General features: G+C 39.7%; 1 non-coding gene across 1 annotated transcript; it reads left to right on the top strand.

Annotated features, from left to right (window-relative positions):
- The first annotated feature begins 46221 nt into the window (after positions 1-46221).
- LOC141636447 (small nucleolar RNA R71) lies at positions 46222-46328 on the top strand. Its single transcript, XR_012541057.1, has one exon. It is a non-coding gene; the product is annotated as a small nucleolar RNA R71 (small nucleolar RNA).
- The last annotated feature ends 25761 nt before the right edge of the window (positions 46329-72089 follow it).

Here is a 72089-nt window from a genome sequence, read left to right as displayed (position 1 = left end):
GTCATGCAGCTATCCTGTTGATGATCCCAACCACGTCTCAACTTCTTGAATAACCCTCTGGCTGAAAAAATGCCCCTGAAAAAACACCCATTTAAAGTCTAGACTTTAGCATCAGAGCTTCATGAGACACCATCTAGGCAACAAAAGTATGCTTGGTTAATGCCATTTGAGTCCAGATAGAACTGTACCAATCTACCTGAGGCCTCTGAACTCTAATCCAGTTGTAGCAACTCTCACTGTATATCCACCAGCACCAATGATCCAATCCTGATCATCAAATCCCTCCTTGATAGTATCCTTCAACTGACAAATTTTCTTCCAATACCAGCAAGAATTTGCAGAAATCTCATAGGTTTTCCAGGGCACACCCTTTAAGTACACATGATGCACCCATCCCTGATTTCACTCTTAGTGACAGGCTTCAACAGGATCACAACATGATCCATTGAACAGGTACCACCCCTTCTAATAATTTTAACATTAACTGCATTTGTTGGTGTCTCAGTGCCCAGCCGTTTAATGTAGTAATTGAGGAAAGCATTTTGAATTCCTTACTGATAAGAATATTCAACACCAGAGCTATCAGTGATGCTGAGGACCTGATTTCTTAAAAAATTTCTTTGTTGCTAATTTTTCTTTGTCCAACCAAAAGCCATCAGTAGCATATGTCAACCAGTCTCTGTCCTTGATTTTTAATATGTGATGTTTTTTCATGCATAGACCTGCTATATAACTGTATGAATTTCATATGGGATTTTTTTTTCATATACCAGCTATACAAATTTTGTAAATAATTTTGTTTGTTTAGCTATACAAATTTAATTATTAACAGTGTGTGAATTTTTTATATCTAGGTTATCATACATGGGTGAAAAGCGGAAAAGAAAAGACAAGGAGGACAAGGATAAGCCTGGAGAGAGGGGTGCTACGAAGTGTTCTGCAGCTCTTGCAGCTATAGCGGCCAAAGAACCACTTAAAATAAAATGGTCTGCCAAGGGTTTGCCTACTTGTCCTAATACGGGTACATTGTCTACTTGGATTGGAGTTATGACGAGACAGTATGCGCCTATCGAGTTAGAGGATTTCAGGAAATTGAACCCTATTTTGAGGAAGTTGCTCTTAGATCGTATAAGGGTACGACTTATTTTATCCATTTTAAGGCAGTTTTTTTAATAGTAACAACACTCTTAAGATTTTTTAGTAGGTTATTTTTAACCCTATTTGTGTATACATATACAGGAAGCCTTCGACACTCCCGAATGCCATGATAAATATCTATTAAAGAAGGCAGCAGGTTGCTTCAGGCAGTGGAAGTGTGACCTTGCTGATGATCACTTGTATGTCAACAAGGAGACGGGGGAGATGAAAAAGAGTCCACCTTTAGAGAAGCATCCCAACATCACTCAGAAACAATGGGATAATTACAAGGCGCTTCGATCTAGTGAGAGACTTAAGGTTACTAATCTTCATTTTTTTTTTGGGTGAATGTTAGTAATATTATAAGCGTCGTTCAATTGGACAAACCATTATATCAACTTCCATTTTCAAGTTTCTGACTTCAAGAAAGTATAAGCTAAAAAATTAAACTAGCATACATACTATTTTAAACACTCAAGCCTATGACATTACACCACTGACGATCAATTGACTTCATCACCCCTTGATAATTTCCCAACATTCTACGCCTGCAATCCATTTTGACTTACTGCAACAGTTTTGCAGGTTGGTGCACATAGCCATCAACCCTGCACGGGTTCCTGTTCTGCCAGATTCCATAGACAATCCCAATTACAGCTGCTTGAATAACTTGCTTACTCAGTAGAGAGAAACTTCTTATTTTCATTAGCTTAGACCAGATTGTGCCAAGGAACCTTCTGTTCAGTCCCATGCATCAACCAGTGATAGCCATCTGCAATAGTATAATTATCATCAAGGCCTCTCCATTTCCCATTCACATACCCATTCACATAACCAGTGATAGCCACCTTTGTTTATTATTTTTTTGGGGTAAATGTGAGCATATTGGTAACAACCCTTAATTACCTATGTTAATTATTTGGTTGATTATCTTTTATTTCTCTGATCGATCTACTCCTATATTTATTGGAAGACTCTTAGCACTAGAAACCATGAAAACATTGCAAAGAGGGAATCGATATATTATGGCTCTCGAGGCGGTTACAGATTGATAGAAGACCTTCTGGTACAAAGCATTGTCGACATATATATCTTTTTATTTATTTTTTATCATACTTAGATCGATCACATATATATACACAACTTTTTTTTAACAGCTAATCAATTTCTGGTGAATGTATAGGCAAAACAGGGAGTGACAAACTTGGATCGGCACATAACTTATAAAGCAGGCCACGCACCTAAAGGAGCCCGTGTGAGTAGCAAATTTGATCAGAATGTCATGGCCAACATTATAAGTGTTTTAATAAAATGAGTCTACTGGTTTATATATTCTTTATTTATAGGAGTATAATTATTGTGTGCATATATATATGTTCTACATACTTTATATAGGAGAATGTATTGAAGGAGGTTGAAGAAGGGAAATTTGTTCCTAATGGATGTGATGAGGTTCTAGCTAGAGCGATTGGCCGCCCAGAACATCCAGGTTGATTGAGGTGCGTCCATTACATGTTGGAGTCACAAAATATTATGATAAGACAGCACAGAAGAAGAAGAAGAAGAAGAAGAAGAAGAAGAAGAAGCAAAAAAAGGGTAGCAAATATACGGATCAGATGGTGAAAATATATAGTATAATTTTTACAATATTATATTTTGATATTCCTGCACAATGATGTTTTAAACCAATGTACTGTACGCATGCAGGTTCAGTTATTGGTATCAGTGATACTAAAAATGAGTGCGGGAGGCATGCCTGATGAAGAGGAATTAAAGATGATGGAGGATACCATTAAAGAGGGTAAGGAGCAAGGGAAAAGCATGGTACGTGCTGATGGAGAGGCAAACAAGGACATGGCAGAACACGAGGAGGAGGGAGTAGTCAATGAGAAAGGGGTAAGTGAGAAAGAGGTCATTGTAGCTACTGCTGCTGCTGAAGGTTCTGTTTTGGAACCTGATGAGGAGGTGCCACATATGGAGGAGGTGCCAAATATGGAGGAGACTACTGATACCCGAGTTTACACATCGCCTACAAACCAATTCTCTGTTTTCAGCACGGTAATAGCTAGCTAGAGCGTTTAATTATGCATATATGTATGTGTGTGTGTGTGTCTTTGTGTGTATATATATGGTTGCCAGCAGCTAATAATAATTTTTAATGACGATTAGGTTCAAAAGAAGGGTGCCATTCTAACTGACCTTTCAAGTGATGAAATTGTGCGTGTTGCCCGGGCTTTCGTATACATAAACGACCGTAATTCAGCAGAAACAATCACAGTTCATGGTGTACCGCTTATGATAAATCATAGAAAAGTGGTTATAAGCCAAATCTTCAAGGGTTATGAAAATGTTGAACTACCAGTCCCAGTAGGTGACAAGCTCACCATTTTGAAAGATGAAGTTCAAAGTTATGTCAAATGGCCTTCTAAACACATTTTCTTGGCTCGTTCTTCTCCACAGCTTCCGAAAGATCAAGTTGGGGTTAGAAAAATACATTTCCCTTTGTCATTTTTTCGCCTATATAATTTTTAAAGCTAAGAATTTCCTAACGTAAATATTTTTTGTAGGGCACTGATACGTGAAATTTATATAGACTTTTTAGCCTCTTATTGCACGCATTTGTATGCCATTTGTATCACTTTATTTTGAAAAATGCCCCGAATTAGCTACTTTGGTTTGTTCTGTCTTTATTGCAGGAATGGACCTAAAAGTAGTGGAATCGTGCCTTAGTCGTCCTACTTTGCATACATTTTAAGGAGGCGGAGATATTAGAGCAGAAGTCATACCTCGGGAAGCATGAAGGAGGGTCTTAGGAAGCTGCCAAGACGAAGTCAAGGATGATCTTAGTGGGAAGTACTCGATCGAGAGCTTCTGGAGTCTGATCGAGGGTTTTGGCAGATGCTGGAAGTCGATCGAGTGGTTTTTATACTCGATCGAAATGTGCTGAATTGGAAGAGTTCGATCGAGAGCCTCACGTGCTCGATCGAACAGTTTTGCTGGAGAACTCCTCGATCGAGTTGTCTGAAAGGACTTGATCGAGTGTTTTGCTATGTTACACGGGTTAACTAATCCGTGTTAGGTTTATTTTGTTAATAAAAATGCTCCCCTATATAAGGAAGTGTTTATTAGGTCTTAATTACGTTTTATACACTCTACTTTACTCGAATTGATGCTGAAACTTTTCTCTTCCTCTTTTCTCTCCGGATTTAAACTTTGTAATCGCTCCTTTCTCTTTAATCTTAATTCTTTGTTTGCTCTCATTAGTTGTTCTCTTATTTTAGTTTATACTTTATTATCATTCCTTTATTATGTCTATTATTAGTATGCTTATCGTTATTATTGTTGACTGTATTAAGAACATGAGTAGCTAATTTCCATATGTTAGGATTAAGGGATCCATGGTAGTGATGAGACGATGTAGTAAATAGACTAGGTAATTTACTTGTGAGAATCTCTGACCATAGCAATATAACTGTAACATATTTAGTTGATTGCACGCTTCTAAATAACTTTAATTTGGTTAATTTTGTTCTTGGATCGGAAGATTGGAATAAACAGGCCTGCTATGAACAGTACACTACTCTAATGAGGAAGGAAGTTAAGTTAGTGGAAATCTAGGGTGGATAGCGGACCGGAAGGACCTTTCCCTTACCCTTCTCACAGTAGATTGTCTAGGCTATTTATGACTGAGTCGATGAACTGCCAAGGTGAACCGAAATCCTGACATACCCTCTTTTATCTGATCACTTATCTCTTATTTCCTCGCTTTATTGCTCTTACTTTATTTCTCTTGCCCTAAATATTTAGTAGTTTAGAAAACAAAATACAAACCCCCCCAATTGTGACTTAGATAAACAGACTTACAGATAGATACCTTGCCTCCCTGTGGAGATCGACCCTACTTATCACTAGCTTCTGTTAGTTATATTTAGGTATTCATATTTGCTACATAACGACCATATCAAATTTTGGCGCCGTTCCCGGGGAGGCGATAGCCTTATCTATCTGTTGTTGTTTCGTTTATCTCTCTTAGTATCAGGGAATTTTTATTCCTTGAGACAGTTCTCACTTATTTCCTTCAGTGTTGTGTATGCCCAGGTCTAACAGGTCAGAATTAGTTCCTGCTGATCCTGAGCCAGAAAGATCTTTTCGTCATAGACTAAGACTGAAAAGGAAGATTCAAAAGGACATCTTGAGTACTTTTAAACCCGAGCTACAACATTTTCTGTTTGCAGAAGATCCGTCTTGTAAAGGAGACAACTCTATTACTGCTATAAAGCCAATAAAGATGACTAATATTGCAAGTCACTCAGAGCCCACAGCTGCCTCGATCCCTAAAGGTTTCAGTCTAGCAACCAAGGATGGCAATACTTTTGACATCCGACCATCTTACATCAATCTGTTCAAACGGAATCTATTTCATGGTGTGGCGGGTGAAGATCCGCGAAAACATATGGAAGTCTTCACTGACTATTGCTCTACCATTCCCGCCACTAAGGGAGTGACCCAGGATAATATTAAGGAAGTCTTGTTTCCTTTCTCTTTGACCGACGGAGCCTGTGAATGGCTCACTGATCTTGATCGCACTGCATCTGGTATTACTGACTGGGAGAGTCAGGCCCTTGCTTTTTATAAAAGGTATTTTCCTCCACAACGAACTAATCAGCTGAGAGGGAAAATTACAAGTTTCAAGCAGACACCTGATGAGAACTTGTATGAAGCTTGGTGTCATTTCAAAAGGTTGGTGAGGTCTCTTCCTCATCATGGTTTCGATCAGAGGTTTTTATGCAAACAATTCTACAATGGGTTATATGATGAACACCGTGCTATATTGGACGCCTCGTCTAATGGGAGATTTCAGAAGAACAATGATGATGACAAGGGATGGGGTATCATAGAAGAAATGGCTACCCATTGTGCTGAGTATGGGAACTCGAGAGGAGGTATTCGTACTGTTTCTTCAGTAGATAACGCAGTTGTGGCTCAGCTGGAAGCCATGAATGCCCGTTTTGATAAGCTAGAATTGCAGAGTGCTGGTGATCAACAGACGGTTCACTTGTTGACTAGATAAGAAGCTGTTACTTGTGAGAGATGTGGGAGTAATGATGGTCACACTGCTGTTGACTGTCTAACTGAGAAGGAGCAAGTCCTTGCCTTTCAGCAATATAGGCAAGGAGACTCCTATTATAATAATCAGAGTGGAGTCCATCCTAACTTGAGATGGACTAGTTAGAATGTACTTAATCCTACCCCTCCTCCGCAGCAGCAACAAGCTTATGTTCCACCTCAGAAAGCTCAACAAGGCTTTCAAAAGCCTACATCCTTTCCACCGCCGCATCAAATATCTTCTTCTAGTGGAGTAAGTGAATTGGCTGAGTTGAAGTCGATGATCCAATCATTGACTAAACAGTTGCAGATGAGTGACAAACAGAAAGAAGCGTCGATAAAGTCACTCGAGACCCAAATTGCTCAACTTGCCACTAACCAATCCACGAGGAAGACGGGTCATTTACCGTCTCAATCTGAAAAGAACCCACACGAGACGATAAATATGATAAACTTGTGAAGTGGTCTTTCTTATGAAGGACCCAAAATGTCAACTGTTGAGGACATATCAGGCCCGAAGAATATTGTTGCTGATGGTGTACAGTCGTCCATAGACGAAACAGTGCTGCCTCCGAAGAAAGTACTCGATCGACTCATTTATGGTGGCCGATCGAGAGGAATTGCTGGAGATAGTACTCGATCGAGTGGTATTTTTGATCGATCGAGTAAAGCTGATAATCAGGAAACCGATCGAGATGAGGAAATGCCTCGATCGAGTGAAAATTTTGAGAAAACTGCTCGATCGAGTGAAATCACACCTCGATCGAGCAATGCTGATAAACAGGATTTCAATCGAGTGGCTGATAATGCTCGATCGAATGAAAATGTTGCTAAAAAACCTCGACCGAGAGGAAAAAGAGATCGATCGAGTAGAAATGAATTCGATCCTGTCGAGACATTGGCGGAAAGAAATAAAGGGTTATAAATTCCTATTACAGTTCCCTTTCCAAGTCGAGTGCAGAACAATCATAAAGAAGCAAAAGAACAACTTTCAATTAAAAATGATATGCGACGAAGTCAAAAGATAAGCATATGACCCAAAACATGGGTTACTAGATCGAGTACAGCCTACTCAATCGAGTAGGTGAAGGTCACAAGCACGTATAACAAAGCACCATGGCTACTCGATCGATTAAGGGGTACTTAATCGAGTAACAAAAGGTGCACTCGATCGAGTAAGGGCTACTCGATCGAGTACCCTACGCATTTCTCAGCACTGTCCAATTTTCGTAAAACGGTCATATCTCACTCGTTTCTTCCTTATTTTGGGCGTGTGACCTATCATTAGAATCGTAAAAGAACAAGCTATCACCTCCAAGTGGAATCACATCAAAATCATATATACATATCAAGTTATAACAGTTTAAAGACACTTCTTTGTAATTGAACAACATAACTATTTGATTTTCCCTTCCAAACAACTTAAACATCAGCAAAGTGAACAAAAGCGACTCGATAGTTGTAAAACCAGTATCCCTAACCACATGTTACTATCTACCAAAAGCTAAACAATAACATCTATCATGCTCATATAATATTCAACTTATCAATCATGTACTACCCGCATGCTTTAACTTTATAACTTTTCGTAAAACAAAACATACTTATACATTACAACTCCTATTCCCATGTTACTAATACAACAATATTACAACTCCACTTCGTCACCTAAACATATTCTTAATCACGAAATTCATATTCTCATGCAATTGCCACTCCATCTTTTCCAATCAAATCATCTATTTCAACTACATTCTTCATCCAACATGTGCATATGAAACAACAGTAAACAAATATATAACTTTATTATATAACTTTATGCAATCAAAATCATGTATAATTATATCACATCCCCTAATCACATGTTACTAGTATAGGCACATTATAAATTCTCCCTTTCATCACAAAACATGCTCTTAATCATAAATCATATTCTTATGCAGTAATTACTTCCTCTTTTCCACCACATCCTCCATTCAATCACATCTCATTCATCCATCATATTCATATAAACATTAGTAAACACATAGTGATCCCATAAGACCCCATAGTGACCGGTTTAAAATTGTAGGGCGAGTGCGCGACTTTAGGACGTCTCCCAAGCCTTTGCATGAGCTCCTAACAACTCTTACCCGGGTTCATTTTATTTTGACTCCCTAGATTCATTGGGTTCATTAGTTACAGGTTCCAAAATCGTCGCTCTGATACCACTTTGTAACACCCCCATATACATCAAGTGCCTTACCAGGACCACCTAATTCATGGGAATGCTACCATCTCGGTTACCCGAGGCAATGAATATCAAATAGACAATAAAGAAACATACTTAATTAAGTAATTGAGTTAAACTGATTACAATCCAAAACCAAAACTGTAAAACCAATACGAATGTTCCAAAAACCAATCAACTGAAAGTAAACTAAGTTCATGACACAACGGAAGACTCTAAAGACATGTGATGACTCCATCCCAGCTATCCCTCGCGCAAGTCATCTCATGCATGTTCAATAACTACTCACCATCCCCGAATGGATCACCACAGTTTTCAAAACATTTAAACGGGTTCAGTTACTGATTACACAAAACACAATATATAAGAAACAACACACGCATTACTCAAACTCCGTCACAACTCCACACTCCTGGCTACACACTAAAGTGTGTAGTCCTGCTAGAATACCCATCGCAACAGATATTCATCGCCGCCAGTGGGGGACCGCAGCCGTACCCACTTAACCCCCGCTCATCTCATCCGAACGATAACCCATGTTCCTTAATGTGCACATCCTCTTCTGTGGCGGGTTCCACAGAGGGCGAATCAAGAGCATGAAGCCACTCCCGAAAGTGACTCCACTCAGCCAAGGGCACACCTCACGAACATAGACCAACACAACCAATTATACAACAACAACACCAATACAATCCAACATGATAAAGATTAACAATAAACATCACCAACAATTATGTAACCAATAACCGAGTAGGGAAACCCTACCTGCAATAACCAATCACGAGATCATCACAAAAAAGCTAATCAATATCGGTCCTCTACGAAACCTCCTCCTATAAACACATAATCATACCTGTTTTAGCAGGATTTTCCCTGAATGGGTCCGGCTTGATTGAAGAATAAGATGGGTATCTAGCTCTATATGTTTGGAGTATTTATAAATGAATTACAAAGAAAGACTATGTAAAAAGAATAATGCTTATGCTATTTGAATAAACTGAATACAAGTTTGGTAATTGGATGATCGTAAAATAATAAGTAGTGAAGTAATCTTATATTGATGAATCATGAATGAATTTACAAATGCTAGATTACAATATTTATAGTCATAATCATGAACGTTGTATTGATCTCCAACGTTCTTCTCTTTTGTCGGGGTTGTTGCCGGATTAATAGGGCACATTCCCTATTAATTCGGTTGACTGGTTCTTCGCCAACTGATTCTTAGCCTTTTCCCCTTTTGCACGTCTAAGTTCATGGATGATATAGTCCCGTAATTAGTCTTGGTCTTCCTTGAGAATAGGACACGGTTATTTGACTTATACAACTGTATTTCTTGTTTATCTTCTTAATCCGGCCTGCTTTAATACTCTGCCAAGCTATTCTATACTGACCATCAGGCTTCTCTTCCAGGATTTAGTAGCCTGCTTGCCATAATATTCTTCAACAGCTAAATAATAGTTAGATTTGTCCGGTCTTCGTTTTCTTCAATCAGCCTTGTAAGGTTAGGCCAGGTTATGGTCAGGCCAGGTTAATCTGGGCCTAACAATTGCCCCTTGACATTTTACCCGTGCTGGATCAGGCCAGGGGTGAGATGTCAATTTTACCGGGTTGAATAATAAAGAGACTTATACTTAATCAATGACTCTTAGACTCCTAGTTACCGTTGAACACTATAACGGCTAGGTGATGTCACGCTGAGAGTTTTGCAATCCCTAGGGTTTTCATACCGTTATAGATCTTCTATAAATACGGTATTTAGGGCGAGGTTATTTTTCACCAAATTTCCTCCACTTTCTTTGCTAAGTATTCTTCTGAAATTCTCCTGTATTTCCCAGGAACCTTGTTCTGCTAATTTATACTTTCTCAATAGTTTCAATTTTATCACAATAAATCGAACATTCAGAGATATGGGAGCCAAGAAACGTCCTGCATCCCAGAAAGCTGCTGCTGCTGTTGAGCCTGAACCTATAGACATCCAAGAGGAAGAGGTGAGGGAAATTGATCCTCCTGCTCGTGCTGTGGCTTTCAAGTATCAGGATTCTATTTTTACCGCTCTTCAATCTCTGGATTCTTCCTTCCCTGAGGAAAACTTACTAAAAATAAACTATGACAAAATTCTAAGGGAGAAGAAAATAATTCCTGAATCAACTGAGGTATGGATCCCTGAGTCTTGTCCGGTCAGGGCTAACTGGGTATCACCTTGCTGGTTCTGTATTTTTGAATGGGCGTTCAAAGCAGGCTGTAAGTTACCTTTTATTCCCTTAATGATTGACACCATTCGTGCTATGGAGGTGTCACCTTTTCAGATTATGCCAATGGTTTGGAAACTTGTCCATTCTATTGAAAATTTATGTGCTAAACATAATCTTGTAATTACTATCAATGATATCAAGGCAGTATATCATATGAAAAATCCTGTTGATGGTCGCTTTAATTTGAGAATAAAATCGAAAATGTCTCCATTAATTACTAACCTGGACTCTGGAGATGATAAAAATTGGGCAAAGACTTTCCTGTTTGTCCGGACTGAGACTTTGGGATCAGGCTTTGATTATCTGAGATATCCTCCCTTGGAGAGTGGTAGGTTCCTTGTACTTTTTATTTTGCAATATATATTACATGGAATTAATGGATTTTGATTCTTACCTGTGTAACTTTGACGGTTTTGCAGCTCTCCCGATTGGAGTTGTGATCCTCTTGATGAGGAGGAGGTTGTTTCGGGATAGAGGCTTTCCTTGCTATTCCCGAGGAGGAGAGGACCTGGCCAGCTAGTTTGGGCAGGGAGTTGTTGCCCCGGTATATGAAGACCAAGCCGACTGGGGTCGAGTACCCAAAGGCAAGCCTAGTTCTCCGCTCTTTCTGTACGTCTTCGTATGCTTTTATGTTGGCCGCTATCTTCCTGTCGTTCTTTGCTTGATACTCACGTATATTTTTTATATATTCAGTATTTAGGTCTTCTGCTAGGCTGGCCAGCTTTTCTGCAAAGGATTTGAAGGCTGGGGTGGCTAGGATTGCTGAACAGTCCAAGAGCCAGGAGGCTAGTGGGAGTGACAAAACGCTTGATATCCTGGTTTCTGAGGTTCAGCCTCCTCAAGATCCTCCCAGGGTAATGTCACCGGATATTGTCCAGGCTCAGAAAAGAAAGAGGGAAGATGTTATCCTGGAAGAGGAGGAAGGAGAGAAACAGCCTATCCCGGCTCAGCCACTCAGGAGTATAAGGCAAGTGCCTGCTAGGATTGATGACATGGATGATGCCCGGGCACGGATAGATGAGTTTTCTGCAAAGATGAGCGACCAGCTATTGTCTGCTAGTACCCTTGAGTCGTCTACCAGGGTGGTTTCTATTCTGACTTCTCTTGTAACAAGGGCTGCTGAACTTGCTTCCCAGGCTAGGGAGGTTAGTTGTAAAGGGATATTTTTAATTGTTTATGTGCTTTTTGTTTTGCCTTGTATTTGGCTGATTGATTTTGTATGTATGTAGGGGTTGGATGCCGGATCAGCTCGCTTGTCGGCTTAGGGACGCCTGTGCTAGGGTTTCTAGTTTGGAGGAAAAACTGGATAAACTTAATCGTGACCGCACACGTCCGGGGGTAATGAAGTGGTACTTCAATCTCGTTGGGGACAGCTAGGAGTCAACCAGGGCTGCTATAGTTTTTGAGGTGGTGCGAAAAATCCGAGAAGGTTGTCAGTGGAGTTGGAGGCCGAGAAGCGGGCAATGCGGGATCGTTGAGAAAGAATGAGGAGCTTTCTTGAAAAGGAATTGGTGGAGGCGAGGTTGGCGATCTTTGCTCAATACTTCTTCGGGAAAGGCCGGGTTGATGCTATGAGAGATCCGAGAACCGACCGGGCTAATTGGAATCCGGACCAGGGATGAGATAGCTTTGGACGCTCGATCCCGATTTGGCCAGTATGGGTCAAGAAGAAGAAGTGGATTCTCCTCCTTCCAAGGCAAAGTCTGGTGATCAGGAAATGGTGGATGGTTGTGAGTCGGTTACTGGCTCAAAAATAACTTAGTTTTGTTTTTCTTTTTGGTTTTGGTCTATCCAGGGGGAATGTCCCTGGAATGAATATTTAGAAACATTTTTTGGCCCATCCAGGGGGAATGTCCCTGGAATGGATGGTGTGTGGTAAGGCCAATTATTTTGGATGAATAAATATTTGGTCAGATTTTCCTCTTATGTTTTGAAAAGGTGATGTTGACTGTCTACTGGATCTGGCCATTATTCGACTGGATCAGGCCAGTTATTATGCTAGATCTGGCCAGTTATTCGACTGGATCAGGCCAGTTATTATGTTGGATCTGGCCAGTTTAATGTGTTATGGGTGGGGTTGTTGCCTGTCTGGAGGGCTTATGTCCCTTGCCTGTCGGAGGGCTTATGACCCATTTATGTCATACAGTCCAGGAATAGATTTTCCAGGTTTGTATGTTGAGCTCAGTATTATAAGGCCTGTTTTGCAACTGAATTTTGGATATCAGTTGGGTATTAGTTAAATGTTGGTGGGGGTAGCCCCCAATCTTTAAGATTTGTTTTAAATAAAATTCAGTATGTAAAAACAAGTATTGAAGATTCTACTTGGTAGAGATATGGGAACATAGATCAGTACTTTGGCACGCAATTTTGAAGAAATCATATATTGCATTTATTCATGTAATGGCAAGTATCATACATGTAATTTCATATCAAGCTAGGCAGGAAATGTGAACACGAAAATTATACCTGAACCGGGAGATTTATTTTATATGTGAAATAATTTTAGGTGTGCAATGTTCCAAGCTCTTGGGATCATCTCGCCTTCCAGGGTTTGTAATCTGTAGGCTCCCTGGCCGACTATTGAGTCAATTAGGTAGGGACCTTCCCAGGTTGGGGCCAATTTGCCAGCATTCTTTTCTTTTGTGTTTTGGAAGACTTTCCTGAGGACAAGGTCTCCTACCCTGAATACCCTGGCTTTGTGGTCTTGTTATAGCTTTTCGCAACTCTTTCTTTGATATCTCGCTAATCGATCTTGGCTGCATCTCTTAGCTCTTCTGTTAGGTCAGGTGTCCTCCATTAGAGGTATATTGCTTGTTATTGTATTCAGCCGCATCTGGTGATGAAACGTCCACCTCGATTGGGATTCGCTTCACATCCATAGACCAAGGAGTAGGGGTTTGGCCTGTGGATGTTTTAGGTGTGGTTCTGTCAGCCCAAAGGACCAGGGGGAGTTCTTCACCCATCGCCTTTCCTTTTTCCAGCTTTTTCTTTATGCATCGATTACCACCTTATTCTTTGGATTCTCGCTTGACCGTTGGCTTTTGGATATCCTGGTGTGGATATCACCAGATTGATGTTCCATTGAGCACGGAAGTTTCTTTGTTCTTTTTCCCACAAATTGCGTGCCATTATCACATACTATTTCAGAGGGGATGCCATATCTACATATGATGTTGTGTTTAATGAATGCTATGACATCCTTCTCCTTGACTTGCCTGTATGATTCAGCTTCTATCCATTTGGAGAAGTAATCAGTCATTGCTAGCATGAAAACCTTTTGTCCGGGTGCTTGAGGTAGTTTTCCTACTATATCCATGCCCCACTTCATAAATGGCCATGGTGCGTATATGGAATGTAGTTCCTCAGATGGCTGATGGATATATGGTCCGTGAATCTGACAAGCTTTGCATTTAGAGCTAAAATCCAGGCAATCGGCTCTCAAGGTAGGCCAATAATAACCTGTTCTGAGTACTTTGCTTGCCAGGCTTCTTCCACCTTTGTGATTTCCACAGTATCCTTCATGGATTTCTGATAATATCTGCTCAGCTTCCTGTGGTTCCAGGCATCTGAGGTACGGCCCGCCTGCGATTTCTTAAAAAGCACGTTGTCAATAATAATATATGAAGCAACTTTTATTTTTAGTGCTCTGGCATCTTGCTTATTTAAGGGAAGGATTCCTGTTGTAGCCAGATCATAGTAAGGTTTTGTCCAAGAATTAGCAATGTAGATTGGGAAACTCTCATCTTGTTTATTTATTGCAGGTTCTAATAAATGCACGATGGGTATTTTGTCGAAGTCAAGGGGACTAAAGTTGGATCCTAGGCCGGCTAGAGCATCGGCCTGGGTATTCAAATCCCTGGGAATTTGGTCAATATTAAAATTTCGAAATTTACCTTTTAAAATTTGGACAACGTCCAGATAAAGCATCATTTTGGGGTCTTTTGCAGTATATATCCCATTTACTTGGTTGGAGATAAGAAGGGAATCGATGCGTACCTTTAGGTTTTGCACACCAAGGTCAATACATACCTTTAATCCGGCTATCGGGCTTCATATTACGCCTCATTGTTGGTAGCCTCAAATGCACACTTATAGCCTGTACTATCTTATCCCCCCCGTGGCGATTTTAGTACTAACCCCATCCTGTGCCCCTCATGTTGGTTTGCACCATCGACGAATAGGGTCCATTCTAGGTCTGTTTGGTCATTTGGTCGTTTATTCACTTCTTTTATTAGGTCGGGTTCTAGGTCGGACTAAAATCAGCCACAAAATCGGCTAATCTTTGGTGACTTAATTCTTTGTCCTTGGTTCAAATGTTATATTGTATGTGCTTATTTGGGTGACCATTTGCACATTCGTCCAGGACAATTCGGTTTCCTAAGTCTGGACTTGATAGGAAGATTGGTTCGACTATTATAGGGTGGCTTTCAAAATATGGTCTTAATTTTGTGCAACTCATAATTAAAGCTAAAACATATTTTCTAGTAGGCCATACCCGATCTCTCGCATCCGGAGACTTTTACTTACATAATAGACAGTCTTTGTTGTCCGTCCGCTTCTTTGACCGGGACTGCACCGACAAAGATTTCTGTGGATCGACAGGTATACTGTCGGGGTTCATCTTTGACTGGTTTTGCCAGCAAGGGGGAGAAGATAGATATATTTTCGGTCTTCAAAGGCCTGATGATCGGGGTCCATTGAAAGTCCTTGTTCTTCCTTAGTAGGTTATAAAATGATTTGCATCTTTCTGATGATCTTGAAATGAATCTGTTCAGGGCTGCTATTCTTCCGGTCAGCTTTTGTATGTCTTTGACTGTTTTTGGTGGTTCTAGCTCCAGGATAGCTTTGATCATTGGTGGCTTCTATTCCTCTTTTTGTCACCATGTAGCCCAGAATTTGCCTGCCGAGACTCGAAGTGGCATTTTTGTGGGTTGAGCTTCATATTGAATTTTTCCAATATTTGAAAGGCTACTTCCAGGTCTTTGACGTGGTCTTCTGCCTTTTTTGATTTGACTACCATGTCATCTATGTAGACTTCCATGGTGTCTCCTATCTGATCTTTGAACATCATGTTGACTAGCCTTTGGTAGGTTGCACCTGCATTTTTTAATCCAAAGGGCATAGCAGTATAACAATATATACCTCTTTCAGTGATGAAAGCTGTGCTTTCCTGGTCTGCTTTGGGTGCATTTTTATCGATTGAATCACTGGAGGCATCCATGAATGTCAACATTTCGTGGCCTGCAGTGGCATCTACCATTGCATCGATGTGTGGTAGTGGAAATGGATCTTTTGGGCAAGCTTTGTTTAAGTCGGTGTAATCTACACAGACTCTCCATTTGCCATTTTTCTTTTGGACGACTACCACGTTTGCAAGCCAGTCAGGGTACATTACTTCCTTGATCATCCCCATGTCCAGTAACTTGTCAACTTCTTGGTTGATGATTTCATGCCTCTCTGCAGCAAATTTTCTTCTCTTTTGCTGTACAGGCTTAAAGGATTTGTCAATGTTTAACTTATGAGTAATAACATCAGCATCTATACCAGTCATATCAAAATGTGACCAAGCAAAACAAGACATTTTAGTTTTAAGAAAGCTGACCAGATTCGGTCTGATTGAATCGGGTGCATCTGACCCTACGAGTACTTTCCTGTCAGGGAATTCTGGGTCTAATATGACCTCTCCTGTTTCCATCTGTGATTGTGCTACAAATTCTTCCCTGACAGGTGACTTTAATTGCTATGCAAGGGACTTACCTGACTTTGAGGGTTTCAAAGCCTGAGTGTAACATTCCTGAGCTGTCCTCTGTTCTCCCCTGATGGTGGTTATCCCCCATTCTGTTGGAATTTTCACGCATTGATGGTATGTTGATGGGATTGCTTTGACATTGTGGATCCATGGTCTGCCCAGGATTACATTATACGAGGATAGGCAATCCATTACTCCAAATCTCTCATATGAAGCCACGCCTTCCACATAGGTAGGCAAGCTGATTTCTCCCAAGGTGTTCTTTGTTTCTCCACTTGAATCCAACCAGACGCCTGGATTTCTTGATGATCTTCCCTTCGTCTATCTTCATAGCTTTAAGGACGTCAAGCATCACCAGGTTGATTGAACTGCCTCCGTCTATCAGGATTCTTGACACCTTTGCTGTGCCGATTTGCATGGTGATTACCAGGCTGTCATGGTGTAGATCTGATATTCCTTGGAGATCCGAGTCATCAAAGGTAATAGCAGGCAATGACTTGGGCCTGGGAGGAGGTTGGAGTCTGGACTCCCTGGATATTCTTTTGGCGGCTGAGCTGGTCAGACCACAGATTTCTGATCCTCCATTTATGAATTTGACTTCATAGATGGGGGAGGAGGAGGAGGGTCTCTCTTTGCTTCCCGAGTCTCTCTTGTTTTGTCCTTCATCTTTGTTCTTTGGTCTTTGGATTATGTCTTTCAAGTAGCCTTTCTTTAGAAGATATGCCACCTGTTTCCTGAGTTGGATGCATTCTTCTGTGGTGTGTCCGATGTCCACGATGGAAGTCACACCATCCGGTTGGATCTTTCCTGGGGTTATCGATTTCTTTGGCCATCTAACCTGTATCTCCCAGGTTTTCAGGCGTTTGATTAATCCTGCAGATATTAATAGAGAAGTTATATTCAGGAATAGTTGGGAGGTTAGAAAGGTTACCTTTATGTTCTTGTGCCATATTGACTTGGATCGTTCGGGCCTGGAATAGGGTGCTGATCTGGGATTGCTTCTTTCTCGGTAGGAACTTTTCCTGTTAGTGTGTCCATAGCCTTGCTTTCCTCCGGATGAGTTCGTTCTGAAGTTGAGGTCTTCTTCCAATCTGACATGCTCTAAAGCGATGGATTGAACAGTGGCAAAGGTTGGACATGCTTTCTTGGTCAGATCTGCATAGATGTCACTGTCAAGCAGGACTCCTTGCCTGAATGCTTCTACCGCTGTTTCTTCATCGCATCTGGGAATGGCCACCTTTTCTTTGACAAATCTGGCCAGGAATTCTTTGAGAGATTCTTCAGGAAGTTGCTTTACCCTGAATAGGTTACTGGGTCTCTTGGCCATATCTCTGCTACTTGCGAATTGTTGATTGAAGGCATTGATCAATTTTGCAAAATTCTTGATACCTCCATTTGGGAGATTGATGAACCATTGTAATGCTGCTCCGGTCAGGGTTGTACCAAAGCCTTTGCACATGCAGACTTGCCTGAGTTCACTGGGTATTGAGGCAGCCAACATTTTTTGTTTGAATATGGCAACATGATTTTGTGAATCAGAGGTTCCATCATAAGTTCTCATGGATGGAACAGTAAATTTCTTGGGAAGATCAATCTTTGCAATTTCATCTGCAAAGGGTGAATCTGCAAAGCTGTCAACTTCTACTTCAGCCACAGGGTCTGGCACTCCGGGTATATTTTCTATTTTGTTGTGGAGTTTTTGGATTTCCTGAAGCATAGTCATCATTATTCGCTTCGATTTTGTTTGTCTCATCATTGGGAATGGTCGGAGTCTTAGGATAATGTATCCTTCTCCGGGGTTCCAAAATTAGAGAAGTCTATGTTTTTGATAATGGATGAGAATGGGGTTCCTGGTTCAAATCTGGTCCTGGAACCCGAAGCCTGATTTTCCAATTTCTTTTTCAGGCTAGACTCAGATTCCTTCAGCCTATTGATTTCTGCTTCAGCCTGAGCTGCCTTCTCTTGGATTGTTTCCAATTCTTTGATCTTGGCCAGGGCAGCCGCTAATTGTTGTTCTGCGGTGAGTTCCACCATTTTTGTGTGTGAATATTAAATGAAAGATGATAAGGAGAATTTTATTGGTTGAAGAACTAGATGCCCCACGGTGGGCGCCAATTGTTTTAGCAGGATTTTCCCTGAATGGGTCCGGCTTGATTGAAGAATAAGATGGGTCTCTAGCTCTATATGTTTGGAGTATTTATAAATGAATTACAAAGAAAGACTATGTAAAAAGAATAATGCTTATGCTATTTGAATAAACTGAATACAAGTTTGGTAATTGGATGATCGTAAAATAATAAGTAGTGAAGTAATCTTATATTGATGAATCATGAATGAATTTACAAATGCTAGATTACAATATTTATAGTCATAATCATGAACGTTGTATTGATCTCCAACGTTCTTCTCTTTTGTCGGGGTTGTTGCCGGATTAATAGGGCACATTCCCTATTAATTCGGTTGACTGGTTCTTCACCAACTGATTCTTAGCCTTTTCCCCTTTTGCACGTCTAAGTTCATGGATGATATAGTCCCGTAATTAGTCTTGGTCTTCCTTGAGAATAGGACACGGTTATTTGACTTATACAACTGTATTTCTTGTTTATCTTCTTAATCCGGCCTGCTTTAATACTCTGCCAAGCTATTCTATACTGACCATCAGGCTTCTCTTCCAGGATTTAGTAGCCTGCTTGCCATAATATTCTTCAACAGCTAAATAATAGTTAGATTTGTCCGGTCTTCGTTTTCTTCAATCAGCCTTGTAAGGTCAGGCCAGGTTATGGTCAGGCCAGGTTAATCTGGGCCTAACAATACCATTACCATCTAATACAACATTATACTCCCAAAACCCCCAATCTACCCAATTAGGGTTTTAAACAAACTCAACGAAAAGATATAAAAACTATAAAAGGATCTTACACTCGACACGACGAACTCAACGGCGTAAAGAACACGACGATCCGACAACCTTAGCCTTTGGGATTTGATAGCAACGCGAAGAACCAAAGCAACATAACTTGTTTTCTCTCTTTAAAGGTTTTTAGAAAAGATAAAAGTGATTAAGAAAGTGACGGAAAGCTTTAAATACCAATCACGCGTTACTAACAAAACCCGGCTAAAACAACCCGCAGAACCGACTTACTCGATCGAGTCCCTAACTTACTCGATCAAGTGACCCTCACTCGTTCGGGTACCCTTCAGCAGAACACTGTTTCGTAAACCAAACATACTTACTCGACAGAGTAAGCCCCACTCGATAGAGTACCCAATGACATAGAATACAATAGTATTTCATACATATAGTTCATTCAGTTTCACAAAGAATTACCTCAACAACAGGACCACTCCCGGCCACTGGAGGTCCACGTAAAGCTTCATTAATTTCCACAGTGGAATACACACACTCAATAAATTATTGTGTATCCATTGGCGATGCGTTGACTGCAGATTCTTCCTTCTCCTCTAACGGTTGATCGACTTCCGACAAACTTGTAACAATTTCTTTCGTTCCCTTTCCAGGTACTTGGTCATGAACCTCTTCCCCTTGCACAAGCCCAGTTGCGGCTGTATCTGACCCACAGAAAGCTATGTTGATTTTATCCTCTGTGTACATCGCCTCCAACAACAACTCTGTATCGGTTTGGACCGGGCATTGAACATCTTGTTCCTCTATCCCTAGGCTATCATCTGCCACAGACTCTAGACAATGTCCAACCTCTCCAGCTACCGTATCGCCTTCCACTTCCTCCATAATCTGTGACAATGATACTGCAACTGATTTCATAGGCAGGTGAGCTTTGTCCGACTCTCCGGACTTATCAGCGCAAGACTTAACAACCCTGCCACCCCCATCATTAGCTAGATTAGACAGCACTTAACTTATTTGACGCATAGATGCGTCAATTTCGTCATCTTTTTTTGAGGAATCATGATCTCCCTCTTGAAATACGGGTGCATTAGAAACAGAATCTTACGGTCTTTCTGCAATATCTTCTACTTCAGCGACGTATTGTTGAATGTTTTCGCCCTCAATGAATTCTTGGGATGACTGACTAGGTAATAGGACCGTCGGATCACTTGTTGCGCATTTGATCCTTGCAGTTATGTCTGCGTACCATGTAAAACACAATAGCGTTCCTTTGCATCTGTAGATAAAGAAAGTGTGTACCCTGCATTGAAGAGGTACAGTAAGTTAGTTATGTTATTATAGATGGGTTCGTTCAGTTAAAAAAAATCAATTTGCACAATATGTAAACTAAAGAAAACTTACATCGACAGCCCTAACTTTCAATTCATAGTCATCCTCGACTCCTAGGGGTAGTTCAATCTGAATGAACTTATTCTCGGAAGTTGGGGGGGGGGCAAGAGAAGTTTTTGTTCACCAGAGCCGCTGATGATGTTACTGTTCAAACTCAAAATATTAGACGGCCCCTGAAGGCTCCGCGGATCCGCGGATACTTAACCTTAGATGAAGTTAGCCTACCCAATCCCCCTTTAGACACCTCCCATTTTATCCTACTTACAAGCATCTTTTCATCCCAATGCTTAATCAGCGGGAGATCATGGGGGCAGGTACAACCGCAGTAATCATATCGCTGAAAGTAGGTTATCATGAGGAAGGAGATGCAGCCACCCAACATCGTTGGCGCCTTTTTTAAATCTGACCTGGCTTCGACCAAATTTTCCAACACATAAGAAAACCAGTCAAAATGCGGAATGGCTTTATGGTTTTCTACAGCCCTTAAGAGCTTTACATCTATCCTGCTATTTGGGGTCGGGGTGAGGAATAAAGACATACACAACCAAACAAAGAGCCGTAAAAAATGATCATCCGCCTCTTTGTAAGCCCCGAGTTCACTAAAAACTTTGCCTACATTTATTGAACTGGAGGCTTTCTTGACTCCATAAGCTTTCCGCAATTTGTACTTCAACGGCTTATTTACAGGGCTGTTGGAGTCCTTCTAAGGGCTAGTTGGTACAAACGAAAGAGGATTAGGACCAAAAGGTATCAAGAAGAAGTCATGCATGTCATGCTTACTGATCATAAACTCCTTCTTTCGAGAGGCCCTAAACACATATGACCCATCAGAGAAGGCCTCCAAAAATAGTCGTACGTGTGCAAGTGGGAAATTGCTAATCTTAAGCTCCAAAAGACCGCCAAACCCAATTTTCTTTACGACAGCCATCTAATCCTCATTAAGATTTTCAATCACAGAAACAAGCCTTATAGGTCTACACGAAACCATGGTCACGTGTGCTTTCTTTCCACTTGACTTGGCATCAGGCTTCTGAGGAAAAAAAAGGGATGACAACCAAAATTAGACACATAATGTATACAATGAAATAGAAAAAAAAATAATTGAACTGAAGGCATTGCAATCTCAAAATAGAAGTTTCAGAAAGAACAATAAAAGTTATACAGAAAGGCCTAAGAGTTACAAAAACAAAACATTAAAGTTACACATAATATTAAAGTACAAATTTTAGTTGAAGTTATATATTAAGGGCTAAGAGTTACACAAAATGTAAGCTAAAGTAATATAGAAAGGACTAAGAGTTACACATAATTAGAAGTTTCCCAAAGAATTACAGGAGTTATACATACTGTTAGCTGAAGTTATACATAAATGTCTAAGAGTTATATAAAAAACACTGAAGTTATAAAAATGGGCACACTTTTACCTTTGTATCATGTTTCTTGGCAGTGCCTTTGACATCATCCATCTAAAATAAATGGATGACAAATAGGATTTGTTGATGTTATACAAGCAGGGCTAAAAGTTACACATAATTAGAAGTTTCACAATCCATTACTGGAGTTATACATATTGTTAGCTGAAGTTATACAAATAGGGCTAAGAGTTATACATAATATAAGTTTAAGTTATATAGAAAGGTCTAAGAGTTACACATAATTAGAAGTTTCACAATCAATTACTGTTGTTATACATACTGTTAGCTAAAGTTATACAAAAGGGCTAAGAGTTATACACAATATAATTCGAAGTTATATAGAAAGTGTGGGAAATCATCTGTATACTTCCCTTAAACTAGAGGGATTATAACGAATTTAACAATGATGATCAATGGTCATAAACAAAATACATAAACAAAGTATAAAGGATTTAGAATTAACCTTCGGTCCTAGCAAAATTGGCCTAAGAACAATATCAAAATTGATATTCGCCTATTAGTTGCACCCACGACGATATGAGATATGCCCCTTGATTATGCTAGAAATCGATCTAAAATTTTCTGTAAAATTTAGTTGTTTTTGTGTTTTTTTCTGATGAGAGAGAGGAGGCAAGGTCAAGAAAAAGCATTAGGGTAGAAATAATTCTCCCCCTTTCTTTTTATACAAACCGAAACTTGGAGTCAATTAGGAAAGAAAAATCCTTCCTAATTTTCGGCCAAACTGACCGAAATAAGGAGTATCTCCTCCTTATTTTTGGTCTTTCCAAAAATATATAATATGTGTTGAATTGTCATCTAGTGAGGATCGAACCCAAGACCTCTTGGTTTGTGTACCCTCACTATTACCACTATGACACATTCATCTTGTTGATATTAAATATAACTGATTATATTTAATTACGAATTAACAGATTAATTCGTCCAAGCTAACATTATATACATTTAATTAAATATAACATTATATTTAATTTACGAATTGACAGTTAATTCGTCTCAACTAATATTATTTAATCTTCATTAAATAATTATCTCATCAACACATTGACTAACTGTTTAGTCATATAAAGCATCAATGTGATTATATTTTTATAACCACATCTCTCAAACACATCCTATAGGTGTGACCTTTAGGGACCAGTTGATCACCGCGATCTGTATGATAATAACGTCAAACTTTCTAGCAAGCCAACCGTTGTTAGGTAATCCTTAATCAACTGATTAAAATACGAAGTATACCCTTGTGAACCTGTAAGAGATTTACAAATGTTATCACACTAATTTGTGGAGGATACAAGCTCCAACAAACTCCCACTTGTCCTCACAAGTGTATGTGCGATAACCGATTCTCATATCCTAAAATTTCTCCCACTCAATGTAAAACAATTTGCAAATCTGTATTCACAAAGGTCGTATTTTACAAGCGATCATTATCAAGAGTGGTTTCCCCGACTAGAGAGTAACTTAACTGATAAACGAATCAACATTCGAGCATGGCCATGCATTTTAGTTACTACTCCTCGAGTGGCCCTGAGAAAGAACTATACCTGATAAGGGTTGGATATTTTCCCCAACTCGAATCCTGCAGATGTAAGCATAGTATGAAATGGCCCAGAAAAAATCTACTTAGCCTCCAGTTACGGCAGACCGTGAGAAAGAAACCAAAGTCACCCAAAAACTGCCTTAATCTCAAGAGACAGTCGATAGTCAAAAGAATCGACTCTAGGAACACAGTGGATGTCCTATCCACGACCTGGCACCGAATGTTATTAAACATTTAGGACTCCATTACGTTGTCACAAAAATTTGTCCTACGAGGTATCGTTATAATCTTGCATCTGTGATCGATCGGTCAACCGTTTGACTTATGGCTCGTTGAACCCACCATCAATCGACTGCACAATATAATAGCCGGAGTTATCAGCTCACATTGGCGATTACAGACTAAAACAAATATAATGTAATTCAGTTCACTTTGTGGCGTTCAAAGTTGTCAGTACAATCCACATGAAAAACAAAATATTATAATAAAACGATGAAGTTATAAGTAGTATATGAAAAATATAACGTATCGAATTCATAATCAACTACTATAACTCACGTACACGTTTAATTCTCATGGAAATAACGTGCCCTCTATGCTTATCATTTTTCAATGGCTCAGTAGTAGAATCTGCTACAACATCTTGTTTGGAACTATTCCAGCTGACCGTAGCACCATTAAGAGTGAAGACCATTAGTCAATACCCTATCCTTAGTCCTCCGTAGGTACTTGAGGATATTTTTAACAGCTATCCAGTGTGTTTCACCTGGATTCTTTTGGGACAGACTCGTCATACTCAATGCATATACCACGTCTGGACGTGTGCATATCATGGCATACATGATTGATCCTATTGCAGATGCATAAGGAACACGACTCATGTGCTTAATTCCTTCAGGCGTCGTGGGTGACTGAGACTTGCTCAACTGCATCCCAGACGTCATTGGAAGGTTCCCCTTCTTGGAGTTGGTCATGCTGAACTTCTCAAGAATCTTATCCGAATAAGACTCCTGACTAAGTGATAACGTCCGTCGTGATCTATCTTGGTAGATACGGATTCCCAAAATGCATTGTGCCTCACCCAGATCTTTCATCTGGAAATGGTTCTTCAACCATTCTTTAACCGAAGATAGGAGAGGAATGTCATTCCCAATCAAGAGTATGTCAAAGACATAAAATATCAAGAATACAATCTTTCTCCCACTCGACTTGATATATAAGCACGGTTCTTTGACCGATCGAGTGAAACCATACTCTTTTATCACCTGGTCGAAACGATGATTCCAACTCCGATAAGCTTGCTTAAGTCCATAAATGGAACGCTTAAGCTTGCATACTTTCTTAGGATGTTCAGGATCTATGAAACCTTCGAGTTGCACCATGTACAACTCTTCCTCCAAATAACCGTTTAAGAAGGCGGTTTTCACATCCATTTGCCAAATTTCATAATCATGAAAAGCGGCAATCGCTAAGATTATCCGAATGGAACGTAGCATGACTACAGGTGCAAAACTCTCATCATAATGCAATCCGTGCACCTGAGTGAAACCTTTTGCCACATGTCGTGCTTTATAGGTATCTGGTTGCGCGTCTACAGAATGCTTTATCTTGTAAAGCCATTTGCACTGTAGAGGTTTTAACTTATTAGGTAAATCAACTAGATCTCATACGTTATTCTCATACATGGAGTCCATCTCGGATTGCATGGCTTCGAGCCATAGCTTTGAGTCGGAACAGGCCATAACACCTTTATAGGTAGCGGGTTCATTACTCTCAAGGAGTAAAACGTCATTCTCCTCGACCATACCAATGTATCTGTCCGGAGGATTAGAGACTCTACCCGACCTCCTAGGTTCCTCAGGAATATGAACCGTGTCATCAGTTGGAGGAACAACTTCCTCCATCCGTTCCTCGGTTGTCGGTTCTATAATCTCTGACAGCTCGAAGGTTCTATTACTCGTCTTGTTCTCGAGAAATTATTTCTCTAAGAACGTCGCACTAGCCGCAACAAAAACTCGATGTTCGGTAGGCGAATAGAAGTAATGACCAAATGTTCCTTTTGGATAACCTATAAAGTATGTCTTGACCGATCGCAGGCCGAGCTTATCCTCGTGTCTCCACTTGACATAAGCCTCGCAGCCCCAAACCCGAATAAAGGACAAGTTAGGGACCGTTCCCTTCCATATTTCATATGGAGTCTTGTCGACAGCTTTAGTCGGACTTCGGTTAAGTATAAGAGCAGCTGACAAAAGAGAAAAACCCCATAATGAATCAGGCACTACCGTGTGACTCATCATGGATCAAACCATATCAAGTAAGGTTCGATTTCTCCGTTCGAACACACCATTCAATTGAGGTGTTCCAGGTGGAGTTAACTGCAAAACGATTCCACAGTCTTTCAGGTGTTGATCAAACTCATTTGAAAGATTTTCGCCACCCCGATCTGAACGGAGTGCTTTAACGTTTCTACCCAGTTGGTTCTGTACCCTGTTCTGGTATTCCTTGAATTTCTCAAAGGACTCACTTTTATGCTTCATTCAGTAGACATATCCGTATCTACTTAAATCGTCTGTGAAAATGATAAAATATCTCTAGCGATAATTGACATAGGTCCACATACGTCCGTATGTATGAGTCCTAATAGGTCACTAGCGCGCATTCCAACACCTTTGAAGGAAATTCGAGTCATTTTGCCAATGAGACATGATTCACACGAGCCATATGTAGAAAATTCGAATGCGGGAATAGTCCCATTATCGACGAGTTTCTTTCCGCGTTTCTCATTTATGTGTCCCATTCGACAATGCCATAGATAGGTTTGATCTTTGTCACCAACCTTTAATTTCTTATTATTCACGTGTAATACTTTCGTGGTTTGATCTAAGATGTAAATCCATTCATGGAAACTGCTTTGCCATAAATCATTTCATTAAAAAGAAAATACAGGTATTATCCTTTATTGAAAATGCAAAACCGTCTATATCGAGTACGGAAATAGAAATAATGTTCTTAGATAAACTGGGTACATAGTAACAGTTATATAAAATAACTCAAAACCACTAGGGATTTGGATTACATATGTTCCCTTCGAGACTGCAGCAACTCGTGCTCCATTCCCGACTCGCAGGTCCACATCACCCTTTTCGGGAGGTATGATGTTCTTTAGGTCCTGCAAATTATTACACAGATGAGAACCATAACCAGTATCAAGTACCCAAGTTCCGAAACTTGTATGGTTAATCTCAATCATATGAATATAAGATGACATACCAACAGGAACGACGCGCCTGCTTTGATGTTCTCATGGTACACAGGACAATTCCTCCTCCAATGTTTAGTCTTGTGACAATGGTGGCACTCAATGTCACCACCCTTGCTCTTTGCCTTGCCGTGTGAGCCACTAGTCTCACCGGGCGCACGCTTACCGTTTCCTGGCTTCTTAAACTTTGGCTTACCTACAGCTAGGTCGCCATGAGCCTTGCCCTTACCTTTACCTTTGTAAATCGTGAGAACATCCTGTTTCACGCTCCTACTCAATTTCATATCCTTCTCGGTCTGTACGAGAAGGGAGTGTAGCTCATGAGGACTCTTTTTCAAGTCATTCATATAGTAGTTCGCCCTGAAAAGGGCAAAACCATCGTGAAGAGAATGAAGCATTCGGTCAATGACAATGCTCTCACTGATTTTACAATTGAGTGCCTCCAGCTTCTCGACATTCTCAATCATGTGAAGAATGTGTGGGCTAACCGGTTGGCCCTTCTGGAGTTTCGCATCAAAGAAGCGACAGGTATGCTCATATGTAACGATTCTCGGTGCCTTTGAGAACTCGTTAGTGAGCGTGGTGAAAATCTTGTTTGCACCTTGGGCAATGAAGCGTCTCTACAAATTGGTTTCCATTGCAAAGATGAGCACTTTCTTTATCGCACCCGCTTCTATAACGAAATCACGATAAGCGAGTGACTCGTTGACTCCTGCATTTGGGACTGGGTTGACCGGTATTGGCTCAGTTAAATACCTGAGCTTACCGTCAGCAGTGGCAGCATTTCGTAGTGCCGCCTCCCAGTCCGCAAAATTGGACCCATCATTCTTCAGTCGAGTGGACTAATTCATTTGGTCCATGAACATTTTTAGCCAGGACGAACGATCTAGTGTGGCACTAGGCATTGGGATTGCGTTATTTCCAGCCATTTATTGTAACAGTATTATCGATAATAAACGTGTTCTACACTGCGAAAGAAGAATAAAATAATAAGCATGTGCATCGTTTTAATTTTAAGTCTAATAAGCTAATGTCATAACGCGAAGACTAAAAAAAAACATTTATACAATTGACCTCCCTCAAGAATTATATAAATGACCCCAAGACTCAATTCTCTGTAAATTGATAAGCTAACCTTTTAGCTAATTCTACCGTTAGAATTCTTGGTCGATAAATTTCTGTAAATTCTATCTATAGTCCATCATAATCACGAGAAACTCTTCGGACTATGATGAGGTAAACCAAGTCAACACAACTACTTACCCAACGTAGAAGGGGTCATATTAGGCCTACCGACGAAGAAGAGATTCATAGATGTTTGCCCTTATAAAGACTAATCTCAATTTCCGTTTTAGAGGAAGATCCCATCAACTTTATTTAAATTCATTTTAAGTGAACTATAATCTAGCATGCGAGAATGATTAAACTAAGGTGATGGCTTAAAGACTGTAACATCTGCATGTCCATAAAAACTAACATACAACCTATATGAGTCAATTTTCATGCATTTTAGTAGTAGGTGGTTATGTTTTAGGCGGAATATGATGCATAAACTAACATGTGAATGAAAAGCAATAAGAATGAAAACGTAAAAATAATAAAAAGTCCTAGTGTGGCCTATCCTATCAAAATGAACATAAATACAAGTTTGGAATCCATCCTTGGACCCGAGAAGCTTGTCTTGATGTTCCATCTTGATCCATGTAGCGGGAGTGAGCTCCAATCTCCATCTTTAGTCTTCTTTGAAAATACAATAAATAAATTACATAATAAACCTATTTATTACATTCTAATTTCAAAACCCAAAACTAAAGAAAAGGGAGATACGAGATCTCATAATTACATAAAAATTATGTTTCTTTCATTACGAAAATATAATTAACTAAGGCCACACTAAGTATTAAATATTACAACCGATTGCAAAAATACTTAAATAAATTCATTCAATGATTCCTTAAACAAAAGAAAAGCATCAACTAAAATAAATTAAACATACAAGACATAATTCTTTAATTATGTAGATTAATTTTCCAAACCACCTATTTAATTGATCAAATTAAGTGACAATTCCTCAAAAATCACTATAAATTTAATCTTAATTCACATTAAACTTATAATATGAATTCAATCCGTCAAAATTTTAAACTGCTTTAAAATAATTAGGTATCTTTTAATTATGAACCGCTTCACAATAATTAATTTGCCAAAACAAAACAAAAACAAGACTACTTTTTTATTGTCTCGGCAAAACCCAAAAAAACAAAAAAAAAATTTTATACAGCCCTGTCGTGAACAGTAACAAACACAGGAAAAACATTTTTTTTTTTATCTTTTCTCGGTAAAACTGAAAAGAAACAAAAACAGCCCGTAATCTTTTCTCGGTTTTTCAGCAAAAACCGAATGAAAAAAAACAGATTTTTTTTTTATGTTCTTCCCTACACGTGAACAGTACCAGAAACAGAAAAAAAAAATTTCACGGTAAAAAAAAACTCTAATGCCTTTTTTGTTCTTTTGCGGCAAAAATGCCCTAAAACAAAAAATCCGATGAAGAAAATCATTTATAGTTGCTATTAGAACATGATTAGCATATGAATTAATTAGACATGATTAACCGTATATAGCAAAAACAATTTTTTTATATCATCAACATGACGATTCCATTTACATTTTAACTTAATCTTCATTAAATCAAAATCTACCAATTCTTCATATGATAATTTTAACTGATTAAACAACAATATGAAAAATCAAAATGGAAATATCGCATCAAAACAAGAACAAAAACCGGCTGCCATTAAAATTTTCAATCGGCATAAAAAAAACAGCCGCAAAAAAAACTTTAATCGGTTTTTCAGGAGAAACCGAAAGAAAAAAAAAACAGAAAGTAAAATTTTTTTTTTAAATATTGTACATCTGTGAATAGTAACGAAAACGAAAAAAAAAATTCCACGGCTCAAAAAAAATCCAGCCGATTATATTTATTTTCTCGCAAACCCTAATTATTGTTTACAAATAATTTTATGAAAATCATCAAAATTAGAATTCGTGGCCTTGGCTCTGATACCACTTGTGGGAAATCATCTGTATACTTCCCTTAAACTAGAGGGATTATAACGAATTTAACAATGATGATCAATGGTCATAAACAAAATACATAAACAAAGTATAAAGGATTTAGAATTAACCTTCGGTCCTAGCAAAATTGGCCTAAGAACAATATCAAAATTGATATTCGCCTATTAGTTGCACCCAAGACGATATGAAATATGCCCCTTGATTATGCTAGAAATCAATCTAAAATTTTCTGTAAAATTTAGTTGTTTTTGTGTTTTTTCCTGATGAGAGAGAGGAGGCAAGGTCAAGAAAAAGCATTAGGGTAGAAATAATTCTCCCCCTTTCTTTTTATACAGACCGAGACTTGGAGTCAATTAGGAAAGAAAAATCCTTCCTAATTTTCGGCCAAACTGACCGAAATAAGGAGTATCTCCTCCTTATTTTTGGTCTTTCCAAAAATATATAATATGTGTTGAATTGTCATCTAGTGAGGATCGAACCCAAGACCTCTTGGTTTGTGTACCCTCACTATTACCACTATGACACATTCATCTTGTTGATATTAAATATAACTGATTATATTTAATTACAAATTAACAGATTAATTCGTCCAAGCTAACATTATATACATTTAATTAAATATAACATTATATTTAATTTACGAATTGACAGTTAATTCGTCTTAACTAATATTATTTAATCTTCATTAAATAATTGTCTCATCAACACATTGACTAACTGTTTAGTCATATAAAGCATCAATGTGATTATATTTCTATAACCACATCTCTCAAACACATCCTATAGGTGTGACCTTTAGGGACCAGTTGATCACCGCCATCTGTATGATAATAACGTCAAACTTTCTAGCAAGCCAACCGTTATTAGGTAATCGTTAATCAACTGATTAAAATACGAAGTATACCCTTGTGAACCTGTAAGAGATTTACAAATGTTATCACACTAATTTGTGGAGGACACAAGCTCCAATAGAAAGGTCTAAGAGTTGCACATAATTAGAAGTTTCACAATCAATTACTGGAGTTATACATACTGTTAGCTGAAGTTATACAAAAGGGCTAAGGGTTATAAATAATATAATTCGAAGTTATACAGAAAGGACAAAGAGTTGCAGATAATTCAAAGTTTCACAATCCATTACTCGAGTTATACATACTGTTAACTGAAGTTATTCAAAAAGGAATGAGAGTTATACAAAAAAAGGCCTAGAGTTATAAAAAAAGGCAAATTATTACCTTAGTATCAGGTTCCTTGGCAGTACCTTTGACATCATTCATCTAAAACAAATGATGACAAACAATATTAGTTGAAGTTATACAGATTGCGAGTTGAAGTTATACATAATTGTATAAAAGTTATACAAATAAGACGAAGATTTTACCTTGGCGTCAGGTTTCTTGGCACTATTCTTGGCATCAACCATCTAAAGAAAACAAATGATGAGAAACAGGATTACACATGAAGCTATTAAATTATAACACTTTCTTCAGATAAAAAAGAAGTTTCATAAAATGGGATTGAAGTTACATAAAATGAACTTAAAAAATGGATGCAGAAATCAAGAATAACAAAACCCTAATTGTGAATTGAAGAAATCAAATTAACTGAGTTATGATAGTTTAACAAGATAATAGTTAACAAACAACAAATTCGTAAAATAAGGGCGATAATTAGAAGAATAAATAAAAATTAGTAAATAAGAGAAAGAAAAATACCTTTTCAGAAAATGAAGAGTTAGATGAATAATTTGATATAAAATGGCGAGTTGCAGGCGTGTTGAAGAAAATGGCGAGTGTAGTGAGTTGATGTAGATAAAAGATGAATAAAATCAAGGGAAGATGAAGTGGCAGAAAATGGAGGAGAAAAAAATCGCAAGTTGTTTGGAAATTATGTGGGAAGTGAGGAGCAAATGATGGATGATTGATGGGATAGAACAATTGCATGCATGGGGTAGTGGGTAAGAGGAGAGAGGTAAATAAGAAATTATATGTTTAGTGTGCATTATGCACTTTTTGCAATAAATCTAGCCCATTCTTTTTTTCTTTTTTTTTGGTGAAATGTAAGAATTTCATTAAGCTCAAACTTAGGCTATTACAACCTAACAATTTAAAGACATAACAATTTTTGGTAAAGACATATCTCTACTTACACAATTCAATACTTTCTAACCATTCTTTATCATTACTATATCTAAATTATCTTGGAAAGCACTAATCCGCATTTTAACAACATTTCTAGCCATCCTTAACACAATCTCAGGCCTGGCCAGACAATGCTCCATGCGCACTCTATTCCTCTGCAACCAAATATGGTAGTAAGAAGCCATGAAAGCAGAAAGCAAGATGCCTCTTCGAGTTTTAGACCACTTTTGAAGCCATATCCACTGAAAAAGATTATCAGTTGGAATAACTACATGACATAAACCAGCCATCCCTGATATAATGAATCTATTGTAAGGACAATGCTGAAACAAGTGCAGATGAGTCTCTGTAGCACACCCACACAGTAAGCAATCTTCATTAGTAACAATACCCAAGCCAAAAAGCTTAGCTTTAACCTGCAATGCTTCGCTGGCCAATAACCAGCAGAAGAATTTGTGCTTAGGCAATGCCCAGGTGTTCCAAACAATTTTATGCCAATCAACTACCTGATACTTCACTCTCAGAAGTTCATACCCACTCTTCACTTTATATCCTTTAGGATCCAACTGCCATTGCCCATGATTATAGCCTGAACTGAGTTTATCACGAACTCTAAAAACAGTTTTATAACCCTAGCTAATATCCCCACTGGGTACATAATCAGTCCAAGCCCTACCTTTTAAATAAATCTGGCTAATCCATTTAACCCAAAGATTATCTGGATTAAAGTACATCCACCACACTAATTTACCCATAGTAGCAACATTACACATAAAACTATCTCTTAGTCCAAGACCACCCTCCTTCTTTGGAGAACAAAATTTTGCCCAACTGACAAGAGGTACTCTAAGTTGATCAGCTTTCCCATCCCACAGGTAATTGTGACAGATGGTATTCAATCTCTGCAGTACTCCTTTAGGAATAACAAAATGCTCATCCAATAAGTGTATAATGAAGTCAGTACTGAGTTAGCAAGTACTAACCTCCCATAGTAAGATAAGTGTCTGGACCCAAAGCTTGTAATTCTTGCTGTATTATTTTCCACCAGAACTTGACCTTGAGCTTTTGTTAATCTACCAGCAGTAATAGGTACCCCCAGATATTTAAATGGGAGTTGCCCTTTCTGAATCCCATTAGTAAGCAAAATATCCTCCTTTACCCCCACAGGCACCCCGGTAAAATAAGAATTTGTTTTAGTAGGACTCATATGTAATCCAGAGGTCCTGAATAAGGTAGTAAAAGCTCTAAGCAGCACCATGATAGAACCCACATCACCTTTACTAAACAATAAATGGTCATCTGCAAACATTAAGTGTGATAACTTGACTTTACCACACAGAGGGTGATATCTAAATCCCATATTTTCAGTAACATACCTCAAGAATCTACTCAAGTACTCCATGGAAATAGTAATAAAAGGGGAGACAAAGGATCCCCTTATCTTAAGCCTTTCTTCCCATTAAAGAAACCAAAAATATCTCCATTTAAAACCAAGGAGTAACTTGCAGTCTGAACACATTCCAATATCAAGGAAATAAATTGTGTAGGAAACTCTAAGGAAACCAACATCTCTTCTAAAAACTCTCATCTGACAGAATCATATGCTTTCTTCAAATCAACTTTCATCAGGAATCTAGGAGAAATAGGCATCCTATTATATAATCTGACAATGTCCTGACAGATAAGTATATTTTCAACAATGCTCCTACCCTTGATAAATCCTCCTTGACTATCACTGATCAACTCAGGCAACACCTCAGGCAATCTAATGCACAGAAGCTTAGAAATGCATTTGTAAACAACATTGCAACAAGAAATTGGATGAAATTGAGTAACATTTTGAGGCATTGCACACTTAGGGATGAGAGAAATGAGGGTATGAGTTAATTGCTTAAGAAGTTTGCCAGACTTGAAAAAATCTTTTATAGCAAGACAAACAGAATCCCCCACTATATCCCAAGCATCTTTAAAGAAGGCACTAGAATAACCATCTGGGCCCGCAGCCTTGTGATTAGGGACATAAAACATTACCTTCTTGATCTCTTCATCAGTGACAGGGGATAGAAGCAAATTTTTGTGTTCATCAGAGCACACCTTCCCCAGCTTGACCACACTGTGACTGACTTTAAGAACCTTCTCAGAAGTACCCAAAATATTAGTATAAAAACTCAAGAAAGCTTCCTGAATTTTCTTTGGATCATCACATTGAAAACCCTGAGTATCCTCTATCTTAAGTATCTTATTTCTGACTTGCCTTCCTTTAATAAAACTATGAAAATACTTCGTGTTATCATCTTCCTTATCAACCCAAATGGCTTTGAATTTTTGCAATAAGAACTCGGAACAAGCAGTCTCCAGAAATCTAACACTGCTATTTGCTTCCACCTCTTGAGAAATTAAAACAGCATTGTGAGGGTCATCTCTGTGTTTCATTTGAAGAAACTCAAGGTTCATTTTAGCCCTAGCAGTATTGTTGACTATGTCATCAAAATTATCTTTATTCAACTGTTTCAGAGGCCATTTTAAAGATTTCAGCTTCTTGACCAGCTTGAACATCAATGTACCAGTCCAGTCAGTGTCCCATACTTGCTTCACACACTCCTTAAAATCCTCTGCTTTACTCCACATGTTATAATATTTGAAGCATCTCCTTGGTTTCTTATTATTACTTTGTTCTTGCACCACACAAGAAGTGTGATCAAAAACTCCTTCAGTATAAAAGTGAGCATAAACAGTACCATTAACCCTTAACCAAGCATCATTCACCAAGACTCTATCCAGTCTACGAAAAACTCTAGAGGAGGGATCTTGTTTATTTTACCAAGTATACAAAGACCCAATGGAAGAACAATCAGTGACACCAAACTCAGCTACACACTGTTGGAAATCATTCATCTCCTCATAAGTGGAATTACCTCCTAACCTCTCTGAAGGGACCAAAACAGTGTTGAAATCGCCCCAAATAACCCAAGGCCCCTTAATATCTCTATTATAAGCACACAATTGTGACCATAGTGCCTTCCTTGCACACACATCATTGAAAGCATACACCATAGTACAATGAAAATTGGACCCAATGCATAAATCCTTGACCTCCATATGAATAGACTGAGCAGTATAATCTAAGAATTGTATAGGGACCATTGAAGGCTGCCAAATAACCCAAAAACGACCCCCTTTGTGATAAGAAGTACTGTAGATACCTCATTTTTATACCTCCCGCCAACCACCCAGTGATGATTAGGCCGCATGTTTGATACGCGGAACGATTAATGATAGTTCATAAGTTTATCGTCAGGTGATAGCTCAAACACTTGAGTCTACACCTTGGTCGTCATCTACGCACCGATACGGTCGTTTTGACAGTAATTAGAGTTCATTTGGAGTCCGGGTCAAAAACCGCTTCATTTTCTAAGAAACCGTTTAAAATGCCGAGTCGGAATATTCTAGAATGTTCTAGATATTTATTACCAATAAAATTTTATATCTTTTGTAGAATATATTCCGTATATTATATTTTATAGAATAAGGAAGTATAGATCTACCGCAATTCTATAACAGAAATGCGGAAATCTTTCTTCCGGAGGAGGAAACGTCTGGGAAAATGACGCAGCAGATGCTGCGCCTCTTGGAAGGACGGCAGCAGCTGCTGCGCCTCTTCTCCAGCCCTGTTTGGCTTTTTACGTAATATTTCCGTGATTGCTTTCCAAAGTTTGTGTCATTCCAAAACTCTTTCACATTTTTTGGTATAAATAGAGACCTCCGGTCTCCATATTTTTCACGCGAGTGTCCGCCCTTCTCTTCTCTCTTTGCATTATAGACCTTGCTCTAAGCTTTCGACGCTTATGTTCTTGATCATTCGACCACGGAAGCTCAGATCATTCTGAGTACCAGTCACGTTGCATGACCGACCAATTTGACCACTACACATCAATCAATCAATTAATTTAAAATCCTCCAACGAGGGCCCTTTTCTACATACATTCGTGTCGAGCAATCACTAACGTTAACTTAGTTAATCTCGTTCTGTCAAACATGTAAGTCTAACTGTGTAAATCCCACTTTTAATTTATGTTTTTATTTTTATACCAATTAAGGTAAGGTTTACGTCAAAAGTACATTCAAAACCAATTTTAAAAACCCTTTTGTAAAACCGTTTTTGCAAAACAGAGGAGATAAGACGCCAAGAAGAAATGCAGCAGCAGCTGCGCCTCTTTGAAGAATCGCAACATATGTTGCGCCTCTTCCAGAGGCTGCTTGCTGCTCCTGCTCTTCTCCTTCTTTCTTGAGTTTCCTTTGTTTTGCCTTTTTCGTCTTATTTCCTTATTTCTTTTCATCTTTCAGTATATAATCATCTTTTAAAAATTCCCTTTTGATCATAATGTTTTATTTAGACCTAAATCCCTTTTAATTCAATATTCGCGGGTTTTCGTCACTACATCAAACCCAGATTTTAGGAACTCGTTTAGTCCATATCAAGTTTCTGGGATTTGTTATTTGTACATAATTTTCGTATTCTGTTCTATTTAGTTTTCCAACCGTTTTAATCCCGAGTTTAGTAATAAATTAATTCCGACACCGTAAATAAATCTAACTTGTTTTAATTCGTTTTAATCCGTTTTTGTCGCTTTTATGACTGTTCCAGATGTATATAATCTGTTAAACCACTTTTACTCGAGTTCCCAATTAATAAATTGATCTTAAATTTACTAATGAACATTAACGGACTGCGGTTCTGACTTCGCAGACAGAGCTCAACTCAAGAACAGACGCAGGAGGAGCTGCGCCTCTTCCAATGGACGCAGCAGATGCTGCGCCTGTTTTGAGGTGATTTCTGTCCCTGAACTCGTTCTCGCCTAGACGTAGCTTCTAATTACGTGTTTAATTAACTAATTATCGTAATATCGCCCCTAATCTGACATATTTTATTACTTTAATTTCTAACCTTTTTATCTTCCTCTATTTTCATCTTCGAAATCCGTTTCAAGTGTATTTTTGACGTAAATCAATTAAACCATTGTAATCATTGTAATTTTAATTATTGTAATTTATTTACAATTTTTTTATCGCTCTTGTATGATTTATTTTACTTGATTTTTCACATATAATCAATCTAACTCTAAACTTTGACCTTAATCGTTTGCTAAATTATGTGTTAACCGACATAGTTTAATCGTACATGTTAGGATTAATCTGTGGATGTTGCATTGCATGCATATAATCGACGACATATCGAATATGAACAACTTCTCCCATCATTAGTAGAGGTCGCTATCGAGGTGGGCGGGATTAGGTGTTCAGTAAAAAAACTTCCTAATACGTACCCTCACCCCTTATTCAAGATCTCTGTGAACATCTGTGTTCATTGGTATTCACGAGAGTCATTCTAGACACAGAATGCTAAGGGTAACGAGTTTTTACTGTTCATGTCACTACTTTGTGTCTTGACATGGTTCCAATTTCCCATAAAAGTTGGTGGTGACTCCACAAATGCACGCTTTATTCAAGCCCTTTCCCGCGCGCCGCGGTGTGGCCCATGTCCACAGTTGGCGACTCCGCTGAGGATTATACACTTACGTGTTACCCAGGGTGAAACTTGAATAAGGTTAGCGAATAGTTTATACGAGACAGTTGCGGTTTTCATTACTCGACCTTCTTGGGTCGTTTTATTTGGCCTTCCTAGGCCAAACCGAACCCATTCGACCAATCGTCCCGTCTGGACAGTCCAAATTCCTATCTGGCCCTAAAGATAGATAGCGATTGACGTCAACCATTCCATGGTGCATACTCATGTTTGTATCAAAAGCTTTCACTACTCGAGGGAATGGACTAGGAACCGACCTTACTCATGTTTGGCAAGGACCTCTCCATAGACCAGGGTTTGATTGCTTGGTATGGCAACCCACCTTCTAAACCAAAACCCTTTAAATGCACTCAGCATACCCTTATAATGCTTGTATGAATGTTTGTACCATATACATGATCACCGTTTTGTAAACAAAACTATGACGAAATTTTGTAAAATAAAATCCTTTTAAAATGTAAACACTTTCGAAGTGGCCTAAAATAGCCCAAAATTAGCCAAAACTCTGTCCAAATGACAAGTCAAAAGTCGGGCCTCAAACCCATTTCAAACTTCACTTCGAGTCAGCACTCCTACAACTACACTACAGTTGTCTAGGACCAACATTTTAAAATTTGTTATTTTGAAATCCCACTTGACACAGTGGCACACGCCCACTTCACGAGTCAAATATTTTGTTGAGTAAGTGTGCGAAAATGGTCGATCGTGTTCTGATTCATCGTCGATTTCTTATCCCCATTTCCAAAATGGTGAGAACTAGTCAAGGAAGCGTTAATGGTCGATCCGAATAACCCGTGAATGGTAATGATCAAATCCTAGCTGTGCTCATTCGTCTCCAAACAAGCCAAAACCAAGCCTATGCTCGCCTTAATGATATTGAAGGCCGAATTTTTGTTGTAGAAACTAGACTTCCTCCTGCAGAGAACGACATTCCAAACATGGTCGTGCATGATAACCTTCCACCCTTTGTTGGACAACCAGAAACCACTCCAGGTCTCATTGAAGCTGAAAAGCGACTCCAATATTTGGAGGATCTTTCCTTCATCTCTCGACACTATCCCTAAACAATGGTTCTATTCCTTGGAGCACAAGAAAATTGCTACCCGGGACGATGCCGCAATTGAGTTCACCAAACAGTACGCGGATAATGCCGAAATCCAAGTCAATATGCGCACTCTAGAAGTTCTTACACAAAATGAGAAAGAAGGCTTTACCGACTTCCTAAGTAGGTGGAGAAAGACTAGAACACAAATAGTTGAACGCCCAGACGAAGCCACTCTTGTGGAAAAGTTCGTGGATAATTTTAGACCCGTCTATGCAAACCGTTTGAGATACCAAAACATAAAGACTTTCAAAGACTTGGCTGTGCTAGGAACGAGAATTGAAGACGACATCCGTAAAGGACTCTTGTCCAAAACGGTAGGTCGCGGATATCAGGGTTCAACGAGTCGTTCTTATTGCTCTACTAGCAAGACCGACGAGGTTAACCTTGTCGAATCATCTAAGAAGAATAACCCGCAGAGGAAATTTACCTATGTTGGTGATTCATATTCCAACGCCCTGAAAAGGCTGATGAAACAAGGTAAGCTCCAACCCATAGGACCTACACCTGACCTAAAGAAGAAGTCTAAATTCTGGGATGAGAACGCATACTGCGAATATCACAGAGGCAAGGGACGCGATACGGAGAAATGCTTCAAATTGAAGCATGTCATTCAGGATATGATTGAAGTTGATCGTTTACCCATACCTCCTGCAAGCAAGCCTAACAATAGTCAGAATCCTCTTGGAGTTCTAACAATCACATATGAAGAATCCACCTTGGATTGTTCACACCTCATTTCTCCAGTCGAAGACGAGATTCATGCACTAGAAAATGAGGAGAGTTATTCCACCATCTCTCCTACCATTGCTGATTTTATCGCATGGGCAAATATTGTAAGTAGGCAAGTTTCAAAGCTAGAAGCTGTAGTGGCATCCCTACGTAATCCAAGCACTATTCCTAAGGGAAACATGCCACTTGCCCCAACTCTATCTCAAGAATCTACGATGCAAGAGGTAATCACAGTAGTCAACAATCTAGTCGAGCAAATAATCAATTTGGAAGCAGAAATCATCAGGTCGAGAGAGAGCTCAGTATCGTCAACGGAGTATGGACGGACGACGATGAGGACGAATACCTCACGAAACACTATCTCGTCAAGGTCAGTGAGGATATAGTAAAGACTAGCGAAGTTCAAGATATAGACCACCTTACTCACTCAGGACATCCATTGATACCGGTCGTTGTGAGCACCAAAAATAATATTTATAATTCCTATTAAAACTAACCTAGGCTAGTGGTAACAGGGTCGAACCACAAGGAGGCGAATGTAATTAAAAGTTGTCTAAATTTAGTCTAAGCTAACAAGAGTGGGGGTTGGTTTGATTTGGTCTATAGCTAATAACAATAAAAATTGAACTAAAGAAATATATTAAATCAAATATAAAGAAGGGTACTAGGATGGTCGGTTCACTCGGTCTAAATCAAACACATGAGGTGGGAAAACAAGAGGTCCTCTCGGTCCACTCTTTACAGATAGCATCTTTCGATCTCGCTATAAGCCCCTAATATCACTAATACTGACTCTCGTCCTGAAAAGTGACTAATAATCTAAACTTTACCTATCTTTCGATCTCAGCATAGTTTAGTCATTTTAATTGGTGATCTAACAACTGTCCCTATCTCTCGATCTAATGGGTCAGTCACATCCTAAACATTCAACTAGTCGTGTGCACTCGATTCGTCGAATAAAGAATTAAAACAATTAAAACGAAGGTAAAACCTCAGTGGCGGTCGATCGACAGGTATGGCGGTCGATCGACTGACACGCGATTTCAGTCCATGTTAATTCTACGCCGCCTAATCCTACAGTTCCCCTACATCCTAGCACAAGCAATTTAGCTACTCATACTGAAATTAAAGGCAGCAATAAAATTGGCTAAAAAACTACAGAATTCATGATTAATGCGGTAAAATAAACAATTAACATAAGACGGCAATTCGGCTTTGGGGAAACTGATCTAGCAATTCTACAACTACGAATGAATGCAAAATAACTGAATAAAACCATAGAATACCGTGTGAATTGCGAAGGAAAAGAACAAAGCTGAATGCAACAGTGAATTGTATTCAATACCGAAGTAATCCTCTAACCCTAATTAATAAACTCAAACTAAACGGAATTGAAAACTGAATAAGAATTTCCTCCTTTTCTGAATGTTCTAGGTTACGTTATATAGAAAATATACGTAATACTTATTATCAAAACTTAAACACAATGGGCTTGCTTTTCCTCGATCTTCTTATTCACGTCTGATTAGCGTCTTGGTCGATCGACCAAGCATGGCGGTCGATCGACTGCCCTGAGCTGAACAATAGCTACTGGAACCCGCAGGTTGGTCGATCGATCAAGGCGAAGCGGTGGTCGATCGACCGAAGTAGCTGATAGTTGGCTTCTATAATCTCGTGGATTTGTCTTTTGGGCCTTGAAACGCGCACCAAGCTCGTTCCTTAAGTGAATTCTTCACGTCAAATGCAATGCAGGATACTCGGGGATGGATTTAGTTCAATTTCCGTTGAATTCTTCACATTTCTGCAATAATGTACAAAAACACGAAAGTAGACGAAAATAGGGAGAATAGTAGCATAAACTACTAAAATGAGCTCTGAAATGCGTGTAAACAGGATGTAAAACATCATATAAAAGACACGCATCTAACTTCCCCAAACAAAACCCTTGCTTGTCCCCAAGCAAGAACTAGACTCGATCTAATTACCTAATGGAATGAGTTCAATCTCAGAGCGAAATGCAAATTGTCAAGCCTAAACCAATTTAATGCAATAACCAACAATCAATTAGCAATGTGAATCATGCAAACGAGTTATAAAGTCGTTAAGAAATGCTGAACCGTTAACTGTAGAGACTTATCAAATTGGACTCTCACGGGTCGCTCAAATCACTCATAAGCACAGGTGAATATATAAGAGGATAGAAAGAATTCATTTTGTAGAGACTCTCACCTAACTACGACCTATAAGAACATGCCTGCAATCTAATATGAATGTAATCTCTATGACCGTACATATGCATTCCAACCAACAAATGACCATGACACATGTCGAGGTAAATATGGATAATGTGAGGTATGGGTAAGAAGAGGCAAAACATTTACGGGAAAGTGGAGGTACATGTGATCAAGCTAGTACCAAAACGGAACCATATGACAACATCCTTCTTCTTGCTCATAATTTGACTAGCAGACAAAAACATTATTGGGTATGGGGTCTAGTTCTGAGAATCTTTTGAAGGTGCTATTAAATGGCTCTAAGCACCCGAAATCAAACCTAATGTGGAGTACATACGGTGCTATAGCAAGCACAAAACTCACAATCTCCATCATAACAGTAATCAACCAACTCCCCATAAGATACTAATGCAACATGGGAGCAAAAATCGCCATAAGATAAGGATTTTGAATTATGCTAATTGATTCCTTCGGAACCCAGTCGATCGACTTGATGTAGTGGTCGATCGACTGGGTTAACAGTACAGAACTCCTTTTTCTCTTTTTCGAATCATTTTTTCTTTCTTTCTTTTTCCTTTTCTTTGAACTTCTTTCCTCCTTCATTCTTTTTATCCAACAAAATCTCAATAAGAGCAAATGCTACCAAAAACTGAGTAACAATCCCAAGAACATAGACTACACTTGACAAGGGCAGGCTAAATGTAGGATGTAGTAATGGGACAAAAAGGCTGTTTTGGCAGTGTGAAGCTTATTGGGCAAAATGAATAAAGGGAAACCTCTACCACATGTGTCAACAAACCACAAACCGAATGCATACAGGTATTAAGCAGATCAAGTTCATATTTATGCACATTTATGTAACATGTCTCATAAGGAGTACTACTCACATCCTAGATAAACTGGTCATAGATATCACCAGTTATAAGCTCTAAACCTTAGAAAATATGATGTAGCTTGCCAAAATTCTAAGTCAAGTCTCAAGTTCAGCAAATAATTAACGAAAACGCGTAGATATGCACTTATACGATTCTACTAATAACATGTCAATTAGCAAGGCTTAGGCATAAACAGGTGAAATTGCAATGTCATCATTGAAATACTACCGTTCCGACTCGACTAAATGCTAAAATAAACATGCAAATTTTGAATTTTGATGAAATTTTTCAATTTTTTTTGGAATTTTCTTTATATATAAGAGAAATTAAATAAACAATGCAAACTGAAATGTAAACGTGAATGCAAGCAAATGATATGCGACGCAAAACCCTTCCCCAAACCAAATCGCACAATCTCCCCATTGTGCAAAATCATGTAATAAGGAAAAGAGAAACGGGAATTTGCGAGAAAATAAATAAATACGACAAGAAGTAAAACTTGGGAACTCACAAGACTTTAAGCGCAGCAAAAGGAAACCTCCCCAAACCGGCGTGAGCTAGGAGGTTTTCAGTGGCTACTTGATGCTACCAAAAAGTACACGAAAAGACAAAAGGACCACGTATAAGTCCGAGAAAACAATTTTGAAGCGGTATTATGTGCACAATTGAGAAAATAGAAGAAATAAATAATATGACGGAAGGTAAAGTGGAGTAGAAAACTCCCTCAATTCCGCAAATCGACCAAACACAGCAGAGGAGAGGTCGTGAATAGGTACAGCAATCCAGGGCGGTCGATCGACCACCTAGCCCAGTCGATCGACCAGAGTGAACAGGAACAAAAGCTCCTGGAACTGTGCAGCCAGTCGATCGACTATACAGGTCAGTCGATCGACCGAAAATACTCTTTGTAACCCGATTTCTTCGTATTTGCTCAATAACTTGAGCTAATGAGGTCTAAAAACCTGCAAGTGCACAATAATACGCGCCCAAAATTGCGCAAAACCCAAAGTAAAGTCTAAAGTACTTAAAAATCCTAAACAAAATAATTAAATGCGAAGTCTCGCGCACACAAAAGCAATAAAATAGTTCAAAAGCAATAAAATGAAGTTTTTGATAAAGCGCATGATCAACTAGTAGTTGATCAAGAATGGCCACGGTATGGCCCACTTCGTAAACACGGCTACAAGAGGTAGCCTCAACGGTGCTCATCTTCTCAGTTGCACCTTTCTCAAGTTCATCATCCGTAGAGCTTGACGGATCAACGGACTTCGTCATCTCCCAATCAATGACCTCTTGGCTCATCAAAGTCCAAGTCGGACTTTCTCACTCTGACTGGCTCATCTTCAAGCTCCTCATCAGTGCCATAGCTCAGGCATCCAAGACCGCCTCTTGAAACGACTTGCTCCTTCACAGCTAAAGTAACATGCACCTCGCCCTTCCCAAACCACCTGCACGCAATATCTAAAGCAATGAGATTCTTCCTCCTTTTGCTCCCGATGCGGGGCGGAGATGTTACAACAGGAATAGAAATAGAGACAGGCATATCAGGAAGCACAAAATAGGATTTCTTTTCAGAAACCGTATTACAAGTGACAGGCCACATGGGGTCCTTCTTCCTAGTTGTATGAGCAAAGACAATGGAATGCTTGCCTACCTTAAAAGTCAAAGTATCCGAACCAACATCAATAACTGCACCAGCAGTGTGCAGAAATGGCCTACCTAAGATGATAGGTATGTGGGCATCCTCAGGCACATCTAGGACAACAAAGTCTACAGGGAAGAAAAACTTCCCTATTTGCACAGGGATGTCCTTCAAGACTCTTATAGGCTGGACTGCACAGCGATCAGCCATCTGAACGGTCATGCTCGTAACTGCAAACCTATTCAATTTTAACTTTCTATCAAGACTCAAGGGCATGACACTAATACTAGCTCCTAGGTCACATAATGCCTTCTCAATAGAGAAGGTACCTATATTACAAGGAACGGAAAAGCTACCTGGGTCCTCTAGCTTATGGGGTGCAGTGTGAGTCAAATAAGAACATGACTCTTGAGTGAGTGCGACAGTATGCACAGTTTCAAGTGACCTCTTTTTAGACAGTAATTGCTTCATAAACTTCATGTAAGCGGGCACTTGATTCACTAATTCAAGGAAAGGTACTTGTACGTTTAAACTACGAACAACATTTTCAAATTTATTGAAAGATACTTGTTCCTTCGTCGGCATCAATCTCTCCGGGTAGTGGACTGTAAGAAGTAACTTAGCCCTCTCCTCTAAATCTCGCATGCCGGCATCCGTGGACTTAGGTTGGAAGTCCACTACCTTCTCCTTATTGAAGCTTGACCCCTCTTCAGACCGTCTCAAATATGAACCATTGATCGACATTGGGTCGTACTTGAACCAGGTGCCGACCCATCAAAGACGGGTCTTGCCCCAATACTTTCGGAGTTCTCGTACCCCGAAACAAATGATCCCTCAAGTTATCGGGCATTGGAGGACGAAATTGTTCAATATAAGCAGCAATCTCAGTCGATTGACCGGTTAGGTCAGTCGATCGACTGACTTGAACAGGACCAAAAACTACTGTTTGTCGCACTTGATCGTCGGCCAAGGGTATGTCGATCGATCGATCGACATACCCTATTTGATCGTCTTTTTCTTTCCACTTTTCGTTTCAGCTTTCTGTTGACTCGGTTCCGCCTCATCTTTTGCAGCATCGTCCTCAACCATGACGGGCCCCTCAAGGGTAGACCCACTCCCCAAAGTAATGGCATTAAGGGTGTCTTTTTGGCCCGTCTGAGTCGGTAAGTGTCCCGGAGCTCGAGTGGTATTCTTGCTAGCCAATTGAGCAATTTGGCTCTCTAGAAGTTTCATTCGGGCCTCTCTAGCTTGGGACTCCTTTTGCAACATATTCTTCAATTCAGTAAAGTCGAAATTTTGAGTTTGTTGCTGCTGCGGCACATAGGGAGGTTTTTGAAACTGTTTTTGCTTATGAGGAGGCACATAAGTCTGTTATTGCTGCTGCTGCGGAGGTTGAGTTGGATTCAGGACATTCTGGCTACTCCACCTCAAGTTGGGATGGACATTAGGCTCATAGTACGTGTTTGTCTGCCTGTAATGTTGAAAGGTAGCACAAGACTAGAAGGGACTAGGACAATTTTCTGAGACATGTCCCTCAGCTCCACATCTTCTACAGACGAAAGGACCGTCTGAAACAGCATTCACATGATACATCCCTCCTTTTGTAGCTCCTCCCAACTCGTATTTGTCAAAACTCGCCGTGAGAGCCTCTAATGCAGCTACAGAAGGGGATTCAGTACTGCTCCTCTGATTGCCTCTCGAATTCCCATATTGACTTTATGGGTGGCTAAGTCATCAATGATCTTCCACCCCTTAGTCTCTCCCATATTCTCAACAAATCGGCCATTGGTCGCAAAGACATCCAAAATAGCCCTCTGATCGTCATACAACCCGTTATAAAACTGATTGCAAAGACTCCATTTTTCGAACCCATGGTGCGGAATAGTTCGCACCAGCTTCTTGAAACAGACCCATGCTTCATGAAAGTTCTCATCAGGTCCCTGTTTAAAGCTCGTGATCTGAGCTCTAATGGCAGCTGTCTTAGAGGCAGAGAAGTATTTCTTGTAGAATGCCAAGGCCAAAGAATTCCAGTCGGTGATCCCATGAGCGGCTCGATCCAGATCTCTGTACCACTCCCTTGTAGCATCACGGAGTGAGAATATAAACATGGTCTCCTTTATCTGGTTCTGGGTCACACGGGTCGGTGGGGGTATAAAGCAACAATAATCGATAAATATCTCCATATGCTTGGCTGCATCTTCATTTGCAGCACCCCCGAACTGGTTCCTCTCAACTAAGTTGATATAGGAAGGCTTCGGTTCGAATTTCCTATCAGCTCAGTGTACTTGAACCCCTTGTATAGATTTGCATTTTGTCGGCTCGAGAATGACTTGCTATAGTTGCTTCTTGACCATGACTGGAATTTACGGAGATGTGGATCGCGGTGAAGAGGTAGAAGCAGGAGATGTAGGTGGGTCTTCTTCGAACAATTCGTTCTCGTAGTAACTAGACAGAGTACTCAACTCTTCCTCTGTCGGCAATATCCTAGATGATCGTCTCAACTCACGCAAGGTCTTCTCAATCTCAGGATTGAAAGGTACTAATTCACCACCCTGTGACCTAAAATTTGATACCCGTCGTTGTGAGCACCAAAAATAATATTTATAATTCCTATTAAAACTAACCTAGGCTAGTGGTAACAGGGTCGGACCACAAGGAGGCGAATGTAATTAAAAGTTGTCTAAATTTAGTCTAAGGTAACAAGAGTGGGGGTTGGTTTGATTTGGTTTATAGCTAATAACATTAAAAATTAAACTAAAGAAATATATTAAATCAAATATAAAGAAGGGTACTAGGATGGTCGGTTCACTATAGTTTCGGCGGCTACAAACTAAGTCGGTCTAAATCAAACACATGTTATTTTGCATTCATTCGTAATTGTAGAATTGCTAGATCAGTTTGCCCAAAGCCGAATTGCCGTCTTATGTTAATTGTTTATTTTACCGCATTAATCATGAATTCTGTAGTTTATTTAGCCAATTTTATTGTTGCCTTTAATTTCAGTATGAGTAGCTAAATTGCTTGTGCTAGGATGTAGGGGAACTGTAGGATTAGGCGGCGTAGAATTAACATGGACTGAAATCGCGTGTCAGTCGATCGACCGCCATACCTGGTCGATCGACTGGCCACGTGAGGTTTTACCTTCGTTTTAATTGTTTTAATTCTTTATTCGACGAATCGAGTGCACACGACTAGTTGAATGTTTAGGATGTGACTGACCCATTAGATCGAGAGATATGGACAGTTGTTAGATCACCAATTAAAATGACTAAACTATGCTGAGATCGAAAGATAGGTAAAGTTTAGATTATTAGTCACTTTTCAGGACGAGAGTCAGTATTAGTGATATTAGGGACTTATAGCGAGATCGAAAGATGCTATCTGTAAAGAGTGGACCGAATTGCGAAGGAAAAGAACAAAGCCGAATGCAACAGTGAATTTTATTCAATACCGAAGTAATCCTCGAACCCTAATTAATAAACTCAAACTAAACGGAATTGAAAACTGAATAAGAACTTCCTCCTTTTCTGAATGTTCTAGGTTACGTTATATAGAAAATATACGTAATACTTATTATCAAAACCTAAACACAATGGGCTTGCTTTTCCTCGATCTTCTTATTCACGTCTGATTAGCGTCTTGGTCGATCGACCAAGCATGGCGGTCGATCGACTGCCCTGAGCTGAACAGTAGCTACTGGAACCCGCAGGTTGGTCGATCGACTGAAGGCAGTTGTCAATCGACCGAAGTAGCTGATAGTTGGCTTCTATAATCTCGTGGATTTGTCTTTTGGGCCTTGAAACGCGCACCAAGCTCGTTCCTTAAGTGAATTCTTCACGTCAAATGCAATGCAGGATACTCGGGGACGGATTTAGATCAATTTCCGTTGAATTCTTCACATTTCTGCAATAATGTACAAAAACACGAAAGTAGACGGAAATAGGGAGAATAGTAGCATAAACTACTAAAATGAGCTCTGAAATGCGTGTAAAACAGGATGTAAAACATCGTATAAAAGACACGCATCATCCATATCAAAATATCTCTCAAAATGGTACTACGGTTAATGGTCCAGCTACTAACACCAATGTCATCACACCAAATGATGGCGATGATACATCTGTTGACCAATTACTAAAACAACCACGGAAGACAAAGGCTGATCTTTCAGTCTGGCAATTAGTTGCGAGTTCATTTCCCCATCGTCAAGCTTTACTGCAAGCATTGGCTAAACTGGACGTAGCACATGATTCTACCCCTGATGACGTAGTCAACCTAGTCTTCCAAGACTCAGTCAAGCTAAGTAACCCAGTTACTTTTTCAGATGGGGATTTGCCTCCTTTCGGTGCCAGTCTTAACCTCGCTTTATACATTACAGTCACATCCTTAAAGAAAAACGTACCAATGACTTTGGTGGATGATGGCTCCGCAGTCAACGTCATACCACTAAAGACAACATACAAATTTGGCATAAAAGAATCAGATTGGACTCCAACCAACCAAGGTCTTCGAGCATACGATGGAACACGATGTAAAGTAGTAGGGCTAATTAACCTTACTGTAGCCACAGGGCCAATCGAGCGAAAAGTTAATTTCCAAATAGTGGACATTGAGGCGTCCTCCAATATACTTCTAAGAAGGCCCTGGATTCACGCTTCCAAAGCGGTAACGTCCACTTTGCACCAGAAGATCAAGATTCCTCTAGATGGCAAAGTAGTGACGTTCACTTCGTCACCTATCAAGGCCGTGATAGAGAAAATGTCAAGCAACCAGGTAGTCACAGACCCAGTGTACGAACTTGGGGGATTTCAAATCATAAATATTATAGAGAGCGAGTTGGCGCCTTTATACTTCAACCCATACTCCAATTTAGTGGTTAACCACATACTCAAGTCCCAGGGTTACTTCCTAGGAATGCTAATAAACCCTGCCAAGAAAAACACCTTTGCACCGTATAAGGAAGGAAATTGTCAAAGGATACCATTAGGTTTGGGATACAAGCCCACGAAGGCAGAAGCCTTGGAAATGCTTACCCAGTTCCAAGAACGTAAAGTCAAAGGAATCCAGATGTGATCCTATCTCCCTACCCTAAATGGATACTTCGTCAGAGAGGGGAGTCATGAATACTTTCGCGAATTTCCCGAACCTTGGCAATATAGGGGAACAAAACTACCTGGAATCGAGGTCTTCCATGATTGTTATTTCATCCCTTCAGAAACGGTTCCTACCGTCAAAAGTCGTCAAACACCTTGTCTATACGAACAAGCCGTTAGCCTTCTATTTGGAGAAGACCGAATCGTCAGAGCAGCGCAGGATGAGATCGTTACCATGATACTTCAAGATGACCATTTCAACCCAACAGCGCTAATTACTAACACCAGCCCAAATCAGCAGAAAGGATGGAGAAAGTCAATCAAATGGATCAAAAACCAAGGAAAGCTCTTCAAGGTCACTACCAGAGAAGGAGAGATGTTCAAAGGAGAACCCGGAGATGATGAATTCGAATCAGAGTCGGAGTTAGAGTCGGAATCAGATACCAAGTCTAGAAAAGTCGCTAGAGAGTCATCCTCTGTCGTCACTCCCCACCCCATTGTTTTTCGTAGCATAGCATTACATAGCAACAACAGCTTGGGAAATGTCCCAGCAGCTGTCCTTTTACCGCCACTGCCTACTGAAAAGATGGCTTCTTTGTTTCAGCTCTTTTCAAAATTTAATATGAATAAATCTGATTCTGCTTACTCCTTGTGTTATTCTGAACGCAATTCTATTTACGATGATAATGAGGATGACCCTGACCCAGACTCAGTCGAATTACCTCCCTATATAATTAAAGAGATACTACAAGATGGGGAAGGGGCACCAGTTATAGAGAACACCGAACCCATCAACGTAGGAATCGAACTAGAATCCAAAGAACTTAGGATAGGGACGACCTTAGACCCAACTGAAAGGGCCAATTTCATCGAGATCCTACACGAGTTCAAAGACGTTTTCGCTTGGTCTTACAAGGACATGCCAGGGATCGACAGGGATATTGCAGAACATCGCATTCCGATCAAACCAGGTTTCAAACCTGTAAAACAGAAGCTCCGTCGGATGAGGACTGAGTGGGCTCTTAAGATTAAAGAAGAAGTCGATCAGCAATTCAAAGCCGGGTTTATCAAAGTTTCCGAGTACTCAGACTTGGTGGCTAACATAGTCCCCATACCCAAAAAGGATGGGCGAATCCGGGTTTGTGTTGATTTCAGAGACTTGAACAAAGCGAATCCCAAGGGCGACATCCCTTTACCACACATCGACATATTGGTAAATAATACAGCAGATCACGCATTGTTATCCTTCATGGACGGGTATGCAGGGTATAACCAGATCAAAATGGCCATAGAAGATATGCATAAGACAGCCTTTGTCACTCAGTGGGGCACGTATTGTTATACTGTTATGCCGTTCGGGCTAATCAATGTTGGAGCTACAAACCAACGCACTGCGACCACCCTACTACATGACATGATGCATAAAGAAGTAGAAGTATATGTAGATGATATGATTGTCAAATCCAAGGATAGAAAAGGGCACATCGATAACCTTCGCAAGTTTTTCCTAAGACTGCGCAAGTACAACATGAGGCTCAAACCTCAGAAATGCGCGTTCGGAGTCACATCAGTCAAGCTTCTAGAATATTTGGTCAGCTAGAGAGGAATAAAAGTTCATCCATCCAAAATCAAAGCTTTAATCGAAATGCCACAGCCCCAAAAAGAAAAGGAGGTTAGAGGATTTTTAGGCAAAGTGCAGTATATAAGTCGATTCATATCAAAGCTCACTATGATCTGCGAACCTATTTTCAAAAAGCTAAAGAATATAGATCATACCATATAGGACGACGACTGTCAAAAGGCGTTCGACAAGATTAAAGAGATATTGGCCAAACCACCGGTGCTAATGCCTCCCCAACGAGATCACCCTCTGAGTTTATATCTCACGGTCACCGAAACAGCCATGGGGGCTATGTTTACATAGACCATTGGGAAAGAAGAAAGAGTTATCTACTACCTTTGTAAGAAGTTCTTGGAGTACGAGTGTAAGTATACACCTCTCGAAAAGACATGCCTCGCTCTTGTGTGGGCAACAAAGAAGCTACGCCACTACATGCTTAGCTACTCTGTCAAGGTATATTCTAAAATGGATCCCATCAAATACCTCTTCGAGAAAAGCATCCTTAACGGACGTTTGGCGAGATGGACCTTAATGCTCTTAGAGTTTGATCTCAAGTACCTACCTTTGAAAGTTATCAAGGGCGCGCCGTTGCTGAATTCTTCACAGATAATCCTATCAACGATACCCAGGAAATAGACACGTGGTCATTTCCAGACGAGGACATCCTACAGACCAGTGTAGACTCTTGGGATCTTTATTTTGATGGGGCGTCTAATTTAAGAGGATTTGGAATAGGAGTGTTACTCATTTCTCCTGAAGGCGAGCATACACCACTTTCTGTCAAACTCGACTTCGAGGTGACAAATAATGCGGCAGAGTATGAAGCTTGCCTCATTGGTCTACAAGCAGTAGTGAGCTTAGGCATTAAGAATCTTCGAATTTACGGAAACTCGTCCTTGATCATTAACTAAGTTACATGATCTTGGAAAATTCAAAGTGAAAGTCTGGCACCCTATCAGGCTAGGATAGATCAAGTCGCCCAATTCTTCAATCAGGTCACTTATCTACACCTACCCTGTGAAGAGAATCAATTTGCAGATGCTCTTGCAAAACTTTCATCTTTTATCAATATGCCAGACAACATGGTTGAAATGCCCTTATGCATCGAACGGCGGTCAGAACCGGCCTACGTACACCTCCTTACAGATGAAGAAGAAATCCCAGAGGAACTTGGTTCCAAGCCATTATCAACTTCAAACTTAACGGTACATACCCACCAGATATGGGCAAGAGGGGACAACGCGCCATACGTCTACTCGCCTCTCAATACCTCCTTATGCAAGGAGAATTATACAAAAGAACACCTCTTAGTGTCGTCTTGCGTTGCCTTATTCACTGGCACAGAAAGTAATGGAAGAAGTTCACGATGGAGAATGCGGTCCTCATATGAGTGGACACATGATGGCAAAGAAAATCACGCGTCTAAGATATTACTAGATGACAATGGAGTCAGATTGTATTAAATACGTCAGACATTGCCCCAATTTCTAGATCTTTGGAAATGTGCAACATGTGCCTCCCTCAATGCTTTACACCATGACATCTCCTTGACCATTTTCCGCTTGGAGAATAGACATCATTTGGAAAATCACTCCAGCCGGAACAGGAGGTCAAACCTTACAGATAAAAATGTGGCAAAGTTCATACAAACCAATATCATCTGTCGATATGGTTACCCATATGAAATCATCAGTGACAATGGATTATATTTCCAGGCTGAGACCGAGCAATTACTAGCCAAATACAAAATCAAACATCACCATTCCTCGCCATATAGACCCCTAAACTAACGGCACGGTAGAGCCAGCTAACAAGAATGTCGTCATGATCCTCAAGAAAATCATCGACAATTATCGTGATTGGCCTAGCAAGATACCCTTTGCGTTGTGGGGATATCGCACATCAGTTAGGACGCTCACTGGGGCTACTCCTTTCTTTTTAACTTACGGCATGGAAGCTATACAACCAGTGGAGCTAGAGATCCCATCTCTACGCATTCTATTAGAAAGACAAATTCCAGAAGCTGATTGGAAGAGAGATAGGTATGTGGAACTTGTCCTCTTGAAAGAAAGAAGGTTGCACGTATTACATAATGTGCAGACATATCAGGCACGTATTAGCCTTTAGTAAACGGGTTAAGCCCAGGAACATCAAAGAAGGAAATTTGGTGCTCAAATCAGTCAGAACTCTCCTACCTGTCGATCCACGAGGAAAGTTTAAACCAAACTGGGACGGACCGTTCTTAGTCAAGTCCATACTCTCACGGGGTGCGGTTAGGATTACAGACCTAGATGGGAATGAATTTGCTAACCCTACCAACCTAGACCAACTGAAACGATACTATCCTTAACATAGGACAAAAACATGTCTCGTGTAACACGCATGTGCCGCTCTTGCGACACGAAATAAAATGGCCCTTGTCCCACTGAAAAAAAGCTTATGTCATTTTGCTCTTGCATTTCGACATTTTTTCATCCTTATATCATCAAATAAATTAAATTGCACTTCCTTAGGAGTATGTAAAGCACATGCTTATTTTTCGTCTAAAGTTCATTACAAGCTCCTGCTTTGAACAAATATTCTTTTACATTTACTCGAACTACGCACAGGATTTGATTTCATTTTTTCTAATGAATGCGTAGGCAATCATTCACAGGATACAACCCATTATTTTAAAATGTAAATAGAAGAACATTTGCATTTGCATTTGAAATTCGAATAATAACGGAAAAATCATAACAGTTTCTTAACTAATAAATCTTTTATTCATTGTTCCATAAATAGTAATAATAAGCCATATACATATAAAATAACAATGTTGAAAATAAATGCTAGGCTAGGTTCTACAAACCCGCCGTTTATTACAACCCATAAAAATAATAAATAATATTATAATAAATGACTAAGGCTATTCTTCCATTTCCCTTTGCCTTTGTCACCCTTGTCATACTTCTTGTCTCGACCACGAGCAGGGCGCTCTTGCGTTATCTCTGACCTAATCACCAACGGTCGTTCTCGCGGTCTAGCCTTACCATTTCGATCCATCACCATCTTCTCGGCAGAGGCGGTTTTCGGCTTCTTCAATGGACGAACGACTCGGAATTCGGCCTCTTCTTCCTCCTTAGTCAAGTACTTTTGGTTCTCCTTTGCTACTTCGCGGATCTTATAATCCACGGGCTCGTGCTTCCTCAACTTCTCACGCTCTTCAGGGGTACCAGCCTTTCTCCATTGCAAATATGAGTCAGATACCCATAAAGAGCCAACAGGAACTGGTATGAACCACGTGTTACTCTAGGCCCACCGATTTACCCACTCTCGACAAGACTCCGAAGTATGTGACAAGGCAGCTTGAGGAACGGTATCCAGCTTTGGAATTTTCTGCTTAAGGCCGACTTGCCTCATCAATCTCCTCGGGAAAATGCAAACCATAAATTCCAAGCCAGGGACACGAACTGACCGTGTCAGATCTAGAGATGAGACTCCAGTAACTGACCTGATGTGCCACCATGTCACAATCCATCGGATCAAGGGGCCACCTTCACTCTTCAACTTATTTTCCCAGTAGTTGCATACCCAAGTGAAGTTCACCATGTATAGCCTAGTTCTCATTGCAATTGATCGAGCATGATATCCATTCACATTAACTGGGGGCTCGATCAGCCGCAGCCGTTCCATCAGCCAAACCTGCAAAAGGGGATGGGAATTAATACCCATATATCGAGCGGAAAAAAAACGAAAAAAAAAACGAAAAAAAAAGTTGAAAAAACGAAACAAAATAAAATGGTTGAATTCTTACCTGCAGAATGACGAGACTTCCCAGATAAGGAAGCTCACGGTTGGCCTTCCTATTATCCTAACCAAGGATGGTCTCCCCTAAAACTAGGCATGTCGGGCTCTTGCGTAGCTCCATTTGCTCTATTATGCTCAGAAAACGAGGATCACCCCTCATCTCATTATCAACATGCACTTGAAGGACGTAGCAATGAAGTAGACAAAACCCGAAAGCGCTGCGCCTCGCAGCATAGGAAATGGTAGGGTCCTCCCTATTTATAAATCGATCAACAGAGTCAAACATGCGGACACCTTTTGAAGTCACAAGACAGTCCACCTCAGCCTTGGTCAATCCAAGCAAATCCCTGAATTTATTTTTATAGCCTTGATATCTAGGGGGTGCAACCGGTACAATTTCGGGATCCCATCCTCCAATAGCAGCTATTTCTTCAGGAAAAGGACAGATTTCGCCTCCCGGAAAGGCAAACACGTGAAAATTTGGGTCCTAATACTCAAAACAAGCATCCAAGAAAGGCTTCACCACTCTCACTAACTTGAGACTTATGATCGATCCTAAATTAAAATCACTCATATCGTGTTTCTCAACATTTGTAAACTCATTCGTCCATTCCCTGAGACGGTTTTCAAAGGCATCCATATTTTTTGAAAATTTGTGGGAGGATATGTCAGTTTTATGTAATAGACGGAAGAAAAGAAGAAGGAATTGTGTGAATAAAAGCTAAACCGAAGCCTCTATTTATACTATGTGGGATTTATCTGTATGCATCCCTTTAAATTTAAGGACTATAACGAATTTATCATGATGAAAGCATGTCATAAAATAAATTGCATAAACAAAAGTTTAAAGAGATGACGAAATAACCTTCGGTCCAAGCTTATATGACCTATGAACAATATCGCAATGATATTCTCCTATCAGTTGCACCCAAGATGATATAAGAAATGCCCATTGATTATGCTAGAATCGATCCAAAAATTAACTACTTAATTTTTAGGTTTTTTTGTGTTTTTCGTAGAGATGAGAGGCAAGGATTAGGTTAGAATGAATTAGGTTAAAAAATGATCTTACCTCACCTCTTATTATAACCGAAAATAAGAAGGATGAGGGAGATATTTTTTTCTCTAAAATTCTCGGCCCAAATCCCGAAAAATAGAAGAGATATCTTTCTCTTTTTCGGTTATTCCAAAAATGTATAAAATGTGTTAAATTGTCATCTAGTGAGGATCGAACCCATGACCTCTTGGTTTGAGTACCCTCACTATTACCACTATGACACATTCATCTTGTTGATATGAAATATAACCGATTACATTTAATTACGAATTAACAGATTAATTCGTCCAAGCTAACATTACATACATTTAATTAAATATAACTTATTATATTCAATTTACGAATTGACAGTTAATTCGTCTCAACTAATATTATTTAATCTTCATTAAATAATTGTCTCATCAACATATTGACTAACTGTTTAATCATATAAGGCATCAATGTGATATTTCTATAACCACATCTCTCAAACACATCCTATAGGTGTGACCTTTAGGGACCAGTTGATCACCGCCATCTATATGATAATAACGTCAAATTTTCTAGCAAGCCAACCGTTATTAGGTAATCGTTAATCAACTGATTAAATACGAAGTATACCCTTGTGAACCTGAAAGAGATTTACAAATTTTATCACACTAATTTGTGGAGGACACAAGCTCCAACAAACTCCCACTTGTCCTCACAAGTGTATGTGCGATAACCGATTCTCATATCCTAAAATTTCTCCCACTCAATGTAAAACAATTTGCAAAACTGTATTCACAGAGGTCGTATTTTACAAGCGATCATCATCAAGAGTTATTTACCCCACTAGAGAGTAACTTAACTGATAAACAAATCAACATTCGAGCATGGTCATGCATTTCAGTTACAACTCCTCGAGTGGCCCTGAGAAATAACTATACCTGATAAGGGTTGGATATTTTCCTCAACTCGAATCCTCAGATGTAAGCATAGTATGAAATGACCCAGAAAAAATCTACTTAGCCTCCAGTTACGGCAGACCGTGAGAAATAAACCAAAGTCACCCAAAAACTGCCTTAATCTCAAGAGACAGTCGATAGTCAAAAGAATCGACTCTAGGAACACAATGGATGTCCTATCCACGACCTGGCACCGAATGTTTTTAAACATTTAGGACCCCATTACGTTGTCAGCTCACATTGGCGATTACGGACCAAAACAAATATAATGTAATTCAGTTCACTTTGTGGCGTTCAATGTTGTCCGTACAATCCACATGAAAAACAAAATATTATAATAAAACGATGAAGTTATAAATAGTATATGAAAAAGATAGTGTATCAAATCTATAATCAAGTACTACAACTCAGGAACACGTTTAACTCCCATGGAAATAACGTGTCCTACATGCTTATCATAATTCACCGGTTTAGTGAGAGGATCCGCGATGTTATCATCCGTCGCAATCTTTTCTATCACTATCTCCTCTTGCTCCATGTAATCACGGATCAGGTGAGGTTTCCGATGTACATGTCTAGATTTGTTGCTAGACTTTGGCTCCTTAGCCTGGAAGATGGCACCTCTATTGTCACAATAGATGGTGATCGGGTCATTCGAACTAGGAACTACCGTAAGTCCTTGTAAGAATTGACGCATCCATATCGCTTCCTTTGCTGCCTCCGAAGCGGCATAGTACTCGGATTCAGTAGTAGAATCTTCTACAACACTCTGTTTGGAACTTTTCCAGCTGACTGCAGCACCATTAAGAGTGAAGACAAACCCGGACTGAGATTTTGAATCATCTCGATCCGTTTGGAAGCTAGCATCTACGTAACCGGTTGCACATAGCTTAGTATCTCCTCCATAAGTCAATACCCAATCCTTAGTCCTCCGTAGGTACTTGAGGATGTTTTTAACAGCTATCCAGTGTGTTTCACCTGGAGTCTTTTGGTACCGACTCGTCATACTCAATGCATATGCCACGTCTGGACGTGTGCATATCATGGCATACATAATCGATCCAATAGCAGATGCATAAGGAACACGACTCATGCGCTCAATCCCTTCAGGCGTCGTGGGTGACTGAGACTTGCTCAACTGCATCCCAGTCGTCATTGAAAGGTTCCCTTTCTTGGAGTTGGTCATGCTGAACTTCTCAAGAATCTTATCCAAATAAGACTCCTGACTAAGTGATAACGTCCGTCGTGATCTATTTCGGTAGATACGGATTCCCAAAATGCGTTGTGCCTCACCCAGAACTTTCATCTGGAAATGGTTCTTCAACCATCCTTTAACCGAAGATAGGAGAGGAATGTCATTCCCAATCAAGAGTATGTCATCGACATACAATATCAAGAATACAATCTTGCTCCCACTCGACTTGATATATAAGCATGGTTCCTCGACCGATCGAGTGAAACCATACTCTTTTATCACCTGGTCGAAACGATGATTCCAACTCCGAGAAGCTTGCTTAAGTCCATAAATGGAACGCTTAAGCTTGCATACTTTCTCAGGATATTCAGGATCTATGAAACCTTCGGGTTGCACCATGTACAACTCTTCCTCCAAATAACCGTTTAAGAAGGCGGTTTTCACATCCATTTGCCAAATTTCATAATCATGAAATGCGGAAATCGCTAAGATTATCCGCATGGAACGTAGCATGACTACAGGTACAAAAATCTCATCATAATGTAATCCGTGCACTTGAGTGAAACCTTTTGCCACAAGTCGTGCCTTATAGGTATCTGGTTGCGCGTCTACAGAACACTTTATTTTGTAAAGCCATTTGCACTATAGAGGTTTTACCTTATTAGGTAAATCAACTAGATCCCATACGTCATTCTCATACATGGAGTCCATCTCGGATTGCATGGCTTCGAGCCATAGCTTTGAGTCGGAACAGGTCATGGCACCTTTATAGGTAGCGGGTTCATTACTCTCTAGGAGTAAAACATCATTCTCCTCGACCATACCAATGTATCTGTCCAGAGGATGAGAGACTCTACCCGACCTTCTAGGTTCCTCAAGAATATTAGCCGTATCATCAGTTGGAGGAACAACTTTCTCCATCCGTTCCTCGGTTGTTGGTTCTGGAATCTCCGACAGCTCGAAGGTTCTATTACTCGTCTTGTTCTCGAGAAATTCTTTCTCTAAGAACGTCGCACCAGCCGCAACAAAAACTCGATATTCAGTAGGCGAATAGAAGTAATGACCAAATGTTCCTTTTGGATAACCTATAAAGTATGTCTTGACCGATCGTGGGCCGAGCTTATCTACGTGTCTCCACTTGACAAAAGCCTCGCAGCCCCAAACCCGAATAAAGGACAAGTTAGGGACCGTTCCCTTCCACATTTCATATGGAGTCTTGTCGACAGCTTTAGACGGACTTCGGTTAAGTATAAGAGCAGCTGACAAAAGAGCAAAACCCCATAATGAATCAGGCACTACCGTGTGACTCATCATGGATCGAACCATATCAAGTAAGGTTCAATTTTTCCATTCGGACACACCATTTAATTGAGGTGTTCCCGGTGGAGTTAACTGTAGAACGATTCCACAGTCTTTAAGGTGTTGATCAAACTCATTTGAAAGATATTCGCCACCCCGATCTGAACGGAGTGCTTTAACCTTTCTACTAAGTTGGTTTTGTACCCTGTTCTGGTATTCCTTGAATTTCTCAAAGGACTCACTTTTATGCTTCATTAAGTAGACATATCCGTATCTACTCAAATAGTCCCGTGAAAGTGATAAAATATCTATAGCCATCTCTAGCGGTAATTGACATAGATCCAAAAACATCAGTATGTATGAGTCCTAATAGGTCACTAGCGCGCATTCCTACACCTTTGAAGGAAATTCGAGTCATCTTGCCAATGAGACATGATTCACACGTGCCATATGTAGAAAAATCGAATGCGGGAAGTCCCATTATCGACGAGTTTCTTCACGCGTTTCTCATTTATATGTCCCATTCGACAATGCCATAGATAGGTTTGATCTTTGTCACCAACCTTTATTTTCTTATTATTCACGTGTAATACTTCCGTGGTTTGGTCTAAGATGTAAATTCCATTCATGGAAACTGCTTTGCCATAAATCATTTCATTGAAAGAGAAAATACAGCTATTATCCATTATTGAAAATGCAAAACCGTCTTTAGCAAGTACGGAAATAGAAATAATGTTCTTAGACAAACTGGGTACATAGTAACAGTTATTTAAAAATAACTCAAAACCACTAGGGAGTTGGATTATATATGTTCCCTTCGAGACAGCAGCAACTCGTGCTCCATTCCCGACTCGCAGGTCCACATCACCTTTTTCGAGAGGTATGATGTTCTTTAGGCTCTGCAAATGATTACACAGATGAGAACCATAACCAGTATCAAGTACCCAAGTTCCAAAACTTGCATGGTTAATCTCAATCATATGAATATAAGACGACATACCAACAGAAACGACGCGGCCTGCTTTGATGTCCTCACGATAGACGGGACAGTTCCTCCTCCAATGTCCAGTCTTGTGACAATGGTGGCACTCTATGTCACCGCCCTTGCTCTTTGCCTTGCCCTGTGAGCCACTAGTCTCACCAGGCACAATCTTACCGTTTCCTGGCTTTTAAAACTTGGGCTTACCTACAGCTAGGTCGCCATGGCCTTGCCCTTTCCTTTACCCTTGTTTGGAATCATAAGAACATCCTGCTTCATTCTCCCACTCAATTTCATATCCTTCTCGGTCTGTACGAGAAGGGAGTGTAGCTCATGAGGACTCTTTTTCAAGTCATTCATGTAGTAGTTCGCCCTGAAAAGGGCAAAACCATCGTGAAGAGAATGAAGCATTCGGTCAATGACAATGCTCTCACTGATTTTACAATTCAGTGCCTCCAGCTTCTTGACATTCTCAATCAAGTGAAGAATGTGTGGGCTAACCGGTTGGCCCTTCTGGAGTTTCGCATCAAAGAAGCGACAGGTATGCTCATATGTAACGATTCTCGGTGCTTTTGAGAATTCATTAGTGAGCGTGGTGAAAATCTTGTTTGCACCTTGGGCAATGAAGCGTCTCTACAAATTGGTTTCCATTGCAAAGATGAGTACGTTCTTTATCGCACCCGCTTCCATAACAAAGTCACTATAAGCGAGTGACTCGTTGACTCCTGCATTGGGGCCTGGGTTTACCGGTATTGGCTCAGTTAAGTAATTGAGCTTACCGTCAGCAATGGCAGAATTCCATAGTGCTGCCTCCCAGTCCGCAAAGTTGGACCCGTCATTTGTCAGACGTGTGAACTGATTCATTTGGTCCATAAAAATTTTAAGCCAGGACGCGCGATCAAGTGTGGCACTAGGCATTGGGATTTCGTTATTTCCAGCCATTTGTTGTAACAGTATTATCAAAAATAATCGTGTTCTACACTGCGAAAGAAGAATAAAAATAATAAGCATGTGCATCCTTTTGATTTAAAGTCTAATGAACTAATGTCATAACGCGAAGACTCAAGCATTTATACAATTGACCTCCCTCAAGAATTATATAAATGATCCCAAGACTCAATTCTCTGTAAATTGATAAGCTAACCTTTTAGCTAATTCTACCGTTAGAATTCTTGGTCGATAAATTTCTGTAAATTCTATCTTTTAGTCCATCATAATCATGAGAAACTCTTCGGACTATAATGTTGAGATAAACTAAGTCAACACAACTACTTACCCAACGTAGAAGGGGTCATATTATGCCTACCGACGAAGAAGGGATTCATAGTTGTTTGCCCTTATAAAGACTAATCTCAATTTCCGTTTTAGAGGAAGATCCCATCAACTTTATTTTAATTCATTTTAAGTGAACTAATATCTAGCATGCGAGAATGAATAAACTAAGGTGATGGCTTAAAAATGTGACATCTGTATGTCCATGAAAACTAACATACAATCTATATGAGTCAATTTTCATGCATTTTAGTAGTAGGTGGTTTGGTTTTAGGCGGAATATGATGCATAACCTATCATGTGAATGAAAAGCAATAGGAATGAAAAACGTAAAAGCAATAAAAAAGTCCTAGTGTGGCCTATCCTATCAAAATGAACATTAAATACAAGTTTGGAATCCATCCTTGGACCCGAGATGCTTGTCTCGATGTTCCATCTTGATCCATGTAGCGGGAGTGAGCTCCAATCTCCATCTTTAGTCTTCTTTGAAAATTACAATAAATAAATTTACATAATAAACCTATTTATTACATTCTAATTTCAAAACCCAAAAACTAAAGAAAAATAAAGGAGATTCGAGATCTCATAATTACATTAAAAATTATGTTTCCTTCATTACGAAAACATAATTTGACTAAGGCCACACTAAGTATTACAAATTACAACCGATTGCAAAAAAACGTAAATAAATTCATTCAACGATTCATTCAACAAAAAAAAAATAAAATGCATCAACTAAAAATAAATTAAACATACATGACACAATTCCTTAATTATGTTGATTAATTTATCCAAACCACCTATTTAAATTAACAAATTAAGCGACAATTCCTCAATTGATCACATTAATTTCAAACTTAATTCATATTAAACTTGTAATATGAATTTAATCCATCAATATTTTAAACTGCTTTAAAATAATTAGGTATCTTTAATTGTGAACCGTTTCACAATAACTAATTGGCCAAAAACAAAAAAAAAATTTATAAAAGTTCTCGGCATAATCAAGGAAAAACAAAACAAGCCTGTTTCTTATTTTATACACGGTTTTATCGGTAAAAACCGAAACAAAATTTTTTTTTTTAAAAAAAAAATCTGTCCCCACGTGAACAGTAACAATGACAAAAAAAATCTTTTCTCGGATGCTTTTCAAATCGGCATAAACAAAAACAACCCGCAAAAAAAAACTTTACTCGGTCGAGAGAGAAAAAAAAACAGAAATTTTTTTTTTAATACTGTTCATCCGTGAACAATACAGAAACAGCAGAAAAAAAATTTCACGGCTACAAAAAAAATTAAAACAGCCCCAAAATATTTTATCAATTCGGCAAAACCGATTTCCATTTACATCTCGATTTAATAAATCGAAACATCTACAAATTATCATATTATTATCTTAACCGATTAAAAACAACATAATGAGAATCAAATGGAAATAAAGCAACAAAAAAAAACGCAACAATCTGCAAAAAAAAAAATTCTCTCGGCACAAAATTTTTTCAGCCGAACCATTAATTTTTTTTTTTTTTTGAAACCCTAATGTTGTTTACAAACGATTTTATGAAAATCATCAAAATTCAAATTCGTGGCCTTGGCTCTGATACCACTTGTGGGATTTATCTGTATGCATTCCTTTAAATTTAAGGACTATAACGAATTTATCATGATGAAAGCATGTCATAAAATAAATTGCATAAACAAAAGGGTAAAGAGATGACGAAATAACCTTCGGTCCTAGCTTATATGGCCTATGAACAATATCGCAATGATATTCTCCTATCAATTGCACCCAAGATGATATGAAAAATGCCCTTTGATTATGCTAGAATCGATCCAAAAATTAACTAATTAATTTTTAGGTTTTTTTTTTGTTTTTCGTAGAGATGAGAGGCAAGGATTAGGTTAGAATGAATTAGGTTGAAAAATGATCTTACCTCACCTCTTATTGTAACCGAAAATAAGAAGGATGAGGGAGATATTTTTTTCTCTAAACTTCTCGGCCCAAATCCCGAAAAATAGAAGAGATATCTTTCTCTTTTTCGGTTATTCCAAAAATGTATAAAATGTGTTAAATTGTCATCTAGTGAGGATCAAACCCATGACCTCTTGGTTTGAGTACCCTCACTATTACCATTATGACACATTCATCTTGTTGATATTAAATATAACCGATTACATTTAATTACGAATTAACAGATTAATTCGTCCAAGCTAACATTACATACATTTAATTAAATATAACTTATTATATTCAATTTACGAATTGACAGTTAATTCGTCTCAACTAATATTATTTAATCTTCATTAAATAATTGTCTCATCAACACATTGACTAACTGTTTAGTCATATAAGGCATCAATGTGATCATATTTCTATAACCACATCTCTCAAACACATCCTATCGGTGTGACCTTTAGGGACCAGTTGATCACCGCCATCTGTATGATAATAACGTTAAACTTTCTAGCAAGCCAACCGTTATTAGGTAATCGTTAATCAACTGATTAAATACGAAGTATACTGAACCTGTAAGAGATTTACAAATGTTATCACACTAATTTGTGGAGGACACAAGCTCCAACATACTATTCGTTGTTTCCTAATTTCTGTCGAGGACTGATAACTCCCCATGGAAATGACGCAGCATTTTGCTGCGCCTCTTCTCCATGTCCTCTTTCCGTGTTGTCAGCCACGGATCTTTCCTATTTTGTTTTTATCTAAGTTTCCTATTCCTATGGGAACTCAATTTGCTAATTTCGACTAAATTACCAAGTTTTATGTTTCCTAATCCTTTTCGGGTTCGCTTGTTAAGGCAAAATTGACATTATCGCCAAAACGCGCACACTTACTCATTTTCATTTGTTTTTTTTTGGGGAATCATTTCACTCCTCTTTTCAATAAATTTCACACTTAGACATTTCTTTTAATTTTCTTTTTTAGGGGGTAGCCCTCCCTACCGTCCGGTCATTATTGCTCATTTCTCGGCATTTTTGACATTTTTGCTCATTTTCGGGTACTTTTTGTCATTTTTCTCATTTTTCGGGCACCTTTTTACTTTTTTTTTCCATTTTACGCCAATTTAGGCCACTTATATGACTATGTGTTTTACTTTTAAGTTCTATATAAATTTCGGCAGTGTGACGGCAAAAACCGTCACCTACCAAACCTGTTTTTAAGCTAACCTGCAGGAACAGCAAAAACCCAGCAGCAAAGGCGCTCAAGCCATTATATACATAACCAAAAGACAGTATATACATCAAACTGGGGGCTCTCGCCCGAAAACAAAGCCCGAAACAAAGTCCAAAATGTACAGATATACAAAACAACAAAAAAACAACTAGTCCTGGCGACCCCTCGGCTCAGTTACGGTCGCCTCAAGAGCGGTAATCTCAGCGTCCCTGCCTCAAGCTCTCTCAAAAAACGAGCCGTCTCCTCCTGGGACTGCGCCAGCTCGCGCTCCAGGTCACGCTCTCTCTATGAAAAATGGAGAAATGCCTCATTTCAATAAAATGAAGTAACATTTCGTTGCAATAAAATTCGAAATGTCAAGAAATAAATAAGGAAGGCGAAGGGAGGTTCATAGTTGTCGTCCCGGGCCACCTAAGAGTGCCTCAATGGCCCTAGCTCGCAGCCGGTTGGCCATCCTCCACAGCTCTACGTACCTGGACGGTGCCACCTTCATTCAAATGCAAAGAAGGTTAAAAAAAAAAAAGCAAATGTATTCCTATGCAATAAAAATAATAAAGACAGCCAAAGCTGGGGGCTTACCCTCCTCACGACGTGTTGTCACTCCTCCAAGCCAGCGTCTGTCACTTCCTCGCCGAAGTCGCGGATCTCCGAGATCGTCGTCATGCCCGCCGCGTAAGTGTACTCCATTGTCTCTGGGTAAGCTGGGGGCTCAATGCCCGCCACCTTGATCTCCTACAAAATCAAATGATTCTTTATTTGACGATCGTTCGTCATTTCATCAAACCAATTCAAAAATGAGTAAAAAGGTAAAAATGCTTACCACGATCGGCCACTACGCCAACCTCTGACGGACGAACTCGGAGTACTCCTCGCCTGGAAGAAGGAGGGCGTCACCACCCGCGTCAGCCAAGTCAGCCTCTCTCTAAGCCGCAGAAGGCTCCCTAAACATCATCCTAGGAGGATCGATGGGGACCGTAAAGGTGTCATGAGAGCACTGCCGAGTCAAACGCTCGCCCAAGTACCACACAGGCCCCATGGGCGTCGTCAGCAACAACCGGCTTGAGCTCCTTGGTCGAAGGACCTCATCCACGAAAGCTGGAGCCTCAGGGTAGCTCTCCCAAGGTCTAGGCACCTACTATAATAAGAAAGCAAGGGGTCATTCCTATGATCGGCGCTAAATGGGAAAGGGGTCGTTCCTATGATCACTTCTAAATAAAAGACAGAAAAGGAAAAGTAATCAAAGATCGAAAGCACTTACCCTGTCCAACGTCAGGGCATTCACGCCCCTCCGACAAATATCATAAAAAGAGCGCTGGCTCTTCCTACGACACACCACCCAGTACCTCACAACAGGGTACGCCATCGGCTCGGGCTCCGTCCTCTTGGGCGCAAAGCCCGGAAAGTAGGAGTACACCCACGCCTGCAGACAGAATAATAATCACTTTCTATAATAATAGCAAAAAAGAAAGGATCTTTCATAATTCAAAGGAAAGGTTCATACAACCAACAGGAGCCCAGGACCAACAGTGGCAGGAGAAGTCCCCTTCTCCATGAGCTCCGAACGTACCATAGCCCTCGTGTAACGGGTGAGGACCGCAAAGGCAGGAGTAACCCAGTCCCAACGACCTAGGCTACTCAAGTCAGTAAGAAAAGGACGAAGAAGCTTCGTCGACAACCACTCCCCATTATCTACGAGGTAAATCGAAGACAAGAACCACCACAACCACAGATGAGCCCTCTGCTCAGCAGTACAAGGAGATGGAGGCACCATCCGCCCATACATCCTCAACTTCGCCGGGACTCTACCTGCAAAGTAATCCCTGACGTAGGAACTCGACACTAACCCGGGAACGCTGGTAGCACTCAGCGCCAGGTTCCAGCCGATCAGACCCCTTGCCTCAGCCGAGTCTGCTCTCATGGCCATCAACGGACACACCAAGGGCTCCTCTCCACACGGCAGATCCGAGATCATGTCTTAGTCCTCTAAAGGGACCCCAACCTCTCTAAAAGGCATATGGAAAGTCGAGGTCATGTCCCAGTACCGATCAAGGAAAGCTCGAATCAGGCTAAGGTTAGCCCAAATCTTCTTTTTCCTGATCGCCCTCCAGGCTCCTACTAAAGCCCCGAAGGCTCCCAGCTCGATGATGGCCTTCTCCTCCTCCGAAAGCCTCTCGAAGGCATCCATCATCATCGTGTAACCAGAAAAGGACTTCAAGTTCCTGGCCTCCTGTATCAATTCAATTCAAAAGCTATCTTTAGCATAAGACAAATAAGAAATGAAACGGCAAATAAATAAGAGAAATAATAGGAAATAACAAGCTGAAAACTTACCAAACTCCTCGCCGTCTTATAAGACAGGTGGCTCTTGGCCTCCCAAATGAGATGTCTACCATCCTATTTCTCGGCCCACTCGGGTGCACCCACAAGCTGGCGACCACCTCGCCCCACGTTGGCCCTCCGCGGGACCTCCTCAACCTCCTCCTCCAACTCCTCCTCCTGTGTCTCTCCCGCCATGAGAGCACGAGAAGGGTCGAAGTCCACGTCTATGGGGACACTCCCTGACTTAGAAGGCATGTCACCTGCAAAGTCAAGACAAACAAGGCTATGTCAAGCCATGACAAGCCTCTTTGAGGCCGTTTCAAGCATTTTCGAACATGAAAAGTGGTTTTCATCGCCATCCTTAGCCATTTCTTTCAAAACCTGACCACACATGTGGTAGGTTGAAGGAATTCAAGTATAAGTTCAAGCCTGGTTGCGGGTTTAAGTCGAAATTTTGGCAGCATTTCGCTACAATAGCGATTATCCCCTAAAAAGTGTCTTGAAAGAGTTGTCACAAATCGAAAATGCGACATGATATCAAGTTTACCAATTACACAAGGGTTCCAAAAAAAAATTTCATCTAAAATGGACAATCCTAAGGTCATTTTCGAAGCAATTTTCGAAACAATAAGAAATCGTCTCATTTTTCGCCCAAATGCTCAATACTTGACGAAAATTCAAAAGGAATACATGGTTATGTTCCTAACATTGCCAATTATCCATTTAGAATGTCAATTTTTCAAGATAAATCCATTTGAGGCAAAAGCCCCAAATTTTAGAAATAAGGGAAGGAAAAACCCTAATTTTTTTGATCAAATTCAAGCAAAAAACGCAAATTAAAGCAAGAATAAGAAACATACATCGATTAGTCATGGTTTATGGCACGATTCGATCAAGTTTTGACAAGATTTATGAGAATTTTAGAGAATTTAAGAAAGGTCTATGTTTTGTGTTTATGAAAATAAAACACGGCTTTATTGGGTTTTTCCTCAGATAGGGACAAGCCAAAGAAAGGACGCGGCACTTGTTGCGCCCCTTCCAAAAGTCACAGCTTTTGCTGCGCCTGCTCCCCAGCGAGTCCTCAGCTCAGAATTTGAAAGTCCATTATAAGTTTGTTATTTGTGGGCCCAAGTTTTGTGCGCCTCTTCTCCGACATCTTATATCATACACTTAGCTCTCTTGGGCGTTCTTTTCGTCCAGGCTCGCGTTTTAACAGACTGCAAAACCGTCAAGGTGTTTTATTTCTTAGCAAGGACCCTTTAGACGCAGTTCACAGGCCCATCTTTTATTATCAGGATTTCGTTTGCAACAGCCGAGCGGATTTCTAGTGGTGCTTAGGACGCGCCACTATCAGTCAAGCCTCTTCATTTTCCTCGATGGTTTTTTAAGACGCACCTTTGTCAATACATTTATATTCCCAGCAACAGTTCATTATAGCAAATGTACTTCTCGAGAAAGGAAGTTGGTTTGAGAATAGACACAAGCAGATTCCCTAAGAATGATTCAATCCCGACAGAGTCATCCATATATTCCCCCAGCAATATTTTGCATTGTTGCTTATGACGGTCAAGATGTTCCTAGTCGTCAGCATATATCTCCTCCAGTGATATTTTGCAGTGTTGATGTTGACAATCAAGACATTATATGTTTCCCCAAGCGAGATTTCGTTGCCATTCACAGCCCACGAATTTCTCAGAAATAGAGTTCGCTTGAGACCGCCGCAAGAAGATTCCCCAGCGGTTTCTTTCATCGTCCTGCTGACCCTCATATATATCAAATCTTTCAGATAATCTTTCAGATAATCCTTATATCTTTCAGACAGTCTTCATGCCTTCAGACACCAAGTTATCTTCAGACCAAAAGTTTCGCCGAAACACCTTCAATCCCATTTCACCCAGGGGTATCTCACGTATGGTTTCTTCTTATAGCTGGCGAATTTCCTTACATAGTCTAATGGACTTTAAACGACCCTCCCCGATAGTCGACAGACTATAAAATGTTCCCGACGACAAGTCCTTGATTCAGACCCCTTGAGGCGCCTTGCGTCGCCATAGTCGTCAGGTTGTAATATTCAATTGACCTGATGGCTATACTTTAACTTTTGCCTTGTCCAAGCCTCAGTCAAAGTTGGGGCACTGTAGATACCTCATTTTTACACCTCCCGCCAACCACCCAGTGATGAATGGGCCGTTGTTTGATACATGGAATAATTTATGACAGTTCGTAAGTTTATTATCGGGTGATAGCTCAAAGATTCAATTCTACCCCTTGGTCGTCATCTACGCACCAATACAGTCATTTGGAGTCCGAGTCAAAAACCGCTTTATTTTCTAAGAAACCGTTTAAAATGCCGAGTCGTAATATTCTAGAATGTTCTAGATATTTATTCCCAATTAAATTTTATATCTTTTGGTAGAATATCTTCCGTATATTATATTTCACGGAATAAGGAAGTATAGATCTGCCGCAATCCATAATAGAAACGCGAAAATATTTCTTCCGAAGGAGGAAACCTCTGGGGAAATGACGCAGCAGATGCTGCGCCTCTTCTCAAGCCCTGTTTGGCTATTTACGGAATATTTCTGTGATTGCTTTCCGAAGTTTGTGTCATTCCAAAACTCATTCACATTTTTTGGTATAAATAGAGACCTCCTGTCTCCATATTTTTCACGCGAGTGTCAGCCCTTCTCTTCTCTCTTTGCATTCTAGACCATGCTCTAAGCTTTCGACGCCTACGTGCTCGATCAATCAACCACGTAAGCTCAGATCATTTTGAGTACCAGTCATATTGGATGACCGACCAATTTGACCACTACTCATCAATCAATCAATTAATTTAAACCTCCAACGAAGGCACTTTCTACATACATTCGTGTCGAGCAATCACTAATGGTAACTTAGTTTTTATCTTCGAAGAATTGCAGCATATGCTGCGCCTCTTCCAAAGGCTGCTTGCTGCTCCTGCTCTTCTTCTTCTTCCTCAAGTTTCCTTTGTTTTGCCTTTTTCGTCTTATTTCCTTTTTTCTTTTCATCTTTCAGTATATAAACATCTTTTAATAATTCCATTTTGATCATAATGTTTTATTTAGACCTAAATCCCTTATAATTCAATATTTGCAGGTTTTCGTCACTAAATCAAACCCGAATTTTAGGAACTCGATTAGACCATATCAAGTTTCTGGGATTCGTATTTTGTACATACTTTTCGTATTCTGTTCTATTTCGTTTTCCAACCGTCTTCAACCCGATTTTAGTAATAAATTAATTCCGACACCTAAATTTAACTTGTTTTAATTCGTTTTAATCCGTTTTTTGTCGCTTTTATGACGGTTCCACATGTATATAATCTGCTAAACCACTTTTACTCGAGTTCTCAATTAATAAATTGATTTTAAATTTACCAATGAACATTAACAGACCGCGGTTCTGACTTCACAGACAGAGCTCAACTCAAGAACAGACGCAGGAGGAGCTGCGCCTCTTCCAAGGGACGCAGCAGATGTTGCGCCTGTTCTGAGGTGATTTATGTCCCTGAAATCGTTCTCGCCTAGACGTAGCTTCTAATTACTTGTTTAATTAACTAATTATCGTAATATCGCCCCTAATCTGACCTATTTTATTACTTTAATTTCAAACCTTTTTATCTTCCTCTATTTTCATCTTCGAAATCCGTTTCAAGTGTATTTTTGACGTAAATCAATTAAATCATTGTAATCATTGTAATTTTAATTATTGTAATTTATTTACAGTTTGTTTATCGCTCTTGTATGATTTATTTTACTTGATTTTTTACATGTAATCAATCTAACTCTCAACATTGACCGTAATTGTTTGCTAAATTACATGTTAACCGACATAGTTTAATCTCGCATGTTAGGATTAATCTGTGGATGTTGCATTGCATGCATATAATCGAGGCGGGCGGGATTAGGTGTTCAGTAAAAGAACTTCCTAATACGTACCATCACCCCTTACTCAAGATATCTGTGAACATCCGTGTTCATTAGTATCCACGAGAGTCATTCTGGACATAGAATGCTAAGGGTAACGAGTTATTAGTGTTAATGTCACTACTTTGTATCTTGACATGCCATGAGGTATTCGAACGATTCCAATTTCCTATAAAAATTGGTGGCGACTTCACAAATGCACGCTTTATTCAAGCACTTTCCTGCGTGCCGCGGTGTGGCCCCATGTCCACAAGTATTAGTAGAGATACACCAGTTAGCACCAAGATTATTTCGTACATTATTTAGAGACAAAGGCTTCACCTTTGTCTCAAGGAGACCAAACAACCCAATTTGATGGTGGTGTAAAAACCACTTGATAGTGTTCTGCTTTATTGGGCTATTCAGTCCCCTAATGTTCCAAAATCCAAAATTATACATTACCCCCAAGAGGAGGTAATGCACTACCATTTAAATTAACCACACCAATTCCAACAGTAGGAGTAGCAGTATTGAGGGTGTCAAGAAAAGTGTCCTTACCAAACTTGACTGAACTGTACCCTTTTTCCAGCAACTCCTGTCTACTGAAATGAATAATCTTCTTTGCAGGGATTTGAGCAACATGATATTTCCCATTCTTATCCCATGTCACCTGGAACTGGTTAGGTTTCTCAACTGGAGTAATAAGACCTGACTCCTCAGAGGGAGGCAATGAGACTGCATGCTCAACTGGTTGACGAGCTTTAGGTCTCCACTGCTTGACAGCCTCCTTCGGAGCTTTGGCCTTTGGGACCTGCGGTTGCTTCACTTTCCTACAGTTAGCAGTAGCATGACCAACTCCTTTGCACGACGTACATAAGAGGGGCTTCCATTCAGACACAACATTAACAAAAACAACACGGCTATCTTCATCTAAAAACTTAAGCTTGTCAGGGATAGCTTTGCCAAAAGGAACCTCCACCATGACTCGAGAAAACCCAAGCCTAGTCTTATCCTTTGTAGCCACATCACATTGAATAATTTCCCCAACAAACCAGCAGTTATTCG

Source organism: Silene latifolia, chromosome Y (assembly GCF_048544455.1).
Source record: "Silene latifolia isolate original U9 population chromosome Y, ASM4854445v1, whole genome shotgun sequence".
Taxonomy (NCBI): Eukaryota; Viridiplantae; Streptophyta; class Magnoliopsida; order Caryophyllales; family Caryophyllaceae; genus Silene; species Silene latifolia.
The sequence above is the reverse complement of the archived record's forward strand: the minus strand, read 5'-3'. Positions and strand labels throughout refer to the sequence as shown.